Source organism: Azolla caroliniana, unplaced genomic scaffold, assembly GCF_043228905.1.
Source record: "Azolla caroliniana isolate FFs.n. ecotype wild unplaced genomic scaffold, voAzoCaro1.0.p SCAF_5, whole genome shotgun sequence".
In the NCBI taxonomy this organism is placed as follows: Eukaryota; Viridiplantae; Streptophyta; class Polypodiopsida; order Salviniales; family Salviniaceae; genus Azolla; species Azolla caroliniana.
The window spans coordinates 19,778,122-19,850,210 of record NW_028230440.1 but is presented as its reverse complement, the minus strand read 5'-3'; the positions used below and the strand labels follow the sequence as shown (position 1 = coordinate 19,850,210).

The 72,089-nt window shown below is 41.8% G+C and overlaps 3 protein-coding genes across 4 annotated transcripts in view; all 3 read right to left on the bottom strand.

Moving 5' to 3' along the window:
- The window catches only part of FU (kinase family with ARM repeat domain-containing protein), a 13,144-nt gene extending 1,234 nt beyond the window's left edge, over positions 1-11,910 (bottom strand). The window contains exons 1-19 of the mRNA XM_087320137.1: positions 11,588-11,910; positions 10,087-10,161; positions 9,848-9,940; positions 8,461-8,535; positions 8,040-8,132; positions 7,896-7,959; positions 7,718-7,802; positions 7,518-7,590; positions 6,575-6,643; positions 6,414-6,494; positions 6,017-6,152; positions 4,920-5,061; positions 4,654-4,825; positions 4,456-4,554; positions 2,825-3,379; positions 1,586-2,740; positions 1,231-1,467; positions 995-1,138; positions 793-873 (exon numbers count right to left, since the gene is read on the bottom strand). Of these exons, the coding sequence (XP_087176263.1) occupies positions 793-873; positions 995-1,138; positions 1,231-1,467; positions 1,586-2,740; positions 2,825-3,379; positions 4,456-4,554; positions 4,654-4,825; positions 4,920-5,061; positions 6,017-6,152; positions 6,414-6,494; positions 6,575-6,643; positions 7,518-7,590; positions 7,718-7,802; positions 7,896-7,959; positions 8,040-8,132; positions 8,461-8,535; positions 9,848-9,940; positions 10,087-10,161; positions 11,588-11,677 (3,519 nt within the window). The 5' untranslated portion in view covers positions 11,678-11,910. The remainder of the gene's footprint in view (positions 1-792; positions 874-994; positions 1,139-1,230; positions 1,468-1,585; positions 2,741-2,824; positions 3,380-4,455; positions 4,555-4,653; positions 4,826-4,919; positions 5,062-6,016; positions 6,153-6,413; positions 6,495-6,574; positions 6,644-7,517; positions 7,591-7,717; positions 7,803-7,895; positions 7,960-8,039; positions 8,133-8,460; positions 8,536-9,847; positions 9,941-10,086; positions 10,162-11,587) is intronic.
- A 13,293-nt stretch (positions 11,911-25,203) lies between these two features.
- LOC147864362 (pentatricopeptide repeat-containing protein At2g33680-like) lies at positions 25,204-28,238 on the bottom strand. Its single transcript, XM_087320526.1, has one exon. It carries the CDS (start codon positions 28,123-28,125, stop codon positions 25,378-25,380), a length of 2,748 nt encoding a protein of 915 aa, XP_087176652.1. The 5' UTR covers positions 28,126-28,238; the 3' UTR covers positions 25,204-25,377.
- A 27,304-nt stretch (positions 28,239-55,542) lies between these two features.
- On the bottom strand, positions 55,543-61,028 carry LOC147864361 (uncharacterized). 2 transcript variants are annotated; one of them, XM_087320129.1, is made up of 4 exons: positions 58,210-59,966; positions 57,974-58,114; positions 55,912-56,628; positions 55,543-55,788 (listed from the first exon to the last, which is right to left on the bottom strand). In XM_087320129.1, exons 1-3 carry the CDS (start codon positions 59,612-59,614, stop codon positions 55,937-55,939), a joined length of 2,238 nt encoding a protein of 745 aa, XP_087176255.1. In that variant the 5' UTR covers positions 59,615-59,966; the 3' UTR covers positions 55,543-55,788; positions 55,912-55,936. The 2 variants fall into 2 exon arrangements, with proteins under 2 accessions (XP_087176255.1, XP_087176253.1); XM_087320127.1 differs by adding an exon at positions 61,006-61,028 and having other exon boundaries at positions 55,773-56,628; positions 58,210-59,758.
- Between the last annotated feature and the right edge of the window lie 11,061 nt (positions 61,029-72,089).

Here is a 72,089-nt window from a genome sequence, read left to right as displayed (position 1 = left end):
AAATTGTAGTGGATTTTGACTCTAGGAACACTTTTTTGTCAAAGCCTTTCTTTTGTACTAATGTTACATTAGCTTAGTCAAAGAGTTTGCATATGAAATACCTCAATACCTCAAACCAAACATTAAAAACCTCCACAGTTATTTAGCGAGAAACTGGGCCTTGATCATTTAAACAGAAGTGAGAGTAGTAAACCTAAGATCATGAAAGACTACTAAAGTCATCTCGAGAGCAACTGGGCCTAGATCATTTAACAGAAGTGAGAATAGAGAACAAACAGAGGAAAATAAACCTCATTGAGAAGGGCAAATGATAATTCGAGGAGCACACCATGAATATCATACCAATACATTAATTTATTGCTGTGGACAATGGATACTCTAATTATAAGGCACTTTCAGTGTTATTTTGTTTGTCAACGTATTTTAACACATTCAAGGGAGGGATTCTTCCATTTGTTCCTCTTTGTTTGTTCACAAGATCAGAAATAAAAATGTGCAGTGAGTATCCTAATCAATATGCTAATTGTTTATAGTTTGAACAAATTTAATAGTATTGCTGTGGTCAATGGATACTCTAATTATAAGGCACTTTCAGTGTTATTTTGTTTGTCAACGTATTTTAACACATTCAAGGGATTCTTCCATTTGTTCCTCTTTGTTTGTTCACAAGATCAGAAATAAAAATGTGCAGTGAGTATCCCAATCAATATGCCAATTGTTTATAGTTTGAACAAATTTAATAGTATTGTCAAGTTAAATTATTCATTGTAATCAAACTTAAATGTACTTTACCGCAAAGCATGCAAATTTTCTTGTTCGCCTATCTGGATCTGCACATCTATCAATAAGCATGTTGACAATGTCATGTCTGACCTGCAGTAAACAACCATGTATGATACCAATGAATATTGACTAGCACTATTATATTTGCTAAGAGAAATTCTACAGCCAATGTAAAAAGAAATATGCAGGTGTTATGATTAGAAACACCTACCATCTCTTTGTAGAAATGAGGAGTATGTCTACACATATTCCCCAGTGCATTACATGCCTTTGACCGAACATTTGCATCTGGATGATTAACAAAGACTGCCATGAATGCTAATATGTTTGCCTCAGAAATGGGCCCATAGAAGTCCTGCAATTGAAGCAATCCCTCATTCTCTAACACAATACATATGCTTTAATAAAACACAGAAATAAGATGCCTAAGTGAGAGACTGTACGCACTTTTGATAGTCTAGCTAGGTCTGAGATAATGACCAGAACATCCAGAATAACTTCTTTCTGACTGGACTTGTCCAATAATTTGTGTAAAATAGTGGAAGAAAGAAGCCCTTCCTTCACTAATCCATCAGCAAAGCTTCTTGAATTCTGGATTAGTCTCACAATTAGTGAGACAGGCCTAGCTAAGTCCCTCGCATCCAAAATTTTCAACCATCTCATGATTGGAGCAACAATGTGTACCTGTAAAGATATCACAACAGGAATTAAAAAGCTTGAAATCCAATCAAACATACCAGACAGACCAGCTTTTTTGATAAACACTATTTTCCCATGCACTCTTCAAAGCACAAGATATCACCTCTTGCAGTAGTTGTGAATACTGTGGTATCTCCATTGCCAATGCTTTTCCAAGTTCCCCATTCTCAGACCCTTTCCTTGCTATAACAGGGTTGAGCCCATGAGCCAGACTACCAATCACAGATGACGATACTGATCCCTGTGCTGCTATATAAGGAAACTCTAAAATGCTAACCACCTCATTGATTATTTCTCTTGCCCCAAAAGACCCACCACCAAACCCTTCCCATATATTCAACAGTCTCAGATAAGGCTCATCAACCAAGCTTATCAGCACACTTAATGAATCTTTGTTGAAGGAAACATCTTTGAATGCTCCACCTGGCAAACACGAGAAAATACTTGATAAAGCCAGTATCACACCTCCAGGAGATAATCCTATGATGGAATTTTGTGATCCACAGTTTCCATGAGAATCAGGTCTGCCAGCAAGTAAAAGAACAAGGATTCGAGGGAATCCTAAAGAACATGCTTGCTCTGCAGCAGCAATTCCACCCCATCTTAGCCACAATTTCAATGCGCCTACATAGCCATCTCGAACCCCATGGTAGCTAGAAAATACACCATCCTTCAACAGTAAGCTACCTTTTGTCTCAATAAGATCAGATGCAGATGGCCATAGCTGACGCCGAATTACAGACATTTCAGGAAGAAGACTGAGAGGCTTTTCTACTATCAAAGTCATTGCAGAAGCATTAGTGGGGGCATATTCAAGTAGAAGAATGGAAGTAAGAGCAAGTGTTGCTGCTGCTGAAAGTTGGAACGCAGTCACTTCAGATGAAGGTACAGTCAACTGAGTCATTGCCAAAAGACGGTCATGTTGTTTACTCTGAGATGTTGTCAAAACACAAGAGGCTCCGTGTCGACCAAGTATTCTTAAACCCTGAGAAATTGTGGACAGGACAAGGCAAGATTGTGTTGCCAGGCTCTCAAACGAAGAAGCTTTTGCTGCGGTTTCTGCTTCACTTGCTGTTTGTGAGCTTGTATCTTTTGTGGCAGCAGATGCATTGGCACACAGCAGCACTAATCTGAATATTGCAGCAACTGCAGTGCCATCAACACCTCCATTGACAGGACTGGAATTTCGTTCAGGAATTGAAATACCTGAGAGTACATCGCACACTACTGGTGATGTCATACAGCATCTTAACAGAATCTGTAAATCACAAGAGTGATTATTGACAGTCATATTATATCAAAGAAAAAGGCGTTAACACCTAGCACAATGGGAGCTCCAAACCTGTGTAACTGAAGATATTCCAGATTCTGAGCCATGCATAAGTGTATAACAGATTGCAGCAATGATGTCTCGTGACTTGAGCAATGATGCTATGACTTGCTCAATGACATACTTCGTTGCATTGTCTGATCTAGATTCAGCTCCACTTTGCCTTTCATCTGCTAAAGGTTGTGCATTATCTCGCAATAATGATAAGGGGAAACTTTGTCTATGGCCTTTTGTAGTCAAAATATTGAGTCCCTTAAGAAGACCCCAAATAGCTTTGCAAGCTTCAGCAGCAACAGGTGCTGAAGAACAGGAACCTGAAGCAAGATTTGAACCTGTACTTGTAAGGCACAAGCATAACTGTTCAACTGTACCCAGACTTTTTGCCTGTCCCAAAATTTGAGACATAACAGTTCCTTCCTGTGTGTTGTTTCCATCAACATTGTTGACTGTGCTATCAGAAGAAATAATCCTATCTAGACCTATTGCAACCCGTGTCAGCAACATAGCTATACATGCAGTTGATTCATATAGCACCCGACCAGATGAATCATGGGCATATGAAACCGCCTGAGAAAAGAATTAAACACCAAATACGTTACTGCCACATTACAGAATAGAAAACAAAAATTCCATGAATGAAATCTTCAACCCTTCAAAAAGGTCAAAAACTTCTTTACAAAGCATATTGCACCATAATGGAATTTCCAACTTCATCTATTTATACCTCTACCACTCTAATCTGGAAAGCAATTTTATGCAACTCGTTTTCCTTTGGCAAACAAGGTTGTATTACCAGAAAAGAGGTACAAAGAAACTTAATTGCCACACCAACAATTCCTTGAATTCCACCCATACATGGCTTAAAATCAGATTGAGAACGCTTAAATAGAAATCCACGATAAATTTCAACCTTTGATGTACAATGCCAAGTGTTAAAACAAGACTAAAGTGATCTAGAAAGAACTCTGCATGAGCTGTATTTTACTAATGAGATGATGTATCTTTTCTCCTTTCAAAAGATTTGTCCACTGAATTTTTGCATTTCATGATATGCTTTTCATCACAATGGTTCCTAGCCAATTCCTATTATGCTTCATTATCAATAGCCCATAGTTAATTTATATTACGCTATAGACAGAACTTAACAGACCTTTGCGTAGCTTACAAGCTGTGCATGTCATCTTTGAAGCAGATGCAAATACATTCCTGCTTAAAGCAGTACTTAGGCACATACAGATTCCCAAGATGCACAGAAATGAGATGTAAAAACAGTTAATGACATATACTGGCAATGCATTGTAACCGAGCATTCTATGTCGTAAAGGACGACACATAGTAGATTGTGATGATGGTTTATTGTCGTTCACAGGGCGAGGAGAAAATATGACTCATGGAACTAGCAAATCGCTACAGTGCATTCTCCCCAGCCATGTAGATGAGGACTTTAAATGGTAAAGCGGCCATGAAGATAAGACAGTTTTTAAGTCAAGAAACTAAGTTATCAAAAGTGAGATTTGAATCAACACTCGTTTTCGAGAATCAGAACTTGACTTTTGTGACTTAGAAGACTTGGCCACCCTGACTTGGTGAAGAATCATGCATGAGAGACAGAGTTTGAATAAATGAAGAAAATAATGGCATACCTGTGGATACAGTCTTAATAATCCAACACTATGATGATAATAGCCACTCTCTATTTTGGCTGAGCCAATTTCCATCAATTTCCTTAATATTCCAAAACCCTGGATACACAGCATTTCTCAAATAGCATAGATGTACTGGAGATAAAATTCTATAGGATGGAAATATCATGTGTGCTTTTACTAGAGTAGAATAGATACCTTGATAAGTAGGCTGACATGCTGTGGTGCAGTTGCCCCTAAAGTTGCTCGAATCAGTCCTAACAAAGATGGTATTGCATCATCCACCGCTGTTTTCGGAACAATTGCATTGGCTGCCAAAAGATTGGATAAAATACGGAGAGATTGATTCACAGCTACATCAGCCTGCTCACTGGAAGACGTAATACATGGGTGATTATTGTGATGCTGATAACTGCCGCAGATCTATAGCAGCATGCAATACATGAATTAGAAGATTGTCATACTTTGAAAGTGCAGCAGTGCCTTTGACATTGAAATTCCGGAAAGGGTGTAAAATGTGTGCTAATGATCCACGATCTTGTCCTATGGCTTGAGCTCCTTTCGATGTGCGAGAGGTGGACTCAATTTTCTCCAGAACTGCAGCCTCTGTATCAATAGAAGTACATTGGAATAACCATTTGCATGTTTACTTTCCAAAAAATAGAAATCTCAATTAAATTTAGGACAAGAATGCAAAGGGAAACTACTCAGCAGCACAAATCAGGCATAGACTTCTAATAATCATTGCTTCACAACAAGGCATCATGGTAACAAGCACGTTTTTGCTACCATAATACAGCCATCTTTCTCGAAGGACGAAACAGAAGATTTCCAAAAGGCATGGGTTCACAATATAGTACAATGACAGCAAGCATGTGTGTTGACACTATAATACAGCCACGTTCCTCCAAGAACAAAAGAGAAATATATAAGATTCATGATAGTCATGGCTTCACAACAAACCAAGGCATGGTAACAAGCACATGTGCAAACATTTTTTGGCATTATTATAATATCACGGCACCTTGGAAACAAGCATATGTTTTATGACATTATAATATAGCCATGTTTTTCCAAGGACGAGAAAATATATAGGATTTCCAATAGCCATGGCCTCACACCAAATTACAGCATAGTAATCAGCACATGTCCACATTTTTTTGGCAAGACTATATATTATTACGTGAATTACCAATGTGTACATAGCCAGCTGTATCCTGCAAGCTAAATAAGACTTCAGAAAGATGGAATAGGTTTAGAATGAGCCATGAATAGTACATTCCATCATTCCTAAGAATCATAATAGGGAATTCCTAAGCCGATCTTGTATTTAGAAAGGCCTTTCAAAGTATGACGGATCATGGCAAGCTTAAAAGTTCTAGATTCAGAAGCAAATACAAAGGATTTAATATTTTCAGGTTTACAAATCAGATCAAGGTTATTACTCCTGGACTCTAATATACATAACGATAGTAAAAAGAACTCATTGTTGCCAGATAAAACTGGTGGCTCAATATCAGACAAATCCACATTACTTGGTCGAATTCAGTTGTAACTATACCTGTTGGTAATGGAGAGGGCTGAGAATCTGAATTGACAGTGGTTGGAGTGGATACAGGAGATGATAGAATAATATTGACCTCTCCCCTCCATGCTGCATCACATCCTCTAGCCGCTGCTGTTGTGGCTCTTGCTTCCTAAGAAAGCCAGTTAGAATGAAACAGATATCACTGCTGAAAGTTCACTCAATTTACGAATTAGAATAAATCAATCAGATTGTGTTCTACAACACGTGTTTCAAGCTCACTTGCATACATACAAATGGATTGCTGCACATGCAGTTGCACACAGTTTTGAAATACCACCTTATATACAGTAGTTTTACATGTAATTACAGCAAGGGCATGTTCAAACTACTATTTTTGCACACATATGTTTGGCCTAAAAATGATGTTTACCCTAGCCTCAATTTCCTCCATGTTTTCTTTCACAAATGGATGCTCCAGGAGAAGTGGCCACGTTAATCTGTTCTGGGACACCTAGAGTAAAGGACATAAAGAGTGAATGAACCACACAATTACTATTATGCAGAAACATATAGACTCAAAATAAAGTGCACCTTATTAAGAAGACCTTTGAGGAAACTCTTGAAGCTTGAGCTCATATTGTCGGGATACTTTACAGGATCCTGGTCAACCAAATACCAATTATCACCATGCATTTAATGTGTAGAGTTGCTTGCTATAAACTTCAAAAATTATCTACCGCACAAGACAGTCAACAATAAAGAATTCAACCTCAGTCCCAGATACAGGCTCATGGAAATTTGTATCCCTGAAAAAAGAAGCCTTTCAAGCTAGCAGACATTTTCAACAGATCAACAGACACAGTGTAATGTGTTTCTTGTATGTGCACGTGTTTCACATCTTTAAAGAGAATAGAGCATGTATGTAACTGAATATGTAAGTTCATATATACATACACTATAGTCTACAGAATGTGGTGTACTGTTTTCACTAAATAAACGTTCATTCAGAATTTCAGCACACATTGTGTTATACAGACATTCCAATTGTTCAACGATTTCCGTGCCCCACGTAGTTTGCCTATTTAAATTCAGTCATGAATACTTTCAAAATTTTAGCCATCCCAGGTACAAAGATATCCGATAATATGATCGTTTGTGTTACTTTTGTGTGTGACTACATTTATATGTATGCCTAAAGAACATAGGGAGATCCTTCATAACGAAAATCCTTTTCGATGTATGCATATATGGCCATCAAGATAAATCTTCAATTGCATGTCTGATGGCCCCTTGGTCTTTATGAAATGAGAAGTGAAAAGTTATATCGATTTATGATACAATATCTGATATCTAAAGAAGCAGATTTGCTTTGATGTAAGATGTTAGATTTTGCTTGATGTCTATGAAGTTGTCCTGAAGCAACATTAGCATTTACTTCTAATTATAAATTGCCATTCATAAACCATTCGAATTAAATATCTAGGATGGAAACTTGCTATGAAAATCAGAACTCGTGGTTAGGAAGGCTAGACACCTTAACAATGTGCCTGATCAATGTGTATACAGAGTTGGTGTAGAAAGGTGGCTGACCAACATAGAGTTCATACCTGCAATAAAGAATGGAACCAGTCATGCTCTTCTAATAAACAGAATTTCCAAAGGCCAACATTTTGTTGGCCTTATCAATGAACATAGCAAGGAAAACAGGAACGTCAAATATCAAATATTACTAACAATATGACCCCAAGTGACCAGAGATCTGCTGTATGATTGTAAGGCTGCTCCCTCACCAGTTCAGGAGCCATGTAAAGGGGAGTTCCTATCATAAAAGTATGTTATTATCAGAAAACGATCTTGATGTAAAGGCACATTTGGCATCAATAACATAGGTCAGAAAAGCACATCTGCATGCCTTTAATGGAGCGGAGAACCATGGTATTGCATGACATTGCCCTAGCGAACCCAAAGTCACATAGCTATCATGATACAATACAGGAGGTTAAGCTGAGGATAAAAGTTTGTACTAAAATTGAACAGTAGTATCTCTTCACCATACCTTCACAATGCCACCAGCTCCAATAAGTATATTTTGTGGCTTCATATCACGATGGATGATCCGATGGGAATGAAGGTAATGCAAGGCCCTAACCTGTGGAAAAGGGAATAGATAATATCAAAAATAAACTCAATATTTTCAATGATGAGATCAACTAATTAATAAGACTATGTTCAGATTCTATACATTTATCTGAGAAGCAGCTAGTTAGTTCCAAATAGATAATACGAAGTATTTATACAAGCACACACATGCCATGAAAATATTCAAAATGCATAGATAGCTAAATGTTCAAAGGTCTGATAATAAATGCTAACATCAAACTCACAGTGAATTCTCATGCTATAAAATGTTTGAATAACAGTGCGTTCTATATGAGTGTAAACCAGATAAAGTTCAAAGTTTCAAGATTATAGCTTACAAGCTGCTTGGCTATTGCCTGAACTTGGGCTTCTGGCAGTTGTTTATCATCTTCCAAAATCTCAAACAACTCACCCTGCATTCCATAAAACAAACCAAGAGAGGCAGTAGCTTTATTAAGATGCATCATTGTTTGAACTTTGCGGGATAAACCCAAAGTCTGACGATGATGTCCAGACCAACTGAACGTTATAATGACAATGCATATCATATTGTTTTCTTTTTACATAAACGGTTCTGATAAGTGCCCACTTTAGTTAAAAACAAAACCTTTTGAGTCTCATCATAGCATGTTATGCAATCAAATTTGATGCTGGAGTTTGCAACATGTTAGAGAGGGGCATGAAAATTGTAATGTCCCCCATCAAAAGATCTGATTCTAGGTAGTCTTTCTATTACAAGTACATTATAGGAAGTACCTTAAGTTCAATCCAAATCATTAAATTTCTAGATATTATCATGGAAGTTATGGATCCTTCTTTAGTGGAGGTAATTCTCTCCTGCAGCGACGAGCAAGACATTTAGACTGAGATCATGAAGGTGATGAGGTGACAATGACCATATGCAGTGGCAGTCAGTAAGGATCAGAGATTCAGATAGAATTTTTCAGGCTAATCTTACCACCCTACAGAAGAATCTTATTGTATGTTTCTGATTCATTACAATTCTAATAGGGAAATCACAGGTGTAGAGTAGGTGCAGAGGTCATCAATCCAAGGTCAAAAAGTATTCTCAAGAGTCTGAGGCCCATATAGCACAATGTCGTCATGATGACCAGGAGTATGTGAAGGAAATGGAAACGCTTCCCTGTAATAATAACCATATTTGCTTCAGATCTAGCACCAAGAATATGAATAAGAGGCCTCAGACATGCAGTAGATAAATGTTTCAAAATAGACGAGTAAATGACATGACTCTAGACTTTTCTAAGTCAAGTTTGAAGAACCAATGAACACATGAACAGATTCATGTGCCACCATAGTCCAAATTTATGTTACCCATTCTTTATTGGCTCTATATTGCAACCATAATTCTCTTTAACAAGATTTCGATAGATTTTAGAACATGACATCCTAATTTCTTTTATGTAGATTGTTTCATTTTATAACATCCTAATTTCTTTTATGTAGATTGTTTCATTTTATAACATCCTAATTTCTTTTATGTAGGTTGTTTCATTTTATAACATCCTAATTTCTTCTCTGTAAATCAGCATGCAAATAATGGAAATCGTACAAAAAGTCAATTTCTTGATGCATCATTTCATAGAAGGAGAAATCTTAATGTGCCCATAAAGCAAGCATTTAGCACCATTCTGTGCTATTATCAATCAAAAGAAAGGTAGCCTTACTTAATTTTCTTCTGTCTTCCATACATCAAGATCTCACCTGTGCAAATTCAGTAACCACACAAAATTCTTGAGGGCTTTCAAACGCATCCAACATTGCAATAATATTTTCATGCTTCAGATTTCGGAGGATCTGAATTTTTTTATGTGGAGAAAAAAAATGTGTAAGAGTCAATGATATTATTAGAGTAAACAAAAAAGTGATAATCAGTTATGAGAATTTTGTCCTCAGGATTTAGCGTCTGAAGCCATTTTGGTAAATTAGCTTCAAGAAATCACCTCAATCTCTTGTCGTAAATTATCAATGTCCTTATCGCTTTTGCCATGTTTAAGGATGAACTTCATAGCCACCGTCTGTATTGCATGGACATTGAAATCAAAAAAAGCATTGCATGAAGGACCTTGGACAGAGAAGTTGTAAATTTTGGGACTGTTAAGAAGCATGCACAATCAGCAAATGCAAATATATGCAAATGTAGTTAAACAGATTTATCCACACTGTTGATTCTGTGCACCAAGAAAATGCACTAATTGAAAACACTGCTTGGAAATGGATGAAAACATATATTGATATTAGAAAGCAAAGAGAACTCGCATGGACACCGAGTTGAAGATTCCACTTTTCAATCTTTGCAGTGTATTTGCTACAGTTTCGTGCTGTTAAGAAAAGCATATACATACCGAGATCAAAGGCAATTTGTAGCAAACATCGTTTTATGTTTTAATTCATGTATAATCACACAGGAATAGAGTTAAACATGTCCTCTTCTGTCTTGTCAAGTATATTTTCTAAGTAATGAAAATATAAATTGACGCTACAATGCTAATTAATACAGTGCTGAGATGAAGATAAAGGAAATTGATAAAGAGAAAGAAAATATGTGCTAGAATGCTAAGAAACGGAGTTAAAGGTGTCGCTTTTCTAACATGGCTACTGCATTTCCCTAGAGATGAAAAGAATATATCAAAATCAAACATGAATGCTAAGAATTAGGACATAGAGTTGGAATTAAAGATAATATGGTAACGAAAATGTAAATTTGTACAGGAATGGTAAGGAAATATCACAAAGACATGTAGTTTAAAGATAATGCATAAAGAAAGATAAAAAATCAACATTAGAAAATACAAAATAGAATCATCAAAGAAAGTGTAACTTTGTGCCCGAGTAGCAACCAATATCGCATAGAAATGTGAGTTCAGGGTAATGCATGAATGAAAATGTGAATGTGTGTAATAATGATAAGGATATAACACACAGCAATGGAGTTTGAAACAATACATGGATGAGAGGCAAAGTCATTCGAATCTAATCCAAAAATGGAAGATGTAAACCCATGATAGAATGATAATGAAATAACGTACAGAACAGGATTTAACTCAGTCTCAAGTAAATCATGGATGAAAATGAAATTTGATGCTACTATGGTGTGGAAATATCTCGTCAAAATGTGAGTTAAACGTTAATGCAGGACCGGAAATGTGGAGCTAGAATGATAAGAAGAATCACACACAACAAAAGGTAGCAGGTTTCGTTGTCTAGGATGCAGAGTATATTTTCTCATACATTGACAAAGAGATGTAAATCTGCACAGCTAAAAAATCACACAGAAATGGAGTTCAAGGTGTCATTCCATAGCATCTCTGGTACATTTGCCAAAACATTAAAAAAACTAGGAGAAATGAATCCTCCGTCAGCTATAATGGTGAGGGAAAATGTCGCAAAGAAAGGGGGGGGGGGGGGGGGGGGGGGGGGGATATAATGGCGGTGTTGCCTAACCTGTCCAGTGTATTTGCGCCTCCCTTTGTATACTTTCCCGAAGGATCCTTCTCCGACAAGCTCCACAACATGATAGTTTTCGACTCCCATTGGTGGATATATGGATAGATATACAGATGACTTGAGGGAAGAACAAAGAATGGAGCAAGATTACCCCAAATCATTCATGACTGACACGATTGGGGGGAGGAGTAGGGATTTCGACACCGTATTTTTGGAGAATTTAGACGGGATTACTGTAGGAAACGTGAGAGGAAGATGAATCACAGAGATGCCTAACGGAGGGAAGACATCACAGACCTTCTTCTGTCTGATCTTCGTTTCCCTCCTCCTTTGATCTTCGTTTGTTCTCCTTCCCTCTGATCTGGGTTCTCCTCCTGCGGCCTCCCGCTCTTCTCCCTATTCTCCTCCCTTAGCAACTCCTTTACCGTCTACGTCTGAGCTATGGCTTGACCTTCTCCTTCCGATTCTTCTTCTTCTTCTTCTTCTTCTTCTTCTGCTGCTGCTGCTGCTGCTGCTGCTTCCTTCTCCTTCTTCCTCTCTTTCTGCTTCTGCTTTCTTCTGAGGATGGTTCAAAAACGAAGGGCGAAGCGGGAACGAGAGAGAGAGAGAGAGAGAGAGAGAATTTTCTTAACCGGTTTGAGCTCGGCTTGGTTCGACTCAAACCGGTTAAGCCTCACGAGGTTTTTTATGATGCAATATTTTGTTCACCCCCATACACATACACACACATATCACTTAATCTTCCGCTTATCAACTAATCACATAATTAGGTACTAATTACCCCTTGCTTAATTCATTACCTAATTCTTAACATGTGGTTATTATGGATGAAGGAACATCGTTTGGAGAAGGTGCTAAAGAGACCCTACTTCAAGGTTTTGGGCCTAAGAATAAGGGAAATCAAAGTTTAATGCTTATATATTGGGGGGGAAGGGGGAAAGCTCCTTGCCAACGGAGATAAGGGATTACCCCTTCAAGTGCAATTTGATTCTTTGGGATGGGTTGTAAATCCATCGAACCCTAGAGGTTTTTGTCAAATGGGAGGACCTAAACAAAAGGTTTTTGTAGATAACCCTAAGGATGTGGTGCATGTAAACCCATATGGAACATTAGAACATGTTTTGACTTGTTTCATGGCATCGGTGTCAAAACCGAGGGAAAATAGCCATATCTTTGTAGCCAAAGAGAAAGAGTCACGATGAAAGGGAGCATATGAGGTAGTAGTAGATAGAGGGAGCAAGCGAGAGTGACGATGGAAGGAAATAGGTGAGACAATAGTAGAGAGAGTGTGTGACGATGAAAGGAAAAATGTATTAAGATAAGGAGATACAAATTTGCAACTCGTGGCAAGCTGGCTTCACCACCATAACGGGCACAACATAGAGCATGGCGGGTTGTTGTAGCACCGCCAAATTAGCTATGGTGGGCAACTATAACGCCACCATATCAGACATGGTGACTGACATAGTGGTTGGTTGGCATGGGATCGCCACCATGGGGTATTGGCATCATACAAATAGACTAAGCCTTTGTTTATGTCACCATGGAAACATATTCATGGGGATTGCCACCATGGGACCATGGGGGATTGTCATCGTATAGAGACAAAACTAGCATGCACATTATGGTAATGTCCTCCTTGTAGGGTATTGTCATCACATTACCACACACAATTATAGGACCCTAACTTTGGTTTTAGGATTTGATAGGGACATAAGGGTGTTTATCGCTAGCGTGGTTTTAACTAAAAGAACATGACATACTGCGGAATTCAAAGAGAGAACAAACACGAAGCAATCAATCTGCTTACTTTGGGCTAAGGCTAGATTACATGACCTGGATTTATAACGTCCCGCCCGCTCCTCTCGAGTCCTGCATGATGGGAATGAACCATGAGGACGACCGCCACAAATGGGTGTACTCAACGGGGGTAGAACCAAGCCCAAATGGGATTGAAGTCTCCTTCTTAAAAAGAGATATTCATACTTTGAAGCACAAATTCTAGATGCGTTAAAAAGGCATACACATAAGAGCTCAACCTTCAAGGTGTTCCGTTTAATGTGACACTCAAGTCATAACCCCCTCTTAATATGTCATCATAGCTTTCACGAATTGAACTATATGCAGAGCATGTAAAAAGCCAACGATACTCATCCTCGAACAAGTGAAAAAGAGCTAGTAACCGACACATTGCAATGTGGAGGGCGTGCTTGAATGGAAACACATTAGGGGAACAGAAGAGAAGTAATGTGTATGGTGTTGAGCGGCAAGCTCAACCGGATCCGGATCGGCATCCGGAAGGATGAGCCAGTGAGCTAGGGATCCGGTTAGCCGGATCAAGTAGTAACCGGAAGCCAAGTAGCAGCTAGACTACTAGGGAGTTAATATATCGTAGTTAGTGTTAGACGCTCGTGTGAGCATTGAAGTACACCACACTTATGTCAGTCCGTATGGACTTGTATAAAAGTGTTCACTGAACACATGCGATGTACAGATCGAGTATCATTTTTTGAATTGAGTTTACGTGCTCTCTCTCTCTCTCTCTCTCTCTCTCTCCCGCGGACTGTGTATATTCTAAGCTCTCCATTAAACCTGCATTTCTGTGTTCGGTTTCCTATTGCTTCTGCACGCTATTCTTTTACATGGTATCATAGCACGAGGGTTGAGAACCTCTGCAGCTGACATAGCTTGAAAGGAAAACCAACCAAGAAGAACAGGTAAAACCGATGGATAGAGGCATGGCTAGCTCGCTTCTGACGAAGAAGCTCGACAGATCCAACTACGCATCTTGGTCATACAAGATGCACCAGTACCTGCTTGGGCATGGTTATTGGAGCTATGTCGACGGAGCTAACGACACATCACCTGGATTTCCCAGTAAGCATAGTGATGTACTGCTTTGCGTCCAGTGTCGAAGACCAGCTGCTGAGTCATGTTCGCCAAAAGAAGCTTGGGGAAACCTGAAGAAGGTTTTCGCGGCAAGCACTACAGCCCGGAAGCTGCAACTCCGACAGGAGTTGAGCAATGTTTGACGGAAGGACATGTCGGTAGCCGATTACACGGCCCGAATCAAAGAGATCGGTGACTCACTTGCCTCTATCAACGTCATTGTAGAGGAAGATGAGATGGTGCAGATCTATCTTGGGGGCCTAGCATCTAAGTTCAGAGTGTTCTGAACGGCTATATGTACAAGGGAGAATACACTGTCATTTTTTGACTTACAATCGATGCTCCTTGTAGAGGAGAACCACGTCAGTGCGTCAACAAGTGCACCCACGGACAACCGGATGTTGTACACGGAGGCGGATCAGCCTCATGGGCATGGTGGACGAGGCGGGTCAGCTTGCAATGGTAGCGACTGGCAAGAGCTGGACCGAAGGCACAAAGAACGTGCCAACAACAGTTCCGGACCCTCCACAAGCAGGGGGAGTCAAGGCGGTGCCACAGGCCGGCAAGCAAAGGCCGACACGGAATGCTGGTATTGTGGTAAAAAGGGCCATAGAGAAAGCGAGTGTTGGAAGAAGCGCGCCGATTCGGACAGATACGGATCTAGCAAGGCTAGCAGAGAGAACCGACAATACTCACACTACGCAGAAGGATCGGGAGGATCCAAAATCGGAAAAGCCGGTAAAGGGCTAGCCTTGGTGATGAAACATGAGGCTAACTCGATGAAGAACACCACTTCCAAATCAGAGGAAGTGTGGTATGTTGATTCCGGTGCGTTGAATCACATGACGAGCCAAAAAGAGTGGTTCTCCTTCTTGGAGAAACCGGAACAACTAAGAGTCGTCGAAACAGGAGACGACACTCCTCACCCAATCGTGCATGTCGGAGAAGTCCCTTTGAGCTACGTCAAACAGAGGGGGAAGTTGATGAACGTATTACACGTTCCGACTATCACAAAGAACCTGGTGTCAGTCGGTCATATCGTTGACCAAGGGATGTAGGTGCGGTTTACGCACCTTGGGTGCTTCATCGAGGAAGAGGGCCAGATTATTGTGCAAGGGCGCAAAGATGGGAGGATGTTCATCCTTGACACCAATGACGTCGGCACTGCCTTGTTTGCAAAAGGGTAGAAGGTCAAATCGAACATCGACTTGTGGCACAAGCGGATCGGCCATGTCAATTACTGAACGCTTCAAGACCTGCAAACGAAACAAGTTGTTTTCGGTTTTCCGAAGTTCAGTGACCAGAAGGTCCAAATATGTGAAGCCTGCCAACTCGGGAAGCAACATCGGCTTCCATTCCCCACCGAACGAAACCGTAGCCATATCAAGCTCGACTTTATTCATTCGGATGTATGGGGACCGACACAAAACGTTAGTCTTGGCGGGAGTCGGTGTCTCCTTCATCAACGATTACAGCCGACATGAAGTTAAAATCGTTGCCGGCCACAACTGGTTGTAATGTGCGGAATAATAGTCAATCTAATGAAAAAAAAACAGAATACAGAAACTGAGAATGACACAGATTTTTATGTGGAAACCCGAACTGGGAAAAACCACGTGGAGTCCAGAAACTCCGAAACAGAAACACTATGAGAGAAAGGAATACAATAAGAGATCTCAAAGGCAACGACCTCGAGATCCTGCTTCACCAACAGGCAGCTATGGAGCTCACACGCTTCCACTCACACTCGTTCACACTCACAGTTACAAAGGCAACAACCTCGTCAACAATAACTTTAGCATAATGCACCTTTTTTAACATGATTGCCCTAAGTACTCATATACTAATGTAACCTTTCGACTATTTACAAGTTTAGCCCACATGGGCATATTTTGAGTATTTACAAACTTAGCCTTCCGTGTTGGCTATCTCCACGATTTCCGGTTTCGGCCTCGACCAAGTTGCTCATCAACATGGTTCTTCTCACTTCCCATCCGGAGGGACCTGTTTCCTAACAAACTCCCCCTTCACTCCGGCATGGGATGTCTTACTAGTCCGATCCGCTTCCGACATGCATCCAACTTGTCAGGTATCAGTACTTTGGTCAGCATATCTGACCCGTTCTCGGTCGTGTGGATCTTCGTCAGCGCGAACTCTCGATCTTCTTCTCGCTCCCGGATCCAGTGATACCTACGCTGGATGTGCTTCGTCCTGGAATGGTATGCTGTGTTCTTAGCAAGGTGGATGGCACTTTGACTATCGCAATAGAGCCGATATTCATCTTGCCGAATATCGAGCTCTCCGATGAAGTCCTTCATCCATAATATTTCCTTGCCGGCTTCAACAGCCGCCATTTACTCCCCCTTCGTGGTTGACAACGCAACCGTCTTCTGCAGCCTTGACTGCCACGAAACAGCTCCCCCTGCATATGTCATTACATACCCGGATGTAGACCGGCTGGTATCCACATTAGCTGACATATCTGAATCGGTAAAACCATCAAGTTGAGGTTTACCGGAGCCGAATCGAAGACACATATTCGAAGTGCCCTTCAAGTACCGGAGTATCCATTTGACTGCGTTCCAGTGCTCCTTGCCGGGATTGCTCATAAACCAGCTCACCACTCCGATTACGTATCCAATATCCGGTCGAGTACACACCATTGCGTACATTAAGCTCCCGATGGCAGAGGCATATGGAACCTTCATCATATCTGCCTTCTCTGCTTTCGTTTTCGGGCTTTGCTTACCGGATAATCTGCAGTTTGTCGGGAGTGTCGATCCGATCGGTTTCACTTCTAACATGTTGAACTGCTGAAGCACCTTTGTCACGTATTTCTCCTGTGATAGCGACAATTGCTTCTTTGACCGGTCCCGGATGATGTGCATCCCTAGTATTTGTCTTGTTGGGCCCAAGTCTTTCATTGAGAAAGTTCTGTTGAGAGCCTTCTTCAGCATCCGTATTTTGGCTTGGTCCTGTCCGACGATCAACATGTTGTCCACGTACAGAAGGAGTATCAGGAAGTCGCCTCCTTCGAACTTCTTCACAAACACGTAGTGATCAGTTTGCGTTTTGTGATACCCTTGGTCAGTCATGAAGGAGTCGAACTTCCGGTACCATTGTCGGGGAGCCTGCTTCAGTCCGTACAGGCTCTTCTTCAACCGGCAAACCAGGTGCTCCTTCCCTTTCTCCACGAATCCTTCCAGTTGCTGCATGTAGATCTCCTCTTCGAGGTCACCGTGAAGGAATGTCGTCTTCACGTCCAGCTGCTCTACCTCGAGGTCCATGCTTGCCGCTATACTCAGCATCGTTCGGATGGAAGTCATCTTTACTACCGGGGCAAATATCTCGTTGAAGTCCACGCCCTTCTTCTGCTGGAACCCCTTTACCACGATCCTGACTTTGTATCTCGGGGTTTTGCCGACATCTCCCGGTTTCAACTTGTACACCCACTTGTTTCGGAGTGCTCGCTTTCCTTTAGACAACTCCACCAATTCGTACGTATGGTTCTCATGCAAGGAATCCATCTCATCCTGCATGGTACTCAACCATTTGCGGCTATGGGCGTCACTTTTAGCTTCCTCGAAGCTTTCTGGCTCCCCCTCATCAGTTAGCAACACGTGCTCTGGATCCGGAAATATCCGGGGGGCCCTTCTCTCTCTCAAAGGATATCTGCGTCCTTGGGCTTCGATAACCGGCTCCTCCATTTGCTCTTCATCCGAATCCGATTCGGGGTCTTGTCCGGTTTCGGTTTCACCTATTCCTTCTTCTTCGGCCGGTTTTGTCTCCTCACCGTCACCAGCTGGTTTATCGAGTGCTAACCGGCTTCTTGCCGGTTGGAACTGCATTTCATCAAATCGAAATTTTTCCTTACTGGTCGATTTGGAGTTCATTATCTTCTTCTCCGACTCCCAGTCGGCGAGCATCTTGTCCTCCATGAAGATAATATCTCGACTCCGGAATACTTTCTGGTCGACCGGGTCCCACACTCGGTAGCCGAACTCATCGTCGCCGTAACCGAGGAATATGCATGGCCGGGTCTTCGGATCTAACTTTCCTCTTCGGTCCTTAGCTACATGCACGTATGCAAGACACCCGAATACCTTCAGATGCCGGTAGGACACTTTCTTACCGGTCCAGACTCTCTGCGGCGTGTCTCCGTCCAAGGGTACTAAGGGTGATCTGTTTATCACATATGTCGCCATCGACAGTGCCTCAGCCCAAAACGTCTTGGGTAATTTTGCATGCGCTAGCATACTCCGGACCCTCTCCATTATGTTCCGGTTCATCCTCTTGGCCAACTCGTTTAGTTCCGGCATCTTCGGCACGGTAAATTTGAGCCGGATTCCCTTTGAGCGACAATACTCCTCGAACTGCCCCCGGTATTCTCCTCCATTATCTGCTCGAATTGCCTTCAGCTTCCGGCCGGTTTCTCTCTCCACTCTCGCGTGGAGCTCTTTGAAGACGGATAACACCCAATCCTTCATCTTCAACGGTGTGGCCCACAGCCTCCTGCTGTGGTCATCTATGAACGTCACGAAGTACTTGACACACATCAGTATGCACCAACTCCAATGGTGCATTACATCTCATTGGTGGCCTTGATCGGAAGGAGGTCCGGTTTTGCTTACCGGCCAGAGAATCAATGCACTTCTCCAAGTGCACATTCTTCACTAGAATGAGGTTGTCGTCTGCTCTTCATCCCCTTCTCGGTCATGTGACACAGCCTCTTGTGCCACAGCTCACCAGCAGTGTCGGATACCACGTTCACTTCCTCCGGACATAACCGGGCATTCATCAGGTACAAAGTGTTGACTTTCCAAGCCCGAGCCACAATCAGGCTCCCTTTGCTGAACTTCATAACACCGTTCCGGATGCTACCCGTGTAGCCTTCATCATCTAGCTGACCGGCTAATATTAGGTTCAATCGAACCTCCGGAACATGTCGAACATCCTTCAACAACATCTTGCATCCGGTTGATGTCGTTAACCACACATCTCCTATGTCGACAATTCGGCATGTACCTTCATTCCCCATCTGAACACGGTCGTGGTCACCGATCGAGTAGGATGAGAATCATTTTCTATCCGGGGTCAGGTGGAACGACGCTCCGGAATCGACCACCCAGGTCACCTCGTCGCCGGCAAGGTTCAACTCACTCTCCTCGGTGATAAGCATTAGCTCCTCTTCGTTTGCCGCGATGGCCTTCGTTCCTTTCCGGTCCTACCCTCGCCGATCCGAACCATTTCGGTCCGATGACTTCTTCGAATCGGTACTGTCGATTTCCTTGTCTTTCCGGAAATGCCGACAGTTCTTCTGGAAGTGCCCCGACTTCCCGTAGTAGAAGCAAGTAGGCCTCCCTCTTGACTTTGATCGTGTCCCCGATTTTTCCCGGTTCTGGGGACTCCGGTTCCTTTGTCTTCCACATTCCGATTCGGTAAGGAGTGCTTAGGAGTCAAAGCTCGTATCCTTGTCCTTCCGACGTGCCTCCTCATCTAGCAAGCTCGACTTCACTCTTGCTAGGGATAACCATTTCCCTTCCAACCCGGCGTTGCCCAAAGTGACAACCAACATCTCCCAACTATCTGGGAGGGAACTGAGCAGGAGTAGTGCTAGTATCTCATCAGTGAGAGGTACTTCCAATGATGTTGCCTGGTGGATCAACCCTTGGAAGGCATTCATGTGCTCCGCCATGCTGGAGCCATCTTGGTACCGGAGTCTTACTAGCTTCCGAAATACCGAAACCTGATTAACAACATTTTTGTTCTGAAACATAATGTTGATCTTCTCCCAGAGCTCATGAGCCTTGCTCTCTTCATTGAAGTTGTTGTATAGGCTCATGTCGATGAAGCACCGTATGTACGCCGTTGTCTTCATGTGCATCACCTCCCATATCGTGGCATCGATCTTGTCCGGTCTCTTGTCCCCGAACTGAACCGGCAACCAAAGATCTTTAACCACGAGCATGTCCCTCATCTTCGACTTCCACACTGAGTAGTTGGAGCTGGTGAGCTTGAACATGCCTCCCAACGAATCGTCCATTTTTTTTTTGGTCGTTTCGCTCTGATACTAGTTTGAAGTTAGAATCGTTGCCGACCACAACCGGTTGTATGTGTGCGGAATAATAGTCAATCTAATGAAAAAAAAAACAGAATACAAAAACTGAGAATGACACAGATTTTAACGTGGAAACCCGAACTGGGAAAAACCATGTGGAGTCCAGAAACTCCAAAACAGAAACACTATGAGAGAAAGGAATACAATCAGAGATCTCAGAGGCAACGACCTCGAGATCCTGCTTCGCCAACATGCGGCTATGGAGCTCACATGCTGTCGCGAAGATTCGCGTGTGCGTGTGCTACTCGAGCGACCACCGGGGTCTTAGACTGGGGAGGATGTTTGCAGAATTATTGAAGAGATGACGATCAATGTAAAATTAGATGAAATTTGTTCACTTGAGAAGAAGAAAGATTGTACACTTGAGAAGTAGAAAAATATGAAGAAGATAAAGACAAATATAATTATATTGATGATAATGGTGTTGGTGATATCACATATTGAGGCCCCCTTACACAAGCCCAACTAGAGGCTTTTATAGGTCTTTCCATGCTTGTGACATGCACAAAACCATGGGCTAAAACCATGGTTTTGTGCACACGGTTTTGCTTATGTCATGCACAAACCATGGGTTTAGAACCATGGTTTTGTGCACATGGTTTTCTAATGGTTGTTTCATCTATAATTCATATATGAAAAGTAAATACATAAAATCTACACTATATGATAGTTGTCCTAGTGGTAAGGCAATTATCTTGTATCTTAGAGGTGCAAGGTTCAAACCTTACTTGCGCCCCTTTGTATGAACTCAAGTGCCACTAGGCCTTAGGTTTATTTGCTAAGTGCATGTGCAATGTTGCACATCCTTGGTTTATTCATCTCACTCAGTTTCACACCGTAGCCGAAAATCGTCATGACATCCACCCCCACCAAACCTGCACATCCTCCGGTATGTGCCAAGAAAGGTGAAGAGGTGAGATCATTGGCAACGGTGATCAACCGAGTTCCTCTGCACGCTCGTCGACCTCGTCTGACTTCGTCTTCCACTTCGAGTATGCGTAATCTTTCCAACCGAACCACCGTAGCCACCCGATCCACCATATCCGGCGCTCACACCTTCTTCCTTGATCGGTTGTAGTAGATCTATTGAACGATGTCGTCGATTCGACCGCTCTTCCTTCGTCCACCGCGCGTGTCCTTCGATTGGATTCCTGGCCACTCGCACTCACCATCTTCAACTGGGTCTTGTGGATTGTTCGTGTCCATCTCCGATTATGCCAGGTTTGCCCTTGTCCGGATCGGTCTCCACCGATCGCTTCTTGGTTCGGTTGGCCTTCGTCTGCATTCGCATTTCCCCGAGTCGGGCTCAACCGATTGATTCTGGCTGGGTCTGCCCACTTTGGATCGGAATTGTTCGATCGTTTTTCGCCGAATCAGGTTTTGGCCGGGTCGGCCCCAGTCGATTGGCTCCCATGTGGATCTTCCTTCATTCGGGCTGGAATCCCGGCCGGATCGTCTTCCGGTTCGATCGGTTCTCGACTCTTCCTTCCCGCATGCAGCCTCTCCATCGAACTCAACCGCGGCTTCATCCTTGGCCTCCTCGTCGGCCATATCCTTCCCTCCGTGTACGCTCGCCTCGAGCCATATTGTCTCCTCTTCGCCACCTCCTTTATCTTTGGTCTTATGTCGACACACGGTCTCGACTGCCGAAGTCTCTGGAACCGGTGTGAAGGAATCCCTTCGCTCATGCACATTTACCTTGTCTTCCTCATCACCCTTCCAGTCCTCCGCTTTTTCGTCGACACATTCCGTCTCTCCGGTCTCACGTTGGCGCATGTGCACAACCGCTAAAGTCTCTAGAATAGGTGTGGGGATATCCTTTCGTCCTCGATTTTCTTCCTCCTTGTGTTGGGCCTTCGTCTTCCCGTCACCACCTTCCGTCTCTTCGGTCTCACGTTGGGACACGGGCGCAACCGCCAAAGTCTCTTAATTATGTCGTGAAAATTCGTCACTATGTGCAGATCGTGAGACGGAACCGCCAGGGTTCTGGACTAGAAGGATTTAGAGCAACATGTACAACACAAGCAAGTTTTAAGCATAAGACAAGAGGGAGAGACAAATCATTAGTTTATTGCAAAAGAAAATCGATTGTTTATAATTTCAGAATCGTGTTACAATGGGTTGGGTATGGAAATGAGAGATTAGTTTTTCAAAGAAAGGAGCCAACAACCATGCAAGGAGTGGTCCGATATGAATACAAGAGATAATTTTTGACAAGAAAGATCAAGTAAACAAAGCTAGGAGTTTGATATCAATATGTGAGATAATTTGTTTCTCGAATACGAGAGGGAAGAAGAAAGAAGGGAAAAAAAAAACTAGGAGGGAAAAAATGGGACATATATCGAGCTCCTCGTTGATCCTCCTCCCCAATGTTACTTTGCATGCCCACTTTTAGTTGGATGGCCTCTATTTTTAGTTGCATGGCCTCTGCTTTTACTTGCATGCTTCCATTTTTAGATGCATGCATTTTACTTTTAGTTGCATGGCCTCCGACTATATGTTTTCCCTTGGTAGGGCGACTGTTGCGTGGAGTAGCAAAAAGCAGCCAATAGTGGCCCTTTCGAGCACTGAGGCTGAATACCGGGACACCACCGTTGCCACCGTTGCCACCTGTGAAGCCATTTGGCTTCGGCGACTGCTGCAAGACCTATGGATCGAGGTACCGAACTCGATCCTGATCTACTGTGACAACATAAGCAGCATGCAACTTGCCAAGAACCCCGTATTCCATGCTTGCACAATGCACATAGAAGTGCACTACCACTTCATGCGTGAGCGTGTCCTGAGCAATGAAGTTGAACTTCGGTATGTTCATACGAATCGGCAAGTTGCTGACATCTTCACCAAACCGCTTGGAACGGACAAGTTGCAACACTTCATCGAAATGCTTGGTGTTCAACATCTTGACGTGCCACACTTGAGGGGGAGAGCGGGCAAAGAGGGCAAAGTTACCGGAACGGGCAAAGGCAAAGAAACTGTCGATTGTGCCGGTGAGGGAAGAACCGACAAAGGGAGAGACAAGAAGAAGAAAGGAGCCGAGTCGACAAAGGAAGTCAACACATCCAAACAAGTCGGAACAAGCGGCAATGATGGTAGAGTCAAGAAGGACAAAGCCGACCGGAAGAAGAAGGCCAAGACCCGGACATGGTTCGATGTGGTGAAGGGCCTGGAACCGGAAGACGAATCGGGAGCGACCGATTCGGACAAGAGCTGGAACGAATCGGAGAGAGCCGATTCGGTTCAACAGACGGATTCGGAAGAACCGAATCAATTCAAGGCCAAGAGGACGAGAAGGCAACAAAAGTCGACGCCAACACAAAGGAATCGGTGAATCGACAAGCGCCGAAGTCACAACAGTGAGGGAGCTGTTTTGGGCCTGTTGAGCAGACAAACTGACCGAGGAGGTCGAGGTGCACAGGAACAAAAGGGTTGGGGCAAACGGGACCGGACCAGACGAGGAGTGCGAGCCAGGCGGAGTGACGCCAAAAGGAGCCTGGTGGAAGGACCGGTTACCATGGAGGCTAACACTACGATCCGACCTCAAGTTGAGCTTGAGGGGGAGTGTTGAGCGGCAAGCTCAACCGGATCCGGATCGACATCCAGAAGGATGAGCCGGATCGGTGAGCCAATGAGCTAGGGAGCCGGTTTTCCGGATCAAGCAGTAACCGGAAACCAAGTACCAGCTAGACTACTAGGGAGTTAATATCTCGTAGTTAGTGTTAGACGCTCGTGTGAGCATTGAAGTACACCACACTTCTGTCAGTCCGTATGGACTTGTATAAAAGTGTTCACTGAACACATACAATTTACAGATCAAGTATCATTTTTTGAATTGAGTTTACGTGCTCTCTCTCTCTCTCTCTCTCTCTCTCTCCTGCGTACTGTGTATATTCGAAGCTCTCCATTAAACCTGCATTTCTGTGTTCGGTTTCCTATTGCTTCCGCACGCTATTCTTTTACATATGGCTAGAATGAAAACAATGTTTTTTTCTAAGTGAGAAAAACGCGAATTGGAAGCAAAAGTTGCCTTAAAAAGCACAAAACTCTAACCTTTCAAAAACCATGGCAACCAATAATCACAATGATCGCTTTGTAACTTGAGCAATTACAAGATGACAAACATAGACTAACCGTCCAACATATGGTCATTCTACCCATGTCCTATCTTTATTCCTATGTTTCACACACCCTAAAGCCCTCATAAACATGTGAGATGCATGCATACTAGTCATGTTTGGACTACCAATGGTCCTCACATAAAGAAAGGGTGGTATGTCATACACCCTAGTCATATGTCACATCATGGAAGTGACTTCAACTCTAATGTAGAGGTGACTAGGTCATGGTTAGAAGCCATAACAATACACACAATGATTGCAACATGGTTGGTTAGAGAGGTTATAAGCATGTATGTAATAATGTAAGACTATGCCGAATGGTAGTAAAGCTATTTAAACCCTATTGTTGACCAAAAGAGTTGAGCGCTTAGAAATAACTTATGAAAAACCCTAATCTTATGAATCCACTTTTTGCAAAAATGCATGTCTAACAACAAGGGCATTTGATTGAGTATGGGATATTGACGAAACGGCACATCCTAAAATGATATAGATTACACATCCCAATCCTGGCATCATCATCATCAAATTTAGAGAATGGGTTCCAAATGTATCATTAGTTCATTTTAAAAATGGTGTTGCAGTATCTACATTTTTTATGGGATTCTTTTCATCCTCTTTGATTGCAGTTAGTGCTAAGAGACTTGATAGCAAGGGCACCATCACCTTTCACATGCTAATATTAAGCTGGATAATGTCAAATGAGATGCCATGCTATGGGAATCCCTCTCAAAGCAATGCTTTGAAGCTCGCATGCCTCTATCAAAATCATCGTGATGCCGGCACGCACTAAGTATCGAGGGCCATACTACGGACCCGGTTTCTGATGACATGTGATGGATCAAGGCTTCAGCCTCGGCCATCATACCTGCACGGCCCAAAAGATCGACCATACACCCGTAATGATCCCTCATCCATGGGATCCTATATCCTATATTCATGTGTGCAAATAAATACTTGCCGATATCCAGATACCCTGCATGACTGCATGCAGTGAGTAAACAAACAAATGTGATTTCATCAGGATGGATATGTTCAGCAAGCATTCGTTTAAACGATTCCATGGCATCACTTGCGTGTCCATTTTGCGCATACACGGCAAGCATTGTGTTCCAAGATATCACATCACGAGAACACAATGGTTCAAATGTGGACTTTGCCTCTACTACGCTTCCACACTTCCCATACATATTTATTACCGCGGTACCTACTACTGTCTCCTTCTCGACTTCACTCTCAACAACGAATGCATGAACTTCCATCCCATTCGTAAGAGATGCTAGATTTGCACATGCATCTAGAACACATAGAAACGAGATTTGATTCGGTTTTACACCCTTGTGTTGCATCTGATATAGTCGACACAAAGCATCTACGTGACTTCCATTTTGAGTTAGCGCTGTGAACAGTGCATTCCAAGCAACAATATCTGGTTGAAACATGCTTTCAAATACACATATAGCACAACATGGGCTCATGCATTTTCCATACATGCTTATGAGGGCTGTTTTAATTGTCACACCGTCATCGTCATCGTCATATCCAACATTAATGATATCAGAATGGATCGCTTGACCACTCTTTAGCACCTCCAAGCTTGCACAAGCATCAAGAACACAAACAAAGCTGATTTTGTCGGGATGAAATCCCCTATGTTTCATGTCTAGAAATAGTTGTAATGCCTCCCTGGAATTTCCGTTTCGAGAAAGCACTCCAATCATTGCATTCCAAGATGCACTAGTTACCCAAGGCAATGTGGTAAATGCAAACTTCGCATCATCAAGGCCACTAAACCTCCCATACATGCAAACGAGAGCATTGCTTACCTCGACATATTGATCATGTCCAGTTGCAGTAATGAGTTTATGAAGATCATAACCTTTATCTAGATTGGAGCAAGACTCAAGTGCACAAATAAATGAAATATGGTCCGGCACAATGCCCTCGCTTTGCATTTCATGAAACAAACAAAGAGCTTCATCATCGTTTCGGTTTTGGCTAAGCACTGCAATGAGGGCATTCCAGCAGACCATATCCCGATGCTGGACTTTGGTAAATATAAGCTTAGCATCTTCAAGCTGCCCACATTTTCCATACATATTAACAAGGGCAGTTCCAACCACTGTCTCACTCTCTAAACCAACGCAAGCCACGATCATATGTATTTCTTGGCCTTCAATCAAACTAGTAACTTTTGCACATGCATCTAAGATGCATAAGAATGTGACTTTATCAGGTATAACCTTTGTTATCTGCATTTGTCTAAACTTCCTGAGAGCCTCATTGCAACACTCATTGTGAATAAGGCATGCAATGAACGCATTCCAAGATATAATATCTCTGTCTTTTGCATGATTGAATATGTTCGTAGCTTCATGAACATAGCCACATTTTCCATACATGCTAATGAGAGTATTAAGTAACGAAATATCAGACTCAAGACTTGTTTCAATAACAATCGATAGATGGATCTCTCTCCCTACTTCAATAGCCATGAGATCGGCACAAGCGTCGAGGCCTGCGATAAAGGAAGATGTGTTAGAAATCATCCCTTCAAACCACATCTTAAAAAAGAGGTTCAACGCTTCGGTCATTCGCTCATTATGAACAAATATGGAAATTATGGTGCTCCAAGCAATAACATCAGGTGGATCTTGCATTCTCTCAAACACTATCATTGCAAGCCTCAAGTTTCCACATTTTCCATACATGTTAGAGAGAGCAGTACTAACCGCCATATTTTGATCATAACCTTCATTCACAATAAAGACATGAATGATCAATCCCTGTTCAACATACTCAACCTTAGAGCAAGCATCAAGGATACATAGAAGAGATATTTTATCGGGTAACACACATTCGAGAAGCATTCTATGGAATAGGCATACAGCAGACATATCTCGATGATTTTGAACAAAAGCAGACATCATAGTATTCCACGAAACACCATCTTTCTGTGACATTTTCGCAAATAATACGAATGCATCATCTAAATTACCATCTTGGACATACGCTTTGATCATTATATTCCACGTGAATACATTAGGGTGATGCATTTTCTTGAAGACATAGTTGGCTTCTTCCAAACTCTCACAATTTCCATACATGTGAATGAGGCAATTTCCAAGAAAGGTGTCATGGAAATGACCACATTTCTGTATGTGGGCATGAATTTCTCTCCCATTGAGCAAAGAGCCAACATTGCTGCAATGCCTCAAATCGGCAGCTAATGAGTCAAAAGATAGCGTTGATGATAGAGAGAGATGGATAAAAGGGCCTGGGATTAGTAGGTTAGCGATAAAGCATTTCCTCGGAGCAGAGAGATACACAGACCATGTCTGGGGGCTACAGCGATTGCACTTTACCTTTCTGTCTCCATAGCCTCGACAGATGGGGGGTATGATGTGCATCTACAGTGCGGTGGCAGCATGGGGAAGCTGTGAGATGGGTGGGTCAATCAATCACAACTGCAGCTGAGAATCAATCAATCAAATCAATCAATCAATCAATCAATCAATCAATCAATCAATCAGGTGTAGACATGGGAAGCTCAGGATCTGCAGAGCAAGCGTATGTATACACAAACACTCACTCACTCACTGCACATAGAAGCAGGGGAACTCTCACACACGCTCTGTCACCGGGAGCCCCACTCTCTCACAGCCTTTGTCACCAGGAGCCCGACTCTGTCAGAAGGAGCCCCACTCCGCTGTCAGACAGCCTCTCTAAGCATGTAAGCAGGAGCCTCACTCTGTCAAAAGGAGCCCCGCTCACTCTATCAAAAGGAGCCCCGCTGTCTGACAACCTCTGTCATCATCAGAAATCAGAAGCCCGACCCAACTCAGGGAAGGAGCCCGACTTAAAAACAAACATCAAAAACTCCCAAAAATGGTTAAGTGTACAACACACATATTTGCCATGAAAATGATCATAAAATTTCTCAAAAAAAACCTAAAGATTCAAATAACAAGTCTTACATAAAATGTTAAAACGTCAAATGTTGACAACCCTAAAATGAAATATGAATATACACGTTACATATTAAGATTATGGCTCATGTCGGGATGATTGCAAGATGCAACCACAATTTTTATAACATGTAACATTCGAGTCCCTTGAAATCAAGGTCAAGCCATAGCAACGCAAACACCGAACCTTCTCATGGTCACATATTGACAATCGCCTCCTAGCCCGACTTGCACCTCTTTGTAGTTTTCCGAAGTGAGATTTGGAAGTGTTTGGGGAACTGCCAATAAGTTCTTGCGAGATGTCTATTGTTGCACTTCTTTTGGCACCGACTTGTTGGTTGCAACTTATTGATCTGCCATCTTCTTCATTGGTTGATTTTGGTGCACCAACACGATACACCTTCTCAATCACATCTTCCAATGTTTGTATACCTTCGACAATAGTTGCACAATTGAAGGTTAGTAACCCTTGCTCGAGACATTGAAGTGCTTTCACGATCGTTTGTATTTTGGACTTGAATGATTCAATCTCGGATGTTGTGGGGTTTGTCTCCTCGACTCGTTCTACCTCCACCTCTGCCTCCTCTTCTATTTCTGTATTATGGTCCATTCGCATTTGGGTCGCGTGATCTATAAAAGGCAACAAGCCACATAAATGTGACATATGCCTCTCAATAATCATTTGGATACCGAGTAAATGCTTACATTTACTCGCAATGTCTTGTCAATCACAATATGAGCATTGGAGCGAGACATTATACCATAGAGTGGGAGTCGTCATGCTCAAGATTCTAAACCAATATCGAGCCTCGTCGACAATTTCCATTCTGGAAGTATTGTCGGCATACCTTTCCAAAATTCTCTCCACTTCTTTAAGTCGGGACCTTTGATCCCTACAATTCGCACGGGGTGCAAACCGACCACTCTCACATATTTCTTGTCGTTGCTTCTACCACTCTATTACCGTTCCTCCTATGCAAGTGCATGTTTCACTGTCCCCGATTAAGACATGTAGAAGGTCGGTAATTGATCGGTTTGTTCTTCCTCTCAAGGCAGTATACTTGATAAACTGCTAATGTCTTTCCACAATATTGGTAGTGTCAACGTGTCCATAGTTGAACATTCTACCAAACTTGGGTCAGAGTTTCCTCCACACACATGTCAAACCACATCATCCTCCTTCTATATATTGCCAAACACCGGGCTTGTCTGCATATTCTACCTTTAACTCCTCACACATCGCATTGAATGCGGATTCAGTAATGCATTGCATCAGTTGGCACATTCGTTGATAAATATGGCTTCTCTCAGTTGCACTTACTTTTGGCAACAAGTTGTCCACCCGTGACTTTTTGGCGTGAAATTGACATAACAAAAGTCGACAATGTGTTTGCGATTGTTCCCCATTTACAACAATCCAAGATTGACGGTCTGTTGCAACCACATTAGTTATGGCATTATATGATGTCCAACATTTATCAATCACTATCGCATTTGGCCTCACTGTGGGCATCCTTGTGAATATGACTCTCAAACAAGTTTCTAATGCGACTTGCTCATGGTTTGACCCCTTATTAGAACTACAAAGCATGTACCATAATGGGATCCTAATTCCCATGGTGTTGGGGCAACAACTGCATATAATGGTAGCCCGAATTGGTTTGTTTTAAATGTCAAGTCGATTGCCCAAGAGTTGTTTAGGGTCAACCGCTCACACATTTCCAACATCCATTGATATTGAAGTATCAAGATAAATGGTTGTCTGGCGGGAGACCCTGGTTCACCAGGCAGGTAGGGTTGAACATGAGCCACTTTCCTAAGATCTCGGAGTGCATAGGCATCTTGCATCATCAAAGCCCAATCAACCTTAGTCATGGCACTCCCGATTTTTAACCTATTTGCCATGTTATGGACCTCCTTTGGTATCATAAAGAACCAATAGCTAACAAGCTCTAATGGACTAGCCTTGGACTTATGATATGCTTCCTTACGCATGCTCATTTGTGCCACATGCCTTGCACACCCAACATCAAATAGGTCATCTTTGCAACAACTTATGACATTGGGGTGTATTGGCAAATGGTACACATCTGACCTACTACATGGTACATGACCACTATGATGTCCATATATTGAAATGGTAAGTGTCTCATTGTCAACACTGTCATTCATTCTAACGTACACATGGAATGTGCACCCACATCGGGGTGTGCACCTGCGTCGTCGAGTGGAATTAGATTCAAGTTGAGATGTCCCAGCACGATGGCAACTATACCTAGTCACACACATACCCTTCTTGACTCCTTTCCTTAAAAGTGTGTGGTACTTGGTTTGCAAATCTGTGAGCGCATCATCTAACTGGTGGGTTTCTACCTTGATCACTTCTATGGGTAGAGTCTTGTTATATTTGGCCATGCTTCATCCCAAACCTTCTATCGGGTCGACCTTCGATACCATTTGGCAACCACAACTTGTAATGAGTGCTTTTACGTACTCCAGTGTGATGCCATAATCACGTACATCAGTCGCGTAAACTAGCTTTAACTCTTTAAGATTCTTTGAAAACGTGTGATGGGATGTGTCGCCATGTGACGCTAATACTACTTCCCTCCATTTCTCGACGTATAATACTTGAAGATTAGGAGATGCTTTAAGGTAAATTTCACTCTCATTCCCGAGTATGAGACGACACTTCATGCGCCTCCATGCATGAAGTGAAAGAGGTGCACCCCTCGCGACATCACGTAATGCTTCCAATGTTACCTTAACTTGTCCCAATAAATCTTTAACCATCAAATTATATGTACCTCTTGAAAATGCAAAAGACTTGGGGGAACAATACATGAAGGGATCGACCACCTCATCCTCACGATCAGAATCTGATGACCCAAAAGGAATCTCCAATTCATCCTCAAATACATTTAATGATGCATTTTACGACAATGACGTATCCTCCAATTCATCTTCCGACATGGTGAAGACACCATGATGCATTGTGCTCTCCATAGCAAATACAATATGATTGAGAATGCCAGTGATTGAGGTGAATGAAGTGAATGTGAGAGATTATGCGAATGAATTCAAATAATTCACATGAATGGAGTGGATTATTTCAGGTCTTCTTCAATGATTTAGTTCGAGAATGTTCAGGGCTATTAGTGAACGATCGAGAATGCGGGTGAATGAAATGAGTGCGAGTGATTAATAGACTGTTAAGGAAGGGAATGAGTTCAACCCTTAGTGAATGAGTCTACCTCTTAGTGCATGCTACTGAATTTGGCGAATCAATTTAGTATAGTCGTTAGTGTGATAGTTGAAACGCCATCATTACACGTAGTTGGGCACTTGACTATTAATGAGTTGGGCTCCTCATTAATCAGTCGGGCTCCCTCTTTTGTAACGAGTCGGGCTCCTCGTTAATCAGTCGGGCTCCTCATTAATTAGTTGGGCTTCTTGTTAATCATTCGGGCTCCCTCCTATAACATTGTTGTACATTGCTTTGTCTACCTTCTCCATTATTGACTAGTATTGCATTGTCTAGTATTGCATTATTGTACATTGCTTTGTCTACCTTTTCCATTATTGACTAGTATTGCATTATTGTACATTGCTTTGTCTACCTTTTCCATTATTGACTAGTATTGCATTATTGTACATTGTTTTTGAATAAGATTCACATTGAGTCACACACTAACCAGAATGAGATTCAAATTGAGTCATATACAACCAGAATGAGATTCAAATAATAAGACTCACAACCAGAATGTTCATCAAATTGAGTCATATACAACCAAAATGAGATTCAAATATTGATTTGATATTACAAAATGAGATTAAGATAGAGTCCACATTGAGTCATAGTTCTACCTCTGTAAAAAAGACCGCTAGATCTAGTCGTCGGTAAGCCATCTGAAACCTGTTTATTAGGCCAGATTAGTAACTACAAAAAAAGCATGAAGTTAACTATTGATCTCATGCCCCCACCATAACGACATACCTAGTGAACTTATTTCTTGTTGTGTTATCCCATGTTTTCGTGATTGTCCTAGGACCAACAAAGACAATCCCAATGTCCACACTCTCATCTGTGTCAGATGATGTAATGAATGAAAATTTACTAGGGTCCACTTTTTTCTTGCGGATTTGGATTTTAGGCCTCCTTGGTTGTCGATTCTAACAGTTGGTCTTGCTTGACCACCATCGATCTCAACATGTGCCTCATCTTCTAGCATGGGAAGCCCATGATTCTTACACTGAAATTCATACATAAGATTCACACATAATCATTCACACACTAGATTTAGACTCACATAAGATGCATGCATAATCATAAACCATACTCACATAAGCTTCAGACGCAGCCGCAATCTTCAACTTCAATTTTGTCATCCTATGCTCCTTCCCCCTGTCATACTTGGCCATCTTTTGGCTGATGAATTGGGCAATGAAATCAGCCTCCTTGGATGTTCGAAGTGCGTCCGGAGTGGCTTTGACGATCTTAATCACTCTTTTCCAATTCATATATATCTTTCTTTCTTTCTTTCTTGTCCTCAACTTCCTCATGTGTGATTGGCGTGATCTGTTGCACTTTATGCTTTATTGATCGTTGTCTTTCATAGTGGCTGAAGAATGACGTGGTTGTGCTCCTCATAGAGGTCGCTTGCTCTTCTTCTTCTATCTTTAGCCCCCGAGGCAGTATTACACGGATGCCATGTGCCCCCCATGTGCCTTCTGTAAGTGAGCCTCCATGTCAGCTTTTTTGCGAAACCATCGTACCTCTTTTCTACATGAATCTCCAACGATACATGTGCGACATTTGATACTTGTCGAGTCTCTTCCACACTTGAAGAGGGACATAGGGTCCACTACAACAATGGTGTGACATTTGCATTAGAAAAACCCAACATATACTTACTTCAATAATGATTACAAGAATGTACATCAAATCACCATTTAGTTTGATATCTTCAACACCTGGCCCCACGTCATGTATGGGGTTCGTATCCATGTTCGAGTCTTCAATAATGATGTTTTCAACATCCATATCGTTGGATTTGAGGCACCTAGCACCCTTTCTTACAAAAACCCTATACCATCATTCAAGTTAACACACAAACATCACTATTTATACACAATATATAGTTGAGAAATGATTCAGGCCATATCTCCCTTCATAGGGTATTGTTTCACCCCAATCCGCATCAAAGTCTATGAAGGTCTTGGACCGACTAACCATCTGTACAAAACACATGCCATCTTCAAAAACCACCAATTTGTGCAACCCACCCAATCAGTACATGATTGAAGGTTCAAGTCTTTTTTCTTCTTACTTTGTTTTCTGTTAATCTAATTTAGATCTATCTATCTGTCTATCAATAAAGTTTCTAGCTATGTCCCTTTTCATGTGTCTACGCTTCCTTTCATGATTTGAAGGAATGCACCTCAATCTATGTTTCTCTATATTCTATGCATCTCCTGTTTTTTTTGTTATTGTCTACAATATGAATTTATTTATATACTCACTGTAACTACACTTATTTTCCATACTAATTCATACAAACAATGCTTTCATACATGTCCCCTGTTTCTTATCTTTAACTATATGTTTACTAGTATGATTAATGTCACATGTTCTTTTCATTGTATCTTATTGTTGGTTCTCCTTTTCTTTTACTAAACTTCTGTTTTGTTACTAAGTTAAGTAAACTTATACGCAGAATTTTTAGGCTTTCTGCTATTATTTTAGGTTCACATGCTTTCATCACCATCTTCATTACCAATTATGAGACTTTAATTATGGTTTTTGTTTTTTTATTTGACTATTTTTTGTTGTTGCTTATGAAACTAGATAAAGAAAGAAACAAGGATAAAGATAAAATGCTTATGTTGTCATACATATTGACAAGAAATGCATATTTTTTGGTTCTTTGAAAATGAGAAAAAAAATCAAATTTTGCTAAATCAATGACACAAATATGACACTCTCAACAGAGCTTGACTAGAAAGCAATGAACAATATCCATCGTTGTCGTGGTAGGATTGCAGAACATGTTATGTTCGATGTGTTGTTTTTGTGATAAAACATATGTTCTAAAGAAAAGAAATATACAAGAAATGTTGTATATTTTTTTTCTTTTGAAATGAATAATGATAATATTTAATGATAATTCCCTGAACTCAAAGCCCATATCCTTATCAAGGGCCCATGAATGCAAACATTTTGAGTATTTAATGTGGCACTATAACTTGCACATTTTGATGCAAATATTTGCAGAAACTGCAAATGTGAAAGGTCGTTGTGTAGAGCCAATTTGAGGTTTGATTCCACGCAACTAGATCGAGTGTAAGATACGGATGGTCTAAGCTTTCAAGATTCTAAATATGATTCCATATTATCTTATCAAGATTTTTACTCTAACATGTAGTGGAGGTCAATAATAATATGGAGTCCAGTTACGAGGAAAATATGATTTCAAACACAAAACTCGAAGGTATAACCTCCACAAAGTCTAGTGATACATACCTTTGGACAGTAGGACAACAGGTGCTCGCGGACAGCAGGACATTAGGTGATGCGCCTCGCTGAAGATGCCTAAACCCTAAACCTCTAGCTTCCTGTTTGAAAACAGGAAAAAATGACAGGTATATGGGTTTTTATACTCATCACAAACTAATGAGTTGGGCTCCTTTTCACAGAGTCGGGCTCCCCAAAAAGAGAACTTCTTATGGCGCACTTTTTCGCGCTTTTTCTTCATCCACATTGGATGGTGTAGATCACACGCGCCCTCATCTAGCGACCTGCACCGTCCCTCTCCGCGATTCCCTCACTTGCCCTCATAATTATTTGGTAGTAGTTAGACACGTCGCACGCGCGCACGCGCACACACACACACACACACACACACACACACATGCATCATACATACCATAGTATGTAATATACTCGAATGCATTCGTTTTCATATGAATGCGTATGTTATCAAAACATTCTTATGTTTTTTTTTTACGCTTGTAAGTTTTTACCTTAAATTTCTTACCTTTAAAAAAAATTACCTTATAATAAATGATGAATACAAAAGTATGGTATTTACCATACTTCGAGGGTGTTTACCATACTCGAATGATCGAAACAATCTCGAATGTGAATGCACGTATGGTATGTATGGTTCATAATATGATACATACATTAGACGCGCGTGCGCACGCACACACACACACACGCACGCACGCACGTCTACTATGCAACAAATCATAAATAGGACTAGTGAGGGAATCGCGGCCACGGACAGTGCCGGTCGCCCAGAGGAAAAGGCGTGTGCGATCTGCACCATTCGATTTAGATAAGAAAGAAACGCGTGAAAAAAAAAATCTGTTAGAGGTCGCCTAACCTTGTCAGTAGTTGCCCAACCCTAACTGTTGTAGGTCGCCCAACTACCCAACTATTTTAGAACAATAAATAAAGTACTTAATAACTAAAAGCAATGGTTAGAGTTATTCCTTCAGCTTAATAGGTGCAAGGTTCAAATCTCTTTTCCTCTCTTATTGAGAAGAGGGTTTATTTTGCTTATTGGTAACAATCGGCAATGGTTCGGTTCGGTTAGAGAGGGTCCAAACTGAACCGTTTAACAAAATTGAAACCTGAATTGAACCGAACTGAACCCCGAAACCGTTCAACCAAAAAACTGTAAAAGCTGTGGTTTCGGTTTTTAAGTTAGGTCAAAATTCAATTTTTAAAATTTAAAATTTCTAGAATTACAATATTTCATTATTTTAAAATTTCAGAATTTTAAAGATTTTCCTAAAACGTGAGAATAAGGCCTAAAAATGAAAAGATTGTTTCAAAATAATTTTTTGAATTAAAAGTAAAAAAACCTGTTAAACCGCGGTTTCTAACTATTGAAACCGAACCGAACCGAACTGAACAGTTTAAACCGTTAAGTGTCAGAACCAAGAGAAAATATAGAGTGGCGGAAGAATGATGTGAAGAGATCACAAGAAGAGATGAATGAAGTGATAAGAGAAGAATGAATGTATTAAGATAGAATGAGAATGGATACAAGATAGGTGGTGAGAGCTTAAGACAGGTGTTGATTCAAATTGGTTTGAGAAGAATTGTATGTCTATATTTATAGGCTCCTATAGAATAGCCTAAAGATTTCTATAATGGTTCTAGAATGTTCTAGACCTAGAATATTCTAAGATGTTCCAAGTATTCTAGAATGTTCCAGAGTATTTACAATAGTAAGTGTATTACAAGAAGTATCTTTTATCATCTCATATGATCATAGGCTATCTTAATGGTTAGGTTCTTGATTATGTATTACTGTTGAGAATCGAACTTAACTTCCCATAGATAGGTTTCACAGTAGCTCATGGACACTGCAAGCTAGTTTTGTAAATAGTAGAAAGTGTGCTTGCCCTAGCTTAGTTGGTATATAAACCAACTAATTGTAACTTAGTAACCGTTGGATGTATTTCATTACGTTAATATCATATACACTTTCGTTAATCTTTGTCTCTCTGTCTCTCTGTCTCTCTCTACTGTTACACACACACACATACGTTCACCTTTCGTTGCATTGCAACCACTCTTGCCTTCCCATTCCATAACAATTACAAGGTCTTGGTCTTGGGTGCAAGCCCAGGTGAAGCTATGATGTTCATGTATTCATGATACTATCTCCCCTTCGAGAATGACGAGTGGAAGACGACGTTAACAATGTAGGTCCCGATTTGTTTAGATAGTGGCGATGGAAGTCGTCGACAAGAGCTTGAGCATTAGAAACTGTAAAGAATCAAGAGATGGATTCTTGTGAAGCGGAAGAGATGTGAGTTATGTGTGTGTGTAAGAGAGAGAGAGAGAGAGAGAGAGAGAGAGAGAGTGAAACATAGAGTATACGCAAGGTAAAAGTCTATTGACAAAGGAGAAAGACTCAACACTATACAAGGTGGGAGGAGGGTGCTTTATGTAGTCACCCTCTCTCTTCATTAACTACAAGACTCATGGAGCATGGGGAATGTGAAAGCTCATAAGTTATGTGTCATAGAATATGATTCTATGACTCATACGAAATGCTAGAATACAAAGTGGTGACATAATGGTGATTCTTGACCGTTGGAGTGTCTATTCACTCTCAAGGTGAGTTCACACACTAGACCAAGTTAAGCTTGATTCTCAACACGCCCCCTCAAGCTCAAGTCGGGTCGGTTTCAGACGGTATCCGAAATCTGCTTCAATTCAAGTTCGGGAGTCCGCGTCAACTCGCGTCAACTCGCTTTATGCGGAGTTGCGGAATCCGTGCTCCAACTTGCGTTGTGCGTAGTTACGAAGTCTATGCTTCGGGTTGCGTGCGTAGTTGCGAAGTCTGTGCTTCGGCTTGCGTCTTTCTTCGTGGCTTTGCGCAGTAGATCGGCTCTTCGCTGCTCTTTCTTCGCGGCTTTGCGCGGTAGATCGGCTCTTCGCTGCTTCGTTCCGTGGTTGCGGAATCCACGCGTTATTGCGTAGTGTCTTCAGTACTCCCCCTCAAGCTTGGCAAGTCAGGGATCGTCAATCCGAGATCGGTCATGAATTGCCATAGCTTGTTGGCTCCTAAGGCTTTAGTGAAGATGTCGGCCGTTTGAAGATTGGTGCTAATGTGTTGTAGGTCGACATCGCCAGCCAGAACGCGCTCTCGGATGAAGTGATAGTGCACTTCGATGTGGTTTGTCCGCATGTGGAACACCGGGTTCTGAGCCAGATAGATACTGCTCATGTTGTCGCAGTAAAGGGAAGTCGAATCCTTGATGGGTACGCCCAGATCCTTCAAAATCCTCTTGAGCCATACGGCTTCACACGCAGCTATGACTGCGCCCCTGTATTCCACCTCCGTACTCGAAAGAGCGACGATAGGCTGCTTCTTGCTACTCTAGGATATTGCTCCGCTGCCGAAGGAGAAAACAAATCCGGAGGTTGATCTTCTATCGGCTTTGTAGCCGGCCCAATCAGCATCTATGTACCCCTCGAGGTGTATTGGCATCATGGTCTTGTAGAGGATGCCGCAATCCATTGTGCCGCACATGTACCATAGAACTCGCTTAGCGCAATCCAAGTGAGTATCACGAGGTGTTTGCATGAATTGACTAAGGAGACTGATAAGATAATTGAGATCGGGACGAGTGATAGTGAGGTAGCTGAGACTCCCGATGAGTTGCCGATACTGAGTCGGTTCACACGCTTTGGTGCCGGAGTTCACATCTAGTTTGAGATTGCGATTGAGCGGGGTTGCCACGTATTTGCACTCATCCATCCCGAACTTGTATAACAAGTTGAGGATGTAGTGTCATTGAGAGATCATGATTCCGGCCGGAGTCCGAATTACCTCGATGCCGAGGAAGTAGTGGAGCTCCTTCATGTCCGTCATCTCGAACTTGTCGGAAAGGAGGGATTTGACTTTATTGATTTCGACGAGATGCTCACCTCCAATGACTAGGTCATCCACATATAAGATGATGACAAGCGGACTTGCGGAATCGCTCGTATGTAGAGGGAGTTGTCCAATTTTGACATACAGAAGCCAATTTGATGAAGATATTGTGTTATCTTCGAATGCCAAGCACGCGGTGCTTGCTTGAGGCCGTAGAGTGGCTTCTTGAGTCGGCATACAACTTTCGGATGGGTGCTCGAGTTGAAGCCGGGTGGTTGTATCATGTACACCTCCTCTTCTAATTCGCCTTGTAGAAAGGCATTCTTGACATCCATTTGATGGAGGTGCCATCCTTTCGCCGCGGCAAGCGCAATTACGGTCCGCACCGTCGTCATCTTTGCCACCGGGGCAAAGGTCTCTTCGTAGTCGGCGCCATGCATCTGAGCGTATCCTTTTGCTACGAGTCGAGCTTTGTAGCGGTTTATGGAGCCATCGACGTTATACTTGACCTTGTGGATCCATCTGCATCCGATCGCCTTTTTGTGTGGTGAGGTGGGGACGAGATCCCATGTCTCGTTCTTCCGTAGTGCCTGCATCTCCTCGTTCATTGCTTCGATCCATCGTGGGTCCTTCACAGCTTCTGAAAATGTTTCCGGCTCCCGTACTGTCGCTATCTTCATCATAAAGGCATAATGGTACGCCATATAATCGTTGTAGCTGAATTGGCTTATGGGGTTCTTTTCACGAGTGGATCGGCGGAGCTTTTCATTTGCAGAGATGAGGGTTTTCTTACCTCTGATTGGTACCTCGAAACCGCCGAACTCATTGTCGAGTGAGTGAGTCGACTCATCGTCGTTGAAGCGATCGTCTTCGTATTTCGACATTTTCACCTTGCCTTTGTCCATCTTCGGGCTAGGCCGTGATGTGCTTTGATCGCTCAAAGGCTCTTGTGGTCCGCTCAATCGGGTCGTGATTGGACTTTCTTCGAATATGCGCATAAGGCGATCTTCATCCTCGATCTCTTGTTCGGCGGATTCCGGGTCGAGCGGAGTCGGAGTTGGAGTTGTCTCTGGTGCGTACCAAGATGCGGACTCGTAAAAAATGACGTCTCGACATACCCGAGATTTTCGAGTGGAGGGGTTGTAGCACTTGTACCCCTTTTGCTCCAATGAGTATCTTACGAGGATACATTTCTTTGACTTCGGGTCAAGCTTTTGAAGCTTCTCGTCGGGGATGTGCACATACGCTATCGCGCCGAATATCCGAATGTGCGATAAGTCCGACTTCTTTCCGAAGTATTTTTCGTGCGGAGTGACCTCGTGCACGCTGGATGTTGTGCACCGGTTCATTAGGTAGACGACCGTATTTGTAGCTTCGGCCCAATATGACTTGGGCATATGCTTCTCGTTCATCATGGCCCGCGTTACTTCGAGGATGTGCCGATTTTTGCGCTTGGCTACTCCGTTTTGTTGCGGAGTGTGTCGGCAAGTGAATTCTCGCCGAATTCCTTCCTTTCGGAGATACGCCGTGAAATCGTCCAAGAAGTACTCCTTGCCGCCATCCGATCAAAGGCATCGTACATGTCGGCCCGTGGCTTTCTCGACTTCATTCTTGAAATTTTGGAAGTGTCTGAACACTTCGCTCTTTTGCCGCATCGGGTAGATCCAAGTGTGCCTAGAGAAGTCGTCGATGAAGAGCACGTAATATCGGCATCCACCGAATGTAGCTGTCTGCGTTGGTCCCCATACGTCGGAATGGACTACGTCGAGTAGACCTTTGCTCATGTTTTGCTCTTTCGGGAATGGGTGTCGGTGTTGCTTGCCGAATTGGCACGCTTCGCATACACCTTCAATCTCCTTCTCTTTGAATGTCGGGAGTCCGATGATGACTCCTTTCGATTTCATTGCTTGGAGTTTGTTGAGATTGATGTGGCCGATTTGCTTGTGCCATAGCTCTATGTTGGAGTCGGCTTTCGTGTTTTTCGCGAACATGGCGGATTTCATCTCGCGTGAATCGAGAATGAACATCTGGCCCTCTCTTCGTCCACGTGCGATGAGTCGGCCATCTTTTTCGATGAAGCAACCGCCTTGATTAAATCGAACTTGCATCCCTTGCTCTACAATTTGGCCGACGGAGACCAAATTCTTCGTAATGGTCGGTACATGCAAGACATTTTTAATGTAATTTTGCTTACCTTCTTTTCCGAACGGAACATTGCCAATGTGCCGAATTGGGTGCGTAGTGTCGTCTCCGGTTTTGACATAGCCGGGTCGATCCGGCTCTCGAAGTTCTTGGAACCATTCTTGATGCGATGTCATATGGTTCGAGGCACTGGAATCGACGAACCATATACCTTCCGGACCGGAGGCACTAGTTGAGGTAGCAGCCGACATAGAGTTTGCTCTATGTTTCATCATGAACATTCTGCCACGGTCGGAGTTGTGTGCATACATTCCGCCACGATCTTCATAGTCGGAGTTGTGTACGTAATTCATGAGTTGTCGGCTTGTGGAAGTCGATTCACGCATCTTCTTTCGGCACTCTTCTTCATGGTGGCCGAGCTTTCCACAATATCCGCATTCGGTTGCGTTTTGATGGCTTGGGCCGGAGTGGAAGCTCCCCCTTCTTGCGAAGGTTCCTCATTGGCCTCCGTTTTGCGGCCGAAATTGGGAGTTGTTGTCGTAGGTCGGACTTCGTCCGCCTTCTCCTTGGCTGAATCGGCCTCTCGCTTGTCTGCGTCCTCTTCCTCCATTAGAGTGCGTGTAGAGCATGTGACCTTCCGGCTCATTGCTCCTTGTACGCACGTGGTTTTCTTTGACCAATAGCATTGATTGGAGCTCGAAGAAGGAGGGAGATTTCTCCCATGCTAGAACGGCGGTTCGCATCGCGCCCAACCGTGGTGCGAGGCTGCGGAGGCATATTTGCACCATCTCATCTGACAGGAACTAAACGCTCCCCTATACGCAACGCTCGGCCACAACCAAGCTTAGATTCATGCACAGAAAACGGGAAATGAAAGCACGACACAAAGAGGAGAAGAGTACACAGGATGTTTATGTGGAAAACCCAAAGAGGGAAAAACCACGGCAGCCCACAGACTGCAAACTATCACTATGCTAGAATGTACAACAGTGAGTTCACGGAGCCAATGACCTCGTGCTCTCTCTATCTCTGTACACTATTACACACTCACTCTATTCTTGCACCAACAAGAATAACAACAACAATCATGTAAAAAAAAAAAAGGTTTGCCCTAAGTCATATTTATACTAATATGACTTTTCGGCTATTTACAAATATAGCCACGATGGACTCTCAGAAACATATTTACAAATATGTCTCTTCGTCCGGAGAGCACTCCTCACCGGGCCTGCATCATCCGGATCTTGTCGGGTACTCCTCATCCGGTTCTTCACCGGGTTTGTACCATCCGGCTCTCCGTGGCCGGATACTCCTCATCCAGTTCTTCACCGGGTCTGCACCATCCGGTTCTCCGTAGCCGGGTCTACACCATCCGGCTCTCCGTAGCCGGGTCTGCACCATCCGGCTCTCCGTAGCCGGGTACTCCTCATCCAATTCTTCACCGGGTCTGCACCATCCGGTTCTCCGTAGTCGGTCTGCACCATCCGACTCTCTGTAGCCGGGTCTGCACCATCCGGCTCTCCGTAGCCGGGTACTCCTCATCCGGTTCTCACCGGGTCCGCACATCTCACTCTCCTCGGTGATGATCATCAACTCCTCTTCACTTGCCGCGATTGCCGTCGTTCCCTTCCGGTCCGGTCCCCTACGGTCTTTACCGTTCCGGTCCCGTATCCGCTTCGAATCAGTGCCGTCGGTTTCCTTGTCTTTACGGAAGTGCCGACAGTTCTTCTGGAAGTGTCCCAGCTTGCCGCAATAGAAGCAAGTAGGCCTTGCCCTTGACTTTGACCGTGTCCCCGACTTCTCCCGGTTCTGGGGACTACGGTTTCTATGTCTTCCGCGTTCCGATTCGGTAAGGAGTGCTTTGGAGTCGGAGCTCGTATCCTTATCTTTCCGACGCGCCTCCTCATCTAGCAGGCTCGACTTCACTCTTGCTAGGGATAACTGTTTCCCTTCCGACCCGGCGTTGCCCAAAGTGACAACCAACGTCTCCCAGCTATCCGGGAGGGAACCGAGCAGGAGTAGCGCTAGTACCTCGTCGGCAAGAGGTACTTCCAATGATGTTGCCTGGTGTATCAGCCCCTGGAAGGCATTCATGTGCTCCGCCATGCTGGAGCCATCTTGGTACCGGAGTCTTACTAGCTTCCGGAATACCGTAACCTGATTAACAACATTCTTGTTTTGAAACATTATGTCGATCTTCTCCCAGAGCTCATGAGCCTTGCTCTCTTCATTGAAGTTGTTGTACAGGCTCATGTCGATGAAGCACCGTATGTACGCCGCTGTCTTCATGTGCATCACCTCCCATATCGCGGCGCCGATTTTGTCCGGTCTCTTGTCTCCGAACTGAACCGGCAGCTAGAGGTCTTTAACCACGAGCATGTCCCTCATCTTCGACTTCCACACCGAATAGTTGGAGTCGGTGAGCTTGAACATGCCTCCCAACGAATCGTCCATTTTCTATGTCGTTTCGCTCTGATACCACTTGCCAGGAACTAAACGCTCCCCTATACGCAACGCTCGGCCACAACCAAGCTTAGATTCATGCACAGAAAACGGGAAATGAAAGCACGACACAAAGAGGAGAACAGTACACAGGAAGTTTACGTGGAAAACCCAAAGAGGGAAAAACCACGGCAGCCCACAGACTGCAAACTATCACTATGCTAGAATGTACAACAGTGAGTTCACGGAGGCAACGACCTCGTGCTCACGATCCTCGCCACAGGTGGCGGTTACAACAGAGGCAACGACCTCTTGCTCTCTCTATCTCTGTACACTGTTACACGCTCACTCTATTCTTGCACCAACAAGAATAACAACAACAATCATGTTAAAAAAAAAAAGGTTTGCCCTAAGTCACCCTTTCTCTTCATTAACTACAAGACTCATGGAGCATGGGGAATGTGAAAGCTCATAAGTTATGTATCATAGAATATGATTCTATGACTCATACTAAATGCTAGAATACAAAGTGGTGACATAATGGTGACTCTTGACCGTTGGAGTGTCTCTTCACTCTCAAGGTGAGTTCACACACTAGACCAAGTTGAGCTTGATGCTCAACAAAAACATTATTGACAGGCTCCCAAGTGCGATCACTCGGAGGATAACCTACCCAATCAACCAGATAATAGAGAGCTTATTCCGCACAATCTTAGAATCGAGAATAACAACTACCTCGTATTTGGGGCCGTTTGCAAGTTGGACAGAGGGCGGAGGTGGCATGTCACGATTAGGAATGGAAGAGGTGCGACAAGGTTCCAAAAGAGAGCTATGAAAGACTGGGTGAAGCCGCATGGTTGCTGGAAGATTAAGATGAAAGGTTGCATCATTAATCCCCGCAATGATGACAAAGGAACCTAAGCGCTAATAATCGAGCTTCTCACATGGCTAGGTAGTCTTGATGTGACGACGAACCCTAAAACCTAAACCTTAAAAGGAGACTTAAGACGATGGTGATTTGCGTTGGTCTTATGTTGTGCTTGAGCTATTTGAAGCTGTGAAGATAATGCTAACTGGATTCGGTGTAGTCGATGAAGCTGATGCTCAACACTAGGGTTTCGTGCGAGCTTGGGAAAATCCAAGATACACCATCGAGGATGGTTGTCGATGTAAGCAAAGAAAGGTGTAACCTTGGTAGAAGAGTGTACCGTGTTATTGTATGCAAACTAAGCAAGATGTAAAATATTACTCCAATCATCTTGAACTGATAACTGATGAAGCATTGAAGATCCTGCTCGAGCGTTTGATTTGTGCACTCTGTTTTTCCGTCGGTTTGTGGATGATAAGTCGAAGAGAGTTTGTAGGAGATTTTTGAGGCTTGCCCATAGGTGCTTCCGAAAGTGAGAGATAAATTGAGGACCATGATCGGTAGTTATATCGTCTCGAAGACCATGAATGCGAAACACTTCACGCATAATGATATCTGCGGTTTTCTGACTACTGATGCTCTTTACACATGGTAAAAAATGTGTCATCTTGGTAAATCGATCCACTATTGTTAAAATAGCATCAAATCCTTTCGAAGGTGGCAGATCCATAATGAAATCCATAGAAATTGATTGCCATGGCTTGGTTGGAGGCGGTAATGGTTGTAACAAGCCATAAGGATGATGCTTGAGTATTTTGGCTCAACAACAGGTTTCACATGTACGAATGTAATCTTTGACAAAGTTTTGTACATGAGGCCACCAAAACGAGCGCTTCACTAACTCCACGGTCTTGACAATACCAAAATGTCTAGCCATAGGGGCATCATGACAATGCTCTAATACTTGAAGGGGGGTGATCCATAAGGGACGTAAAGGAGATTCTTGTAAAAGAGTAAGCCATCTTGCCACTTGAAGTCCTGATAGTGTTGAGATGACCCTTGCAATGTGGAGCAAGATGTATGGCTTGGACTAATGTGGGCCAAGAGATCCTTAGCGAAATCATTAGAGTGAAGTCATTGCCGAATAGTATCAACAAGGCGTGAATCAAGTGGCGTGGCATAAACTGTTGTTGCTTGTAGCTTTGATGGTCCTAGGAGAATTTGCTTTTGATTGTCGAAGGCCGGATCTCTAGGTCAAGGTGTGAGATATGAATGTCAAGATAGAGCATCTCCCTTCCCTTGCTGTTTCCCAAGGCAAAAAATGAACTTGAAATCAAAACGAGTTAGAAACTGTGCCCATCGAGCTTGTCTCCTATTTAACACTCAAGCCGTTTGAAAATACGTAAGATTTTTGTGATCACTATAAATGATGATTTGATGAGGCGATCCTTCCAAGAAATGTTGCCATTGCTCGAAAGAGTCGACCACAACTAGTAACTCCTTGTCATGCACCCCGTAGTTGATCTCCGCAACAATAAATTTTCTCGAGTGAAACACGACTGGATGGGACTGCCCATCCTTGCCTGATTGTGATAGGATACTCCCCAATGCAAAGTCTGACGCATCCGCCTCAATGGTAAATGGATTTTTGAGATCAATATGTGCTAAGATAGGAGTTGATGTGAATGCCTCTTTGAGCTGAGTAAAGGTTGTGTCCGCTTCAATAGTCCAAACAAACGCTTGATTTTTCTTGGTGAGTTGGGTGAGAGGCAACATGATCTTTGAATAATTCCATATGAATTTGTGATAGAAGTTAGCAAATCCGAGGAAACATTGGACGTCTCAAATAGAATGTGGGGGGTGTCATTCCAATAAGTTTTTGACTTTTGTTGGATCCATGAAGATACCCTTGGATGAAATAGTATAACCCAAGAATTCGACTTGTTCACTGTCAAAACAACACTTCTCAAGTTTGGCATACAGACCATACTTTCTTAAGTGTTCAAGTACTTTCCGACATGTATATCATGCTCCTCGTGTTTTAGAGTAAATCAACAAATCATCTAAATAGATGATGAGAAAGATATCCCAAAAATCTTGGAAAATGTCATTTGCCATATGTTGGAAAACTACAGATGCATTTGTGAGCCCGACAGGCATGACTATATACTTGAAATGACCATACCGAGTGCGAAATGAAGTTTTTCACTCATCTCCCGGTTGAATGTGAACAAGATTATATCCACCCTTAAATCAATCTTTGTAAAACGCTTTAGCCTTTGCCCCACCAATGTGCTCTAAAAGACTGGAGATTAAAGGTAGAGCATACCTATTTCTTATGGTGATAATTGGAGGATGAATCAACTATGATTACCAACAAGGGGTTTAGGGATTAGTGTGACTTAAAATGTGATTGATTTATTCCTTAATATGACCGTTTTTTCACCCTTTTTTTTTAAACAGGTTGGGCGACCATATTAATCAGGTTGGGTGACCATATTAAAACAAGTTGGGCAACCCTTTTATGAGGAGAGATGTTTATTACGAGGGTTGGGAGACCTATAGGGTAACATGAGTAATAGGTTGGACGACCTGTTTATGAGAAGAGATGTTTTTTAAGAGGGTTGGGCGACCATATTTAAACAAGTTGTGCGACTGTTTTACAAGAAGATATATTTTTTAAACAGGTTGGACAACCATATTTAAGAGGGTTGGGTGACCTGAATAGTTATGAAATAATATATGTATGAAAACGACATATCTTTGAAAAACAACAAACATAATTCACACTATGAGTGAGAAATCAATATATCTTTGAAAAATAGGTTTAGGGGCCAAAGAACAACACTTGAGATAAACAACTTTTCCATCAATAAGAATTTTCGACTTTTATTATATACTTGTAACCTCCTTGGTCCCTTTCAAGGGATTCAACACCAGTCATTGACACATCAATCTAGTATTCTCATTTCGCCCCATCTTGTCTCCTTGATCTTTATCTCTGTCTTCATGCTCTTGTGTCGTTCCCAGCTTCTTAAGTTCCATGCTCTTAGCCCCATCATCTGTGCTCCCTCCAAATTTACTGTTGGTGTGTTCGTGACACTACGCCCCGGAGACAATGCATATTCTCAGTAATCGCTTTGTTTGTTAGGCCCGATCAACTCCAGATGTTCGCAACTTGCATGTTGCATGATGATTCCTTGCTCAACGAGACCACCCGGGCAACCATGTCAGACCCATTCACTAACGAAATCATGGCATGCATCAATGACCCATCCCAGGAAATGAAAAGCTCTGATCTCAGTCACTTTACAACTCGAGATGGGCTACTATATCGTAATCACCTCCTTTATGTTCTAGAAGGATCATGTCGCACCCGAATACTACAAAACTGTCATGATGATCCTCTTGTCGGCCACTTTAAGGTCGTGAAAACACTGGAATTGCTATCTTGGGGATTTGGTGGCCCCAACCTTGGAAATTTGTCAAAGAATTTATCAAGACATGTAACGTCTGTGCTCGCTCCAAAGAGGCTGAATATCGGCCATACGACCTTCTCCACTCGCTCCCAATTCCAAGTCAACCTTGGGCCTTCCTCCCCATGGACTTTATTATCGATTCCCTTGTTTTGGTGGTCATGACATGGTGTTGGTGATTGTTGATCGGTTTTCAAAGATGGCTCACTTTGTCCCATGTTCCAAAACCATTTCGGGGGAGGAGATGGCGAACCTTTTACTTAAAAATGTTGTTTGATTACATGACCTACCCGAGGACATCACCTCTAACCGAGGTTCTCAATTTATCTCCCACTTCTGGCGATGACTTTTGTAGGCATTCGGGACTTCTATGAACTTGTCAATAGCATACTATCCTTAAACTGATGACCAAACTGAAAAAGTCAACCAAATCCTTGCACAATACCTCTGATGTACAGTCAGCTACCAACAAGAGGATTGGGTGGATTTTCTTGCAATGGAAAAATTTTCCTAGAATAATAGTATCCATGCTTCAATTAGGGTTTCCCCATTCTTTGCAAACTATAGGTTCCACCCTCGTTTCAACGTTTCCATTCCTGCGATTTCCATCAATCTGTCGGCAAAGATGTGTGGTCGCACTTTACAAGATGTCCATCGTTACCTTTCCCTTGAGCTCCATGTCACTGGCAACCAGTATAAGGATCAAGTTGACCGCGCCGACCTTTGCAGTCAGTGACATGGTTTGGCTGCTATGTCACCACATCACCACCACACGTCCCTATGCGAAACTAGATTACAAAAAGCTAGGCCCCTTCCGTATCATCGAGCGAATCAACCAAGTTGCCTTCCGGTTAGCGCTTCCCCTAGCATTTAGGATTCACAATGCTTTCCATATTTCCCTCCTCGAACTCTACCATCCTTCTCAAATTTCGGGACGCCAACCTCCTCCATCACCACCCATGGCCCGTGGAATTATCCACAGGGGAGGAGTACGAGGTTGACCAGATCATCGACTGTCACTTGCGTCGTCGAAAACTTCAATATTTGGTCTTATGGAAACATTTCAGATACCACTTAGAAAGTGATTACACATTCACACCACTTAGAAACATATTACGCATTTTGTGATTACACATTCACACCACTTAGAAACATATTACACATTTACAGAATGCTCCAGAGGCAATTCTCTAGCTTTTCATCAACGATACCCACAAATGCCAGCCGCGTGTTTTGGGAGGCGGCCTTAAAGAGAGGATAATGTCATATACATGTCACGCCACTGTGGAAGGTAAGGGTTGAACCCAAGACCTCCTAGTCTCCATTCGGCAACCTTACCAACTAAGCTACATCCATTTATGCATCCTTTGATAAATCCAATTTGATGTATTGTAGATTGAACACTAGAACTTTCCTACCTTGCATGCATCCTCATGCATTCTCTATTTCTAGCTTGCATGCATACCTCCACCTTCTTGTATAAATATTCAGGTGCACCTTGACTCTAATCAAGGTGAACAACACCAGTTACAAAAGCATAAGTTGAGTTCTTGTTCTCTTTCTCTTGTATATTCTCTCTCTTAGTACTTATTCTTGTCTTGGTTCTGCTTTATTCTACTCGTTTGTGACAGTCATAACCCCATTTTCAAACCCACAAGATTCTAAGGTCCATTTACCATCAAATTATCAAGAATTCTCCGATGTGTTTGATAAGGTAAAGGTCAAGACACTTCCTAATCATTGGTCATATGATTGTCCCATCGATTTACATACCGAGAAAGAACCACCATGGGGACCAATTTATAACCTTTCGCCATTAGAATTGAAAGTTCTTTGAGAATATATTGATGAGAATCTTACAAATGGGTTTATTTGACACTCTCAATCCCCTGATGGTGCTCCTATTTTTTTCATTAAGAAAAAAGATGGATCTTTATGTTTGGTCATAGATTATTGACGTTTGAACAAGGTTATTATCCGAAATTGATATGCTCTACCATTGATTCAAAATCTCTTGGAACATCTCAATGGGGCCAAATACTTCACGAGGCTAGCCTTATGAGGAACTTACAACGTTGTTCGCATTCGCCCTAGTGATGAATGGAAAATTGCTTTTCGCACACGATATGGTCACTTTGAGTACATAGTAATGCCATTCAATAATGGCAAATGATATCTTTTGATATTTTCTTGATATCTTCACAATAATTCATTTGGATGACATATTAATCTACTTGAAGACAAAGGAGGACCACGATACCCATGTTCGACAAGTTCTACAACGATTACAGGAATATGGTCTTCATGCCAAACTAGAGAAGTGTTGCTTGACCGCAATCAAGTGGAATTTCTAGGATATGTGGTCTCTCCGGAAGGTATTCCTATGGACCCAAAGAAAGTACAAACCGTTCTAGATTGGAAGACACTAGGTTTAGTTTGCAATGTGCAATGTTTCTTGAGATTTGCAAACTTCTAACACAAATTCATCAAGAGTTACTCATAGATTGTCTTGCCCCTCACGGAACTAACATAGAAGAACCGATCATTTGTATGGACATCAAGCGCAAACGAGGCATTGATAACTTGACGCAAGCATTTACATCTACTCCAATTTTGGTCCATGTTGACATAGAAAAGTTGTTTATGATATAAGCATATACCGATTCTGATTTGGCACAGGAAGTGTTTTATCGCAAATAGTGCATGATAAGAAATTGCATCCAGTTGCATTTCATTCAAGAAAGTTTAACCTACAGAAATCAATTATGAAATCCATGACAAAGAATTGTTGATTCTTTTGAGCAATGGTGTAACTTCTTGGAAGGTTCGCCTCACCAAATTATTGTTTATAAAGCCTCATAAGAACCTCACATACTTTCAAAACGCTTGAGTCCTAAATCGACGACAAGCTCGATGGGCACAATTCCTAACAAGGTTCAACTTTGTGATAACTTGGCGTACATGCATGGCAACATAACTCTAAATAATAATAATATGAAAACATATTTATTAGTTGAAATAAGTGGATGTGATGGTTAAAGTGTCAACTCTTGTTTAAAGGTTATATGGTTTCAAATCTTGATAGTGACATTTTGTGATTGTTTGTGGTTCTCATATATGGGTTCTTCTAAATTTTGTTATTTGGCAAGGGTCTAAGCATTGGTTTGGACATGAAGACGTGGAGCCTCTTCGCATGAATATGGCCAAATGGGTATGCCATGTTTTGGGCCTATCCATATTGTAAATTATGGTATTTTGCCTATCCACTTTGTAAATTCCCAAATTGTAACATCGGATAGTTTACCTCTTGCTTATGTAAATTCTTATATGGGCCATATCATGTTGTAAATTATGAATTTTTGCTGATCTGGGTTGTAAAAGTGATTTTGTCATAATGAAGAAGCAAATTTTTGGTGTATATGGTGAAATATGGTGTTACATTTTGGTGTATCTGGTGGTAATTTTGGCATATATGGTGTATTATGGTGTTACAAATTTGTGTATATGGTGTATTATGGTGATAAATTTTGGTGTACATGGTGTATTATGGTGTTAAATTTTGGTGTATATGGTGTATTATGTATGAATATGAAAGAACGGTGTATTATAATGTTAAAATATGAAATATTTTGGTGGATATGTTAATTATCCTGTCTTCCAGTAACCCAGCTCAATAATCTATGACTACACTAACACAACTCAATAATACACGACCACACTAACCTGACTCAATTAACAAAGCTCGCCAATAACCCGGATCAATTATAGCGAACTCTACTCTACGACTACACTAACCCAGATCAAATGACTAACCTGGGAAAAATTACAGAAGTCGACTGACTACATATAATGACATGTTTCAATGATTAGAATTTATTGTTTTCCCATCCACATTTACCATTTCATTTTCTCATTGCTAAAGAATTTCACATCACAAAGTAGATTCTAATCGATATCATTTTATACTTGCTCTTATTTTCATATTGTGATCATGTTGGATGCAAGTAACTAAATGATAGACGTATGTGGCGCGGAAGATGTTGATTTTATATTTGCAATGACGTAAGATAAAATAGAGGAAATGTCATCATATTTAGTTACTTTGATTACATCTGAGGAGAGCAACGAGTCTGAGGTTGATGAGACCGAGGACAACATAGATCCCATGATGTTTTGTTCCCCAAGATATTTAGTGTTCAATAAAGGTACATATGAACAGTTAATGGTTAAAGACTTATTAGGAATAGTTAAGGTCATGATTGAAGATCTAAAAGGTGTCACAAAGGGTACACCTCTCAATCTTAACGCGTGGAGGCACATGAAGAGTCGACTCATATTACATCATGAGAGTGCAATTTACTTAAACGTGTTACCTAATCTAAGAGTATCATACATAGACCAATGGACCATGTGTTAGATTCTAACTAATTATGGTGCAACAATGTGAGATAAACCTGAACCTCCTCGATCTCTCATATCATCAAGGGTTGATGTGAGTCATACCTTGGGTCCTGCAAGGATCGCACAAGCATACATACATATATAATGTATTATTAAGTATAGAGTATGTATACATACATACATCTTGCCCAAAATACCCCACAAAATAGAAGAACAAAGGAAACAATATGTGCTTGGAATTCTCAAACAAAACCCCCACGTTGCCTCTCAATGGTTTCTATCTCCCATGGTCAAAGAAAAGAAAACAAAGCAAAGAGCTCTAGTTTGGATCCTTGCCTTGCTCTATTTTCAGGTATATCCTTACAAACATTGATAAAAATGAAAAATGTTAATTATTGCAGGCTTTCAAGTATGTTTTAAATGCCTTGAATTGGATATATAATCCATTGTGAGAACTCGGAATAACAAGTCACTTGCACTCTTTCAAGCCCTTGATCAGACACCGAAGATTAAGTAACCCCGACATTAATCAAGACTTAATCATGACCTGACCAATCCAAAGATTATTATCATAACCTCTTTCTCTTTGATCCAACATTTTTTAACATCCAAAAATGAATATAATCTTGATCCACTTATTTTATCCTAGTCCCTTCATTGTGCCTTCTTAGTTATACTACACCTTCTTCAACCTCTTTTTGAGCTTTACTTATGCTATTCCAACCACATAGTTAATCTCCCATTGATCCATCCACTTGATTAACCACCACCATTTGCTTACTTTTTGCACCAATAAAGCCAAATTTAAAATTTATATAAGACCTTACCCATACTTTTTGAATAAAATAATATAAACTCGTTTATAAAATTCCCACAATCTAAGATTCATAATTGTGTTTTGGCCATCACTTCGTGTTTATGGTTACCATATAAAATATGCATTGTAGATCTTTCCATGGAAGATGTTTTACCTTAATGACTACAATACACAAGTTTGCAAATTGTTTGCTAGTCTGGCTCCAAAAAGTGTCCTTTTGTCGACAAAAGTTTTATTTATGATTGTCTTGTCTAAGATATTGACAATGTATAAACAATTATTCATGTTCTAGATAATCCAAGAAAGGTTGTTTGAAAGCTATTAAACCATCTAATCACCACCACAATAATGATAATATAAAGATATTTGATACAACTTTTGGATGAACATTGAGAAATCATTCATAATCTCAAATAATTTACATTGAAAATCAACATAACTACAACATTACATAAAAAGAGAAATATGCATGTTAAGTATAACGAATGAGCTTCGAAAGCTTTTGCTCATATTCCATAAAGTGCTTGTAAATGTAGTTTGTTCTAGTTTTAACCAGATATTTTGCTAGAAAAAACAAAAGTGGAACATAAGCTCTTTATGAATATTTCCCAAGTGTAAAGGCCGCATGTGCATTAACACAACACATCAATCAGATTTAATGTACATAGACTTGCATCTGCACTAGAATAAAATCTCGATAAATCCAAGTTTCTTGCTACATTTCATGATATAAAGTAGGAACGAAAACCAAGATGCTTCATTCCTAGAATACAATCTCAAACATTCTTAAATGTTCTGGCATGTCGCATGCAAGTTGGTCCCTCTACACATCGTTTATTGACACTCTCTAAATATATTGGCATTGGCTGATCACCATCAATCTTCATAACAATGGCATAATCATATTCATTAGCATGACATTTAACCAAATTAAGAGAACAATGGTTGGTCATTAACCAAATTTGGGAGCTTGTCATTTAGTTATTCATAATAGAACCTTTATGTTCCAACTTTTTGATATGATATTTGGAAAGGTCAGCATTGGAAAAGCTGCAATTATTATTTCCCAAAGGGCACCGAATAGAAATAACTCAGAGCATAACTTTTCTTTTGCAAGTGTCTTTTGCTATATATTTTATACATATAAGAGATGTTTATTAGGTACTTACAGAGAACTCATAGCATAACTTTTATTTTGCAAGTGTCTTTTGCTGTATATTTTTAACAAATAAGAGATGTTTATTAGGTATTCACAGAGAACTCACAGCATAACTTTTCTTTTGCAAGTGTCTTCTGCTGTATATTTTATACAAATAAGAGATGTTTATTAGGTACTCAGAGGCATAACTTTTCTTTTGCAGGTGTCTTTTGTTGTATATTGTATACCAATTGGCAATAACACATGTTTATTAGGTACTTGATAGGTAGGCCTCATGAAGTGAAACAAAGCATTTTATCTTGTTTATTTGCTACTTTTCACCTCGTGCTCACAACCACTTTATCCCATTAATTTTTAATGAAAAGAATTCCATCAATAAAAATTACGGAGTTCAAGCCTTCCCGCAATCATTTGAGTAATAATCAGTATCAACGACCTTTGATCATACATATACACCCATGGGTTGTGGATTGGTGGCAATGAGATACTGGCTCTAGTGGGGATGGCTGTTAGTGACTGTGTTAGTCTAAGTGTATAGACTTATTTCATCATATTTGTATGCTGACATCTGAGAGGCTATCAAAGGAAATGCAAAAGGAACCTTCTAAAAACAGTTTACACAATTCTAGAGCACCATAACTGTGACATTACTAGAAATGCACACTTGGAAATGTCCTTCAACCTCTCTTTGAACTAAAGATATGTCGGCACACTAGACGTAATAGGATGAGCTTAAGCCTCGTTCCTGGCTGTAAAGTCAAAACTTGAGAGTTGGTTCACATGCTAGATGTGACATAGCACCCCTGAATGTCTCCCCTTGACCTCCTTCCAACGAAGCGCAAGTTCAAACACTAGAAATGCAATCTCTTGTCGAAAACAGACGAAACTTTTAGGCTTGGAACTTACAGAACTCTGTAATGCAATTCTTCTACAAGTGGACTGAGCTCGATATTCCACAGGCACAAGGATTTTTGCATATCAAGATATTACAGACGCTATAATTATAGAAAAAAAAACCACTACAGATGAAGACCTGTTATTTTTCAATAACATGCTATTTTTCAATAACACTTCTTTTAGTCGAAATAAGCTCTTTTTTAGCATTAGTAGGACCTTTTACAACTTCCGATAGACTAAACCAGAAGAGTCAAAGTGTAAACTGGAGTAGTCCAAGTAAAACTAGCTTCAGAAAGTGAGATGAAGCTTGTGGATACATGGTATATATTCTACATGGGTTAAGAACAGATTTCTTCTTCGGTAATGTCCTGAAGCGTTTATACAATTACTTTTAGATTTAAAACAGGTAAGTCCCAGATTCAAAAAGAGCCCTGAAGATAGTAGATAATAAAAAAAATATTCAGCATTGAGATAGTAGAATATGAGCCTTCTCCTGCATCCTGGAGAAAATCTATATATTATTAGGACTTCTATATAACTAGTACAAAGAAAAAAATACAAAACGATTTATGCAAGGGATACCAACTTCAGAATCTTATATGGATAGACAAAGAAGTGTAAACCTGAGGTGGATTTGGATGTATTAACTTATGGATGATCAGTCATTTGAGTTTTTGACCTTCCATTACTACCAAAACCTGACCAAAAACTGAAAGATCCCTTCTTCTGAGATTGTTTATTACAGAATTGCCTAGCTGCAGTACCAACAATAGCCATGGCTGCTGCACTAGGTAAACTTTTCATATAAGACATTTCGTAACTTTCCAATGCTTGCCCAAGATCCGTGGAAGTCTGGATCATGTCTGTTGTACTTGCTGCAAATATTCTACAAACGTCACCATCTTTGAATTGTTTGACTCCAAGGGCCAGATATCTGAGAGCATCCTTTTCCTTCATGGCATTGAAAAGAGCAGAAGCCTGATCTGAGATATCTGTATTACGAGTTCTAGCTGAATACCACCGTTGAATCCAAACTTGGTGTTTGCTTGAATTCTTCTGACTTCTAACTACATTATGCCTCTCTCTTCTCCTTGGGAGAGCATATTCTTCAGCTCTCTCCTGTCGCCTTTTGCCAAGAATATTTGTTGTCCTTAGTCTATTATCATGTGCAGTCTTTAATATGTCCATCTCATCAGAATTTATTATATCTGTGTTTTCTTTGTTAAGATCTAAGGCTAGTTTTGGTTGGCGGATGATCATATTTGATGAAGAGAACTTTCCTGCTTTACAGTGTTGTAGCTCTTGATCTTTCAGCAGTCCAACTGTCTGTTTGCACATTCCTGCAGATAAAGCCATCTATATAAGAAGTATCACGAAAACTTCTGAAAGGCAGAATGAATCATCGAATATGTGATACTTCCCTAGGAACTTTTTGAGCAATACAATATAAGAAAATTGTTGACCGCCAAGGATAAAGAAAAATGTTCTCTATTACGTACAATAATTTTGAGGTCATCTATATTACTTATCAGTCATAAAGGCTTTAAAGCAGGATCAATCTAATATAAGCAAAATGACAAGCATGATGTTTCAACAGGTAAATACTTCATAACTCCATCCTTGAGCTCCACATATTTTTAATCACTTTTAGATAGTGGTACATGCAACACCCCATCCAAAAATGCTCATCCATTAAATATATAGATCTCAAATCTCAGAACGAGCCTTACATACACATGGTAATCCTTAAATACAGACGGTGATCATCATAAAACTATATGGAACCCACAAGTAGGATCAGATGAGCAAGTATTCATGAAATAATAAAACATTCACTGGATTCACAACATGCATTGGACAGAGACCTATTTGAGAGGTGACCCAAGGATGGCGAAAACCTCACTCTAGCCCAAAAATTTTGATAGATAGACCTCTGCTCCTACATCCATTGCCTTCCAATTCCTACCATGATAAGGGGGATAGAGTAGGCTAGCTTTAGAAAGGGCTAGCAAGGTTGTTACCCTGGAAAACAATCCAGGCATAATAAATCTAGCCAAGAAAACTTTCCCCTGAAGTCGAATTAATAATTTCTGCTCCTCCTTGGTTGCAAGAAATAATCCTAGCAGACTTGCCCATACATAATAAACCTAGCCAAGAAGACTTCCCTCTGAAGTTGAACAATGACTTCCAATCCTCCTTGGTTGCAAGAAAAGGAATCCTAGAAAAGAAAAGGCCTCGGATGATTATGGATATGTTGTTGAGCATGCCACCATAATAATCTATGGCTATAGCTAGTATTGTGGTCTGCAGTAACCAGTACTATCCCAGAACAATTCACTTCAGAAATGCCTTGTTTCAGCAGGGAACACTTCAGAGCAAACATTAACAACGAGCACTGACAATATGGATATGGGACAAGTAAATGGCCCAGATCCAGTTTTATATCGTCAGATTTTATACCATGGGATCCCTGATACCAAGGAGAAACTATTGTGTACTACTTTCCCTGATGTGGAGTAGTGTAAATGTGTGTTCTAAAAAAGAATACTGTACAAAAAGGATTTGGATCTTATTTTCATTCTCCCATCTTGAGAATAAAACCATTAAACTCTAATTAACAATTATCTATAGCTCGGACAATGAGCATGACAATCTGCTCTTGCATACAATTAATTTTTTTCTTACCATGCGGAACGATTATGGTCTGTTTGTCAATGACATTTGGCATGGCCTTCAGATTCATATCCAAAAATAGAGATATATGTTCAGTATTTGACTCAAGTCTCTCAGAAGTATCAAGATCCACTTCCATCCCTCCTTTAAAAGCTGCATAAATAGAGTTCTAACTTAGAACCTGAGTATATTTTTAATTCAATCCAGAATATGAGAATTTACTCATGCATGGAATGATTTTGTCTTACCATCAGAAACATATGAAGTATCTTCGTCTTTTTCATTAGGCTCGGGGCTCATATTCATATCTAGAATTTGAGATACACGTTCAGTATTTATTTTCGCTACTTTCTCACAGTTTTCAGACTGAAGATGCATTTTCATTGGTAGAGTCTGTTTGCCTATTTCACAAGTAGAGATATCAATATTCAGACCAAGCATTAGACCGTAATCAATGTCTCTAACAAGAGCTTTGCCTTCATTGGCTATTGCGTGATTTTCCATTGAATAATGTGCTTTATTATATGGTTTATCTTCAGCATTTTTGGAACCATTTGATGACTCTACAAACAAATTGAGGGTAGTCAAGGCATTCCCATGTAATCCACTGAACCTAGTAGTTATTCTTTTGGATGATTCCCGAGATTTAATCCCTATAGTACCATGTGAAACATTTAAAGACAGATCAGGTAAAGAATCTTCAGAAGGCTGACTTTCTGCTATGATGATATTATTATTTTTTGCATGGCTTCTTTCCCCCATGAGAATTGAAGAGGTAATTTCAGAAGGTGCTTTTCCACAATCTTCTCTTTCCATGGAACTTGATGGTGCTTGGCTGCAGTCAGGCATTACTAACCCATGAACATGTTCACCTAAAGTAGACTTCCCAATGACAGCCTGTGGTTTCTGAAACAATAATTCATTGCATGAAATTTGCTGATTTGAATGTATGCATAAATCACTAGCTAAGGTAGGACACAATGAGAATCCTCTACTCGTTTCACTAGGGTGCCTTAGATTAAACATGAGCTTGTTTAAAACTGGTGGCATTGGAGGTTTTCTCAGTCCAATTGGTGCAATCATCTCTACTCTAGTACTATCAGGATTATAACCAGAAAAGGTTTGACATAAATTGTGTGAGAGCTGATTAGGTTTAGGGCCAAATCCAAAGCTTGACCGCAACACTCCTGCATTTTCTTTGTTTAACAACCCCTCATTATCTGTATCCAAGACATCCGATGCACCCGAAACATCGAATTCCTTCTGTTCTCCAACATGATTCATGTTTCCTGCATGCAAAGAAGCTCCTGCAGTGACTTTCCAAAAGGATTTGACTTCTTGTTCATTGATCAAGCTATCGCTTCTTGAAAAAACAGTACCTCGATTTTCAACACAGTGCATTATATCCTTGCATGATTTTTCGGAACATTTGACAGGACCGCATGCTTGCAGGGAGCAACTTCTAGAGAATACATCATCTGTAGACTTTATTCGATGAATCCACGAAGTTTTAAGGGATCTATCACTTGTTCTGCTCTCTATATATGTAATTTCCTCAGAACCAAGATGGACCGAGAAACTGTCAAGCTTATTTGTATCATCAATTGGAGCAGACAAGGTTGATAAAGTGGAAGAGTTTGTAGAAGCCTCCATAGTTTTTAAGTCAAGTGGAGTGACAAGTTCAACTTATGGAATTTCCATCAGAAATCATACAAAACAGAAGAGTTTTGACATTTGAGGTTCTTCCCTTTGGAAGGAAAAGCTTGTGATTTGGCCTGTATGTTCTGCCCTCTAAACCTGTAATTTCATTAAAACAAAGGCAGATCAGACACTTTCATGCTTATATGTCTTACATTCAGAGAAAGAAGCTTGGCAGAAGAGCACATTTTGGTTGCATAATGTCCATGAACGGAAAGACACGCAGAAGTCGTGGAATTTCCTTCAGGAAGCATACAAAACGGAAGGGTTTGAAATTTCATTGGGGTTGCTAAGACAAAAATGGGAATCACATGCTGCCAACGAGGCATTTCACAAAATACTCAAAAGTGCCAGGAAAATACATTTGAACAGTGTGATCAACAACAACAAGAAGAAAAAGAAGAAAAAAAAAAGATGATGCAGGTGTTGATAATGAGGATATGGATGTTGGTGACATTATTACTGTTCAAGATGATGATGAGGTAAATCAGATGACGTTGGAGACATTGAATTTCTTTGGAAAGGACACAAAAATCAGAACAAGGGCGCAGAATCATACCATGCAATAAATAAAAACACACCACGAGGTAAGAAAGGGGTATCTGTATATAGTATGTATGATCAACAAGTATATGATAATGACGAGGACTCTGACGAAGGCATTGATGATGATGCAAATGAATAGCTTGCTAGTGTTGCTGTTGAAAATGATTATGAAGATATGATGATGATGCCGCAAAGATCTTGTTATCGACTAACATCTTATTGTTGATGGAGATAGTGGTGTAATAATTACCAGCAAGAAGCACAAAAACAGACATATCATGAGTTCCCTTCGGAATGGACAAAACAACATACAAAGAAAGAAAAAAAGAGGCATACAAAATGTAAGATTTTGAAGTAAGAGCAAGATGATGATGATGATGTTTTTTGGGCAGTTCTTGGTGTTGATGAGGTTACACAAGAAGGAGATCAAACAGAAGAGTTTTAAGTCATGGAGTTCCCTTCAAGGAATCATCCAAAATCCAAAGATCTGGGAGGCGAGAGGCATTCAAAACTCAAATGAGAGGTTTTAAGCCATGGTAATATTTCTTTTCAAAGGCACAGAAAACAAGCATAACAAAGTAGATTCATTTCATGAAATAAGAAAGGGCTGTGGGTGTACAGTTTGATTAATAAGGAAGAAGAAGAAGAAAATGATGATGATGATGATGATGATGATGAACAAGACGCACAGAAAACAGTATATTTTTGAGCCATGTTGTTTCTACAGATAGCATACAAAATCTGAACAGCAAAAGACATAGAAAACAAATAAATAGACGCATACATACAAAAAGGCATACCTGTCTAACGTATGAAATGATCATCAACGAGATGAAAACGAACTCGATGTTGAGATTGTTGACGAATTCCCTGCTGTTTGTTGATGATGAGAGAAGAGCACATAAAAAGGCAAGAGAGTTGGAAGCCATGGAGTGTTAGCATGTAAGATGTGAAAGAAGAAAGCAGAGTTCATGACATTGAAATGATAGGAGGCATACCTGTGTAGAGTGTGTGATCAACAGAGAAGTGGAGCCAAAACAAAAAAATAAAAAGGAATTCGTGGTGGAAGATCTCTGATTTTTCTTTTTCTTTTTATTTTTAAGGATGAAGAAGACGATGAACTGGTCGATTCTGATGATGAAGACGGCAATGGATATGGATATGGCGATGGTGGTGTGAGGATGGTGATGATGATGATGATGATGATGATGATGATGAGCAAGAAACAACGTGTGGAAGGAATCTAGAGGGGCAAGCAGCCATAGAAGTTGTAATCAGGCAAGGGCAAAAGAATCAGAAGAAGAATCAGAGAAAGGAGGGAGGAGATTGAAAGCAGCAGAAGAAAGAAAGACAGAGAGACAGAGTGCACAGCACAGTTTTTTGTTACTGTGATTGTATGTAATATATCATATATGTATGTATGTATGTATGTATGTCTTTTCTTACTGTTACTCAATCTCTCTCTGTTTCTCTCTGTCTTTCTGTCTCTGTCTTTCTCTCTCTGTTTCTCAGAGACTGAGAGAGAGAGGGTCTCTCTCTCTCTCTAACTCCTCCATTTTTCCATTACCAGAAAAAATGAATCAAATAAAAACAAAAAATAATTAAAATAAAATAAAATAAACTCACATACAATTAATAATTCTGTCCACAAAATCTTCTGCTTTCATGGGGCCTCTTCTCTCCTCTCTCTCTCCTCTTCTCTCTCTCTCCTCTTCTCTCTCTCTCCTCTTCTCTCTCTCTTCTCTCTCTCTTCTCTCCTCTTCTCTCTCTCTTCTCTCCTCTTCTCTCTCTCTTCTCTTCTCTCTCTCTCTCCTCTTCTCTCTCTCTTCTCTCTCTCCCTTCTCTTCTCTCTCTCTCCTCTTCTCTCTCTCTTCTCTCTCTCCCTTCTCTTCTCTCTGTCTCTCTCTTCTCTCCCTTCTCTTCTCTCCTTTCTCTCTCTCTTCTCTCCTTTCTCTCTCTCTCTCTCTTCTCTCTCTCTCTCTCTCTCTCTCTCTCTCTCTCTCTCTCTCTCTCTCTCTCTTCTCTCCCTTCTCTTCTGTCCTTTCTCTCTCTCTCTCTCTCTTCTCTTCTGTCCTTTCTCTCTCTCCCTCTCTCTCTTCCCTTCTCATAGGTCATATTTGACCTCCGAAGACGATAATATAATCTCTCTCCTCTCTCTCTCCCTCCCTCTCTCTCTCTCTCTCTCTCTCTCTCTTCCCTTCTCTCCTCTCTCTCTCTCTCTCTATGTCTCTTATCTCCTCTCTCTTCTCTCTCTCTCTCTCTCTCTCTTCTCTCTCTTTCTCTGATACAAGAGAGAAATAGAGGAATGATTGATGGGATCAATCAATCAATCATTCCACCTCCTCCTGGACTTTGGACTTGGACTTGGACTTGGGTGTTTTTTGTTGGATCCATGGGTGCAACCGATCTGTTCCTCTATGCCATCTCAGGGGCCTCGTCCAGCAAACACACACCAGGCCGTGTCGCCGATGAAAATGAATGGCAAAATGGTGAAGCGCTCCCCGCCTCCACTCGTCGGAAAAGGGCCAACGCAACGCACCCACTTTGACTCCGAGACACTCGAACTTGCTCCTCTTTTCTAGTTCCACTACACATTGTTAACGCTCGATCGAGACGTAAGAATTGTTAAGTTGAGACCTCCGTTTTCATGCCTCTTGTTGATCCCCCTTACCCTAATGGAAAGCTATTTGATGCAAGGCCTTGGGTCCAGATCTTTGACTTTTCCAGCCGTAAGAACTGTTGAGTCGACACCTTCGTTTGATGCCTCTTGTTGATCCGCTTACCCTAATGGAATGCCATTCAATATGAGGTCTTGGGTCCAGATCTTTGACGTACATATTCGTTATACCTCATATTTGTCACCTTTCGTACATTGCATGTCACGTCGGTGTATCAAACTGGGGTCACACGGTCTCTTGATTTGTTGACATGACCATATCAGTCGTGATTCGACTAGCATTATACCTCCTCTTTTCCCTTTACTTTTATTTTACTTGCCGACAAGTTTGCGTATCATTTAAGATCGGTTCAATAACTTTACCCCTAAGAGAATTGTAGGGAAGAATTGCAAGGACTTGGGCACAACCCCATTACTTGTGGCAAAACTACTCAGATTCCTTTCTCTAGCCTAAGAGGTATTGCTTCTTTCAATGTCGGATCCAATCATATTGTTCCAATAAATACCTCCTCCCCACCAATTATTTGTGACCAAGGAAATATTGTGCCATGATTGGCATGCATTTCTTTATGGATACTCCGTGTGATCTAAAAGAAACGGGTAAAGCCACACTTCACTACACATAAGATTCTATGTGCTCGAGAATTTATTTTTGGAAATTTGTTGGAGCTTCCATTCCGTGCATGGAAACATGAGAAGGGCACCTCTATGTTTGTGTCGGATTTTGTTCCCTTTACGAGCTTCAAAAATTAAACTAATACCCTATGCTTTAAGTCATAGGGGTACCTTTTTCCTTGAACTCTCATTAGTGGTAAAGGAAGGTTAGTTGATGCTATAAGCTCTCCCCTTCAGATAGAGGCCATAAATGTTGTTTTTTAGTGTATTGTATAAGAGAAGGGATTCCCATAAGATCCTCGGCGAGTTTCTGAAATCAAAGTACATTGAACATGATGGTGTCGTTGTAAAGGCTACGGCTTTCACATTTTGGACAATGTGCTTCGTGTTGTGTTCCACGGAATAACATCTAATAAATAGATGATTTATGCCCAAAGATCTTTTGTTACATTATGTAATAATTTACTAATGGATTTTCATCTACAGAAACAAATAAAAGGCACTCAACTTCTTCTACTTTTTATGAAAAGGATTTAATGCTTTTATAGAAGAAAAAGGGCAACAACCACTTGTCGTTTTATATAGGAGGAATTTGCATAAAGTAAAAGTCACTTATAGCTCCACACTAAAAAAGGTTTGCGATAACTTGTCCCTTTGAAATTGAGCCCTCGAGGACGGAGAAAAAACACTTTCGTCATCATCGCGTATAAAGGTGTGTTTAGATTCTTGTTCATAGTCTTCTTCTTGTTGATGTCACAAGATGTCCATGCTCTCCACTCTTTTGTGGCTCTTTATATAAGAAGAAGAAAAGGAAAGCCAAATTCTAGTTGCATCATCATGATACAGAAAACACGTCATCGTCATCATGTTCATTTTCTTCTTCTTGATCATCACAATATATAACATATGTGAGGACCATTTTAAAATACTCGCACAAAGTGCAATGTGTATATTAACCTGTATTTAGCTTCTCCGACTTTATCTAGCTGATTTTATGCCTTTAATAAATGGGAGGGTCCCAAGATATTAGACCCATTAACTATTGCTAGTTATTAGAAATCTCGTGGATCACATTATAACTTTTCCAGAATATGGATGCATGCAACATGGGCGACAATGACCAAGTAGCTCAATTAGAATGATGGAAATGAAGCCAACTCTTGTATTCTTCCATGATATTTCGCCACTAACCTATGCAATAAGCAAGGAGAGTTCGAAGAAGAAAAGGTTTACGATAAGCAAGAATCTAAATAAATTATTTATATTTTTTGATGTTGAAAGAAACATTTGTTTTCCATTTTGTCGTTTCTTGAAAAAGTGCAAAGTGTATGAGAACTTGAATTCATGTTCATCTAGGTGACATGACAATTCTAGTCATGTACAACCCTTACGCCGCAAGGTAAATCTACCCATTTAATACTAAGTGATGTGGCGTTTTTGGACTAAGGTTAATTGGTTCATGTTGTTGATACGAACCTATGATATGTCAAAAAGTTTGTCCTATAGGTGAGTGAGAGAATACATTTTCCCCTAACATAACTCTAAGCGTTTCTACTAAGTCACACCACTAACTAGGGTGAAGTTGTAACATAACAATTGATTTGGTCGTAATGATGCAAGGTGAATGAATCTTCGTGTCGTCATTCGACATTCATGTCATTCTCCCTTCTTTTGTGTCATTCCCATAGTAGCTCCATGGTGCCGCCGACGTAACCATCAATGAATATGTATGGGTGTATGTTTACATAAGAGTCATGAGAGGATAGGTTTTCATGGTAAAGATAATATGTAGACAAAGACGAGGGTCCAAATTTAATATAATTGGGTTGAGAAAATATATAGCTAGTCCAAATCTAAGACAATTGGGAACTTCCTTCATCTTGGTGCAACTTCCCAATAGACGACAACCACATCGCCTCTTATCATTGGTCTTACACACCACACCCTCTTGATCCGCAATCCCGAGTCAATTTGAAATTTTGGCAACGCTTATGCCTCATCCAAAATTTGATCCCCAATACTAAGCGCTCTCGTTCTTTTTATAGGCTCATTTTGCTCCTCAAGCAAATAAAAATAGTAAATCCTTCTTTAAGCATCTATACTTATCCCCCCATGGCTCCAGAGAAGAGTTTTTTCCTTTTTGCATGCAATTGAGAAGAGTATTGATCGTTATGTCCAATATCCATTCACATCGTGTCCACACGATTCAAACCGTTTACCTTCTTCTTCTAAAGGTTAGCTCTTGCCAATTAACCTATATATTTTTGTTATCTTTAATTCTCATCTTGTCTTATCCTTCTAGTGGTTCCTTCATCCTAACATTCAACCCTTCAAAAACCTGGAGTTTTATGCTTTTCCTCCCATGAGCACACTGCATCTTGAGAATGCTTTGTGCCATAAGAAAACCCATTGTTGAACACATGAAAAGAGAGGAAGCTTGGGTGGATTACATCTATCTAGTAATTGTCACCACGTGCCGTAATTGTTGTCCCCCATGTGCTATACCCTCATTCTCAATGAAATATTCAATAATAGATATCCATGGTTGTGAGTCTTAACACATGTTTTGTAATCATGAAAATCTATGAGGCATTGTATGCATGCAACATAGATAAATTGTCACGAACACACCAACCTTGGATTACGAAAGAGCATAGATGACGAGGCTATGACCAATAAGGTTACAAACGTGGAACTCAAAGTACGAGGGCGGAACAATGATGATAATGTAAGACCATGCAAGGTAGTGTTGACTACAATGAAGGCTAGGCAAAGTAGTGTTAATGACGACAACAAGAGAAAGACCATGCAAGGTAGTGTTGACGAGGATGAAGGCTAGACAAAGTAGTGTTGACGATGACAACAAGAGGGCTGAAGACGATGATGTCAAAGTTGAAGCAATGAAGACAATGATATCTCTAGAAGCGTTGTCGTGAAGATTTTCGGCAATAGTGTAAAAATCCCATAAAACGTACAAAATCAAGTATGAATCATGTAATACAATAATTGTGAAGATAACATTTTTAATATCTAAGTACAAAATGATAGAGGTTTCGAATGCACTTTATTACACGAGAAATGGACAACTAAATGTCAAGATATGAGGGTGTAAAGTTTGTGAAAAGAAAAGAGAAAATTGTGAGATATCCCACATAGGCACGACAAATACGGCTCTCATCATATATAAGGTGGAGCAAAAGATATTATCTTTGTGTCTATGTGTGGAGCATAGAGAGTTCAAGGTAACTTGAACTTAGAGTGGAGGTGGCTAACTACTCAAAAAGGGTTTTGGCCAACCAAAACCAGACCGGCGATGGAGCCGGTGATCCGACGGCATCCGACCGCAATCCGGCGGCGGCATGCGGCACCGGTATCCGGCGAAGGCATCCGGCGACGGTATCCGGCGAACCGGCGACGGTATCTGGCGAACCGGCGACTAGATAAAATAAATATATAAAAATATATAGGTTTTTGGCCAACCAAAACCAGACCGGCGATGGAGCCGGTGATCCGACGGCATCCGACGGCAATCCGGCGGCGGCATGCGGCACCGGTATCCGGCGACGGTATCTGGCGAACCGGCGACTAGATAAAATAAATATATAAAAATATATACATATTTTACATATACAAGGAGGGCAAGTATGGATTCGAACCTTGCACCTCCAAGTTAGGAGTCAAATGGCTTACCATTAAGCCATAATATTTAGTTGAAATTATATTTCTATCATTGTACTTTTACATGTAAATTCTCATCCATGAGTGCTAAAATGAGTGACATGGTTAGCATGCACCACATGTAATACTTAAGCGCCAAATGGCAAACATGCAATTTATGCATGTCTTGTACCCTCACATGCATCATATGCATGAGAGCATCTATAAAAGAGGGAAGGGGGAGGAGAAAAACACGATTTTTTTTATGAAAATTAAGAAGAAGAATTTCGTTATCAAATCAATCGTGTAATCTCATCTTCTCTCTTTCCCAATCTATCTTAAGTACTTTCTCGCCAAAGCTTGTATCGACTCTAAATCCTTCCGGTCCAGAACCCCGGCGGTTCCGCCTCACGATCCGCGCGTAGTGACGGATCTTCACGACAGCGTGTCTGGAAGCAACAACTTTGATTATGGCAATGATGGCAAGAGAGGAAAAGAGATGAAGAGGATAAGAAACACAGAGATCGAGACATTGAGGATCAAAAGAAACACAAAGACAGAGATATAGAGGATGATAGAAAACACAGAGATAGGGATTAAGACGATAGGAAACACAGAGAAAGGGACAAAGATGATAAGAAACACAAAGATAGAGATGGAAGCAACAACTTTGACTATGGCAATGATGGAAAGAGAGGAAAAGAGATGAAGAGGATAAGAAACACAGAGATCGAGACATTGAGGATCAAAAGAAACACAAAGACAAAGATATAGAGGATGATAGAAAACACATAGATAGGGATTAAGACGATAGGAAACACAGAGAAAGGGACAAAGTTGATAAGAAACACAGAGATAGAGATGGAAGCAACAACTTTGACTATGGCAATGATGGAAAGAGAGGAAAAGAGATGAAGAGGATAAGAAACACAGAGATCGAGACATTGAGGATCAAAAGAAACACAAAGATAAATATATTGAAAAGAATGGTGTGCGGAAGCAATATAGGAAACCGAACAACAAAAAACGCAGGTTTAATGGAAAGCTTAGGTTTGCACAGTACGCACGGGAGAGACAGAGAGAGAGAGTAAAAACAGAACTATATTCAAAATAATACTCAATCTGTACATCGTGTGTGTTCAATGAACACTTTTATACAAGTCCTTTTCGGACTGACAGAAGTATTGACAATACTTCAATGCTCATTAAGGAGCCCCTACACTAACTCCCAAATATATTCCTTGTGGAATATCTTTCTGAAGGCCTCCCGGTTTCTGCACCGATTTGGCCTTCCTACGCACCGGTCTACGTACCGGTACTGATCTGGCCTAACCGATCGGTCCCAACCGATCCGGTCCTCGGCTTGCTTAGTCGATCCGGCCGATGTTGAGCTTGTCTCTCAACACTCCCTCTCAAGCTCAACTTGAGGCTCTTCGGGATCTTCGGGATCACCGCTCTGGTTCCTCCTCGCTCCACGCCTCGCTCGCGCTACTCGGCTTGTTCAACTCCGCGCGCTTCGACCCTTCTGGTCGGCTTGTCTGTTCCCACAACCCTTCACAACTCCCTTGTTGTCGCGGTGTTGGCGCTTCTCCTGCTACCTTCTTTTCCGCTTGGCCCTCAGTTGATTTAGTGTATCCGAATCAAACATCCGAACCAACTCGGCTACCTCCGATCGGTTTTCGCTCTCGTCCGAGTTGGCTATCTCCAACTCGTCTTCGGTCTTCTCGCCCTTGACGACGTCATCTCCCCCATGCTTGGTTGGCTTCGACACTTTCTTTCGACTGCTCCCCTTATGTCCGATTTTGAACTCTTCTGCGGATCCGCCCTCGACTTCTTCAGCCGATCCGAAGTCGAATTCGTCATCCGACTCGGTGTCACGGCCTCTTCCACTCCCTTCCTGCTCCCTTGCTTGGTCTTTCGAGACTATTCTCCCCCTCAAGTTTGGCACGTCGAGGTGACGCAACCCAAGCGCACCTGAGAATTGCCGCAACTTGTCCAGACCAAGGGGCTTGGTGAAGATGTCGGTAGATTGCCGATTTGTCGGAACATATTGAAGTTTGACTTCACCAGAAAGGACACGCTCACGGACAAAATGGTAGTGCACCTCAATGTGCTTGGTCCGTGTGTGGAAAACAGGGTTCTTCGTGAGCTGGATGCTGCTGAGGTTGTCGTAGTAGATCGTCGTCGGATCGGACACCTCCTCTTGCAAGTCCTTAAGTAGCCGCTTCAACCATATGGCTTCATGTCGAGCAACTGTCGGCTGCTTCTTACTGCTCCATGCTATCGCGACACTCCCAAGAGAGAACGCGTATTCGGACGTGGATCAGCAATCGGCGGCGTTGCCAGCCCAAACATCATCGGTGTAGCTGACCAACTACGAGGGTTGTATGGGTCCGGTATAATAGTCCCCGGTCCCTAGTGCCGCTTACGTACCGCAGTACGCGTTGCGCACACTGAAGGTGCTCCTCGGTAGGTTGCACCATGAACTAACTGATCACCCCGACCGGATAACTGAGATCGGGTTGGGTGATTGTCAAGTAGATAAGGCTTCCGACAATTTGTTGGAACCTTGTCTGGTCGCATACCTTTCTGGAATTGGGGCGAAGCTTGACGGTTCTATCCAGAGGAGTCGAGACGGACTTACAGTCGGCCATCTCGAATTTGAAGAGCATACTCAACACATAATGGCGTTGGCTGATCAATATGCCTTCGGGGGTACAGATCACTTCGATCCCGAGGAAGTAATGAAGATCCCCCAAATCCTTCATGTCGAACGATGCTGCAAGCTGGAGCTTCATGCGGTCAATTTCACCTAGGTCGGCGCCGGTGATGACCAAGTCATCAACATATAGTAAAATATGGACCGGACCGAGTCGACTTTTTCTAATGAATAAGGAAGAGTCCGATTTTGACATTGCAAAGCCCATCCAACGCAGTTGTTGCGTGATCTTCGCGTTCCAGGCACGCGGGGCTTGCTTCAGTTCGTAAAGGGACTTCTTCAATCGGCACACTGCCGACGTGTTCGTTCTGGAGTGAAATCCGGGGGGCTGTACCATGTACACCTGTTCCTCAAGCTCACCTTGCAGGAACGCATTCTTTACATCCATCTGATGTAAGTGTCACCCCTTTGTCGCAGCTACCGCGAGCAAAACACGGACGATCGTCATCTTCGCGACCGGCGCAAACGTCTCATCGTAGTCGATGCCGTGTTTCTGCGCGTAGCCTTTTGCCATTAACCGGGCCTTGTATTGGTTGACCAAGCCGTTGGTGTTGTACTTGACCTTGTACACCCACCTACATCCGATCGGCTTCACACCCTTCGGTGCGTCAACCAGGTCCCAGGTCTCGTTTTCCGCCAATGCATGCATCTCTTCCTCCGTCGTGGCACGCCAATTTGCATCCTTAGCTGCTTCTACGTAGCTCTCCGGCTCACGCACTTCAGCTACACGAGTCATGTACACATAATGATGCGCCATGTACTCGTTGTATCTGAACCGCACAACTGGGTTCTTCTGGCGGGTAGATCGGTGTAATCGGTCATTAGTTGATGTCGAGGTCTTCTCGGCCGACGCGGACTTCGCTCTTGAAGACCCGTCACCGTTTCCCTCGGAGGCAGACTCGCGTCGGTCTGACTCGTTCCTATCCGTGCCAGAATCTGACACCTTCTTCTTCCCTTTCTCTTTGCGCGTAAGCCGTCTCCTCGGCTTCCTGCACGGGGAATGCACGGTCGAGTCTCCACTACTCGCCGGCTCTTCATCGGACTGGTCGAACCGACTCAGTTGTCCATTCAGTCCACTTAACCGAAACGAAATCGGACTCTCTTTGCGGGTCTCGATTTCAGGCTCATCTGGAGGCATCTCAGTCTCGCTGACCTCATCGTCAAAGCTTAGATTGGAGTTGAGATCCGGAGTCGAAGGCAAGTACTAGGATGCATACTCATCAAACACAACATCGCGGCTCACACGCGTTTGTTTGGTGCGCGGGTTATAACACTTATAACCCTTCTGCTCGTTCAAGTAACCGACCAAGATACATTTCTCGGCCTTTGCGTCTAGCTTCCTCCGTTTCTCCTTCGGCACATGCACATACGCAATGCTACCGAAAACTTGTAAGTGTCGCAAGTTCAGCTTCGTTCCGAAATATAGCTCATGCGCCGACGCTTTGTCTTCGATCCGGTTCTGGATGTATACCGCGGTCCTTACCGCCTCGGCCCAGTAGAACTTGGGCAAGCTCTTCTCCTCCAGCATTGCCTGTGCCGCTTCCACAACTGACCGATTTTTCCTCTCGGCCACGCCGTTTTGCTCCGGCGTGTATCTACAACTGAATTCGCGCCGAATTCCCATCTGTTGTAGATAATCGTTGAATTGACCGGAAAAGTATTCTTTTCCGCCATCCGACCGCATGCACTTGATCTTTCTTCTTGTTTCCGTTTCCACGAACCCTTTGAGGTCCCGGAAACAGTCGAAGACTTCGCTCTTCCTCTCAATGAGGTAGATCCACGTGTGCCGCGTGTAGTTGTCGATGAAGGAGAGGAAATATCGGCTCCCACCAAGACTAACGTTTTGTGTTGGCCCCCACACATCGGAGTGTATCAAGTCGAGCTTGTTCCGGCTTCGGTTATGCTCGTTGGGGAAAGGAAGTCGGTGTTGCTTCCCAAGCTAGTAGGCTTCACAAATTTGTGCCTTCTGGCCACTAAATTTGGGCAATCTGAACACCACTTGTTTCGATTGCAGGTCTTGAAGCCGTTGGTAGTTGACGTGGCCTATCCTCTTGTGCCATAAGTCGATGTCCGACTCAACTTTTTGTCCCTTCGCGAACATTGCGGTGCCACCGTCAGTAGAGTCAAGGATGAACATCCTCCCATCTCTGCGCCCTTGCGCAATAACACGACCTTCTTCCTCAATGAAGCACCCGAGGTGTGTAAACCGGACCTCC

Excerpts from the sequence above, each read along its gene's own strand:
- LOC147864362 (XM_087320526.1), bottom strand. The coding sequence starts at position 28,125 with ATGCACATCATACCCCCCATCTGTCGAGGCTATGGAGACAGAAAGGTA.
- LOC147864361 (XM_087320127.1), bottom strand. The coding sequence starts at position 59,614 with ATGGAGGCTTCTACAAACTCTTCCACTTTATCAACCTTGTCTGCTCCA. Across the intron at positions 58,115-58,209 it reads TACTTCATATGTTTCTGATG|CTTTTAAAGGAGGGATGGAA; the intron begins GTAAGACAAAAT and ends CTATTTATGCAG. Across the intron at positions 56,629-57,973 it reads GACCATAATCGTTCCGCATG|GAATGTGCAAACAGACAGTT; the intron begins GTAAGAAAAAAA and ends CTTTATCTGCAG.